This window comes from Delphinapterus leucas, chromosome 17, assembly GCF_059928025.1.
Source record: "Delphinapterus leucas isolate spDelLeu-1000000601 "Yukka" chromosome 17, BTC_Dleu_Yukka2, whole genome shotgun sequence".
Lineage (NCBI taxonomy): Eukaryota > Metazoa > Chordata > Mammalia > Artiodactyla > Monodontidae > Delphinapterus > Delphinapterus leucas.
In genome coordinates this window covers 49,541,350-49,613,438 of record NC_143145.1, presented here as the reverse complement: position 1 = coordinate 49,613,438, position 72,089 = coordinate 49,541,350, and the positions used below count along the sequence as shown (strand labels likewise).

At 36.9% G+C, this 72,089-nt stretch overlaps 1 long non-coding RNA gene across 1 annotated transcript; it reads left to right on the top strand.

The window, feature by feature from the left end:
- The first annotated feature begins 47,786 nt into the window (after nucleotides 1-47,786).
- LOC149746983 (uncharacterized) lies at nucleotides 47,787-66,238 on the top strand. Its single transcript, XR_016388410.1, has 3 exons — nucleotides 47,787-49,239; nucleotides 50,684-50,789; nucleotides 60,440-66,238. It is a non-coding gene; the product is annotated as an uncharacterized LOC149746983 (long non-coding RNA).
- Nucleotides 66,239-72,089: the final 5,851 nt, after the last annotated feature.

Here is a 72,089-nt window from a genome sequence, read left to right as displayed (position 1 = left end):
GTCCATAAAGATTTTAGGCTTTTAAGCTTAACTCTTTAGTGAAAACTCCCAAATGCCTGCTCTCCACTGCCTGGGGCTAGACATTTCCTTGATTCTGTCTAAGAGGTGGGGAGCCACAAGGGAACAAGTACTTAAAGAGACTCTAAAAAGCCCTATCTATTCTGCACCCCCTTCACCACCAGCAGCTCTCCAGTTTATCCACTGCTCTTCTCACTCTTCCCACACCAGGAACACCAGCCTCTTACCTTGTACTTTCAACACTCAACGTCCTCCCATCCAAAGGCCCTTGCATGTACGATTTCATCTTCCGGGAATGTTCTAGAAAAGCAGTCCCTACACATATAAACAGAATATGATACTAGAGGTTATGATAATAGGATATGACTACCTTCCAGCTTCTGGTCAAATGTCACCACATCAGTGAGACCTTGATCATCCTATAAAAAACAACTGTTGTGCATCCCCATGCAGGTGCACACATTAACCTACACATGCTCCATTCCATCTCTGGTATATTTTTCTCCATATGTTTGTTCCCATCTGCCAAACAATATATCAATATTTTGGTATTGGTTTATTTTCTCTCTCTTCCCTAGGTGGAATGCAAATTCCGTGCAGGTAGAGTCATGGTTTTTTCACTGCAGAACCTACAACCATCATTGGCACATAAGAGTCGCTCAGTAAATATTTCTAGAGTGAAAAAAAGAAAGGTGATATATCCTTACGTTAGATTATCCAGTGCAAATTTTGGTATCTTTTGCATTACTTGCTCAAATGATCTTATACTCCAGTCATACTTACCTATTGGCAGTGCTTTAGAACCACCATTGCTCTTTATGCCCTCTTGTCTTTTTTAAAATTTATTTTTTTAACATCTTTATTGGAGTATAATTGCTTTACAATGGTGTGTTAGTTTCTGCTTTATAACAAAGTGAATCAGCTATATATATGCATATATCCCCATATCTCTTCCCTCTTGCCTCTCCCTCCCACCCTCCCTATCCCACCCCTCTAGGTGGTCACAGGACATATATACACTGACTACCAAATGTGAAATAGATAGCTAGTGGGAAGCAGCCACATAGCACAGGGAGATCAGCTCTGTGGTTTGTGCCCTCTTGCTTTTTAAATCTTGCTGTAGCCTCTGCCTAGAATGTTCATTTCTGAAACTTTTTTGTTGTCTTTCACACTTCTACATTTCCTTCAAAACACAAATCAGGTGTCCTGTTCTTCAAAAATATTTCATGATAAACTCGTTCTTTCTCTGTGTCCTCCTTCCCACCCTGGCACCCTATCCTGGCACATATCTACTCATTATGTTATACTATTCTGTCCAGTTGAAACCCCTCCCAGCTTTACCAGAGACCACTTGAAAGCAGGGACTGCTTCTGACATCCAAAGCACAATGCCCCAATGCCTGGCATATGACAGCTACTCATAAATGATTAATAAATGAACAACAAGCCACCTTATTCTTTTTTCTTATCATAAGAAGCTACTCTTCATTGCTTTAAACTTCTAAAATTGCCCTGAGGGATATAGTAGTAATGAGTGTTCCTGAAAATCAGGAGAATGGGCACTTACGATAAGTAGCTTGAAGATCAGCCAAGTGAAAACTGGAGTAGCTCTCAAACGAGGAAGAGGAGTGAGGCATTCCAGCTTCTTTAGGAGTAGCAAGTAGCAGCGATGCTGGTGTTCACACTGCCATGAAGAAAACCACTGCCGTGTGAAGCTCCTGACACGAGTAAATATGTAGTGCCTCTGAGGTATGTGACAGTATGTGAGAGTAGATCATGACGAAACTCTTCAGCAGCCTTGTTTCTGGGTTTTACCTCATCCAGCATCACTTGGTGTACGTTGAGGTAATGCACAAATTTTACTAGGTAGTTAGTCTAGGAATTATTCCTCTAGGGTAGAAAGATGCTATGTTACTCCAATCGTGTTGCTATAACAAAATACCACCAACTGGGTAGATTATAACAACAGCAATTATTGCTCACAGTTCTGGAGGCTGGGAAGTCCAAGACTGAGGTGCTAGCATGTTTGCCTTCTGGTGAGGACCTTCTTCCTGGTTCATAAGCTGACACCAACTCCCTGTGTCCTCACATGGTAGAAAGGGCAGGGGATCTTTCTGGAGCCTCTTTTATAAGGCATTAATGTCATTCGTGATGGTTCCATTGTTACGACTCAAGCGCTTCCCAAAGGTCCACCTACTAATACTATCACATTGGGCATTAGGGTTTCAACATAGGAATTTCAACATAGGAATTCAATGTATAGAACATTCAGACCATAGCAGATACTTGGGACTCGAAGCTTGTTCTAAACTTTATAGCCGGGAAGACTCTGTGAAGCTAGTATGTGTGGCTGAGTCATGAATGTTTGAAGATGATAAAAGACCCATCCCAGCAGAAAAATCCTACACACAACTGAGAAACCACTGGGCATTGTGAATGAGTGTATGCCTTGGCAGAAAGATTTTACAGCTGTTCCTCCTCACATCTGTGAATTATGCATGATATTGCAAGAGGACTTTTAAAATATGAGCAATTTGGAGCAAAAATGACAGAAAAGAGAAGTGCAAAGGAACAAGGTGAGTGAGTATTGAAAGGCAGAAGTGGTATATTGGTAGGCCTGGAAATCAACTGTGAGTAATTTAAGTTGATTAAATGTAGCATAGAAAATGTACAAGAAAAGGTTGAGGGGATCAAATTAACAGGCAAAAGAAACAATTTTCTCAACAGTAACATTTTTGCCAGATCAAAGTGAAAGCAGTCCATAAGAGATTGAGAAAATGAGTCTATTTTCTCATTCCTTTGTCATGTGACCAAGGAATAAAATAATTCCTTGGTCACATGACTAGATCTAAGGTGAAAATTAGAAGTTTATCTCCATATAAGGAGGCAGTCATTCTCAGGAAATAACATTTAATTTGAAGAAGAAAGAGGAGATCAGAGGCATGAACCAAGAGATAAGAACTTGTCTCACTTATTCGTAAACTATGGGGCCCAACTGTCGAACAAGAATCAGTATCGAGGCTGCAGAGAACAAAGTTGTATTTGGGGTCTTAATAATTGCAATCCTGGAGACACAGATTCAGGTAAAACCCAGGGACTTATAAAGATAAAAGGTACAAGGTTGTTAAAGCTGTCCAGCAGGGATTATGATTGACTCTGACGCAGGAAAGGAAATATTTGTCCTTAAGGGATTCTCTGTCACAAGTTATTTTAGGGTAAGGGTCCGATAAGTATCTTGAGTTTCTGGAACGTGGGCAGATGCTCTGGATGCCTGTGTCAAAGCAATAGGTAGTCAAAGTTCAGGTTCCATCTCGGCTGAGCTGTGCCTAAGTCACGCTTCCTCAGTGGCTTCCTCAGAGGCTCCATTTGAGAGAGCTCTCCCTACCAATAATGACTCCATTTCTATTTTCCTTTCACACAACTTACCTTCACTCCTCAGATTTGTTGGGAATTGATAAGCATATTCTCACCATAGTACTTGTTGTCGCTCACTTGCATTAGAGTGTACCGTATCCAACATCAATAACTGATAATATTGAGTTTTGTTGTATTTTTCTCAAATTCAGAGTTATTTATTTTAAAGCATCAGTAAGCAAACTATGGCCTACAGGTCAAATCTATTCTTGGGCTAAGAATGGTTACTGCATTTTGAAAAGGTTGTAAGAAAAGAAAAAAGGAAAAAAAGGAAGAATATGTGTTCGAGACCTATGTAGGTCATAAAGACAAAAATATGTATTACCTGGAGGGCTTAAATTTAAGGGGATAAAGTTGATATGCACATTCATTATATATATATGAATATAATAAATATATTATGAATAACAACTGAACATAATAAATGTATATACTGAATGCGAAGGTTTATATAGACACAGTTAATTATAAGAGAACAATTTTGTCTTACACATTGTAGAATTTCACACCCTAAAGGGTGGATTTCTAGATAAGAGAAAGAGAAGATATATATTTACCAGTTTATAGTTCATTGAGGACAAGAAGGAAGAGGATTGAGGCAAGTTCACTTCATTTTTGCAATTACAACATTACAGAGGAAAATGAAGTAAAAAATGTGAAACAGAAGCCTGATTGTGGAAGATGCATGAAGGGAATGAATAAGGCAATGAAAGGGTATAAACTGCTTTGAGAGCTCTGATACCAGGAGGAAAGTGGAAAGTAGTAATGTATGTCCCTGCAGGTATTTGTAGATTGTCTTACACTCTGAGATTTCTCTGCTGCTGCCCCTCCCCTAAACAAGTGTCAGAGAGGATTGGAGCTCTAGCTTCACAGCGCTTGCTGACTTTTCAAGAGAAACATTGCACAGATAGACCCACAGACATACTTAAATAGATATCCACAGCTCTGTTGGATGTGTAGTATTTAGCTTCTTCGGTCTGTGTGTGAAACACTTCTAACGTGCTTCCCCTACTCCAATGGCCACAGGGCCACCAGTTTTCAACCTGTTTTCTCTGTCCTGTTAAACACACCTCTTTTTCTAGCAGCTGAATGGGAAGGAAGACCCCCCCCTTCAGTTGTTATCTTCCTCGAAACTGTTCATTCTAAACGAATTCTCACATTTCCCTTCTGAATCTATCTACCATCTCCCTCTATGTCTAAACTCCTCCTGATAGCCAAATTTAGTGAGCGCTTAAAAGTATACCAATTACCGTTTGTCAGTGGCGTTTAACCCTCACACATATTATCCACATTACACAGGTAAATATTGAGACTTAGAGAAAGTAAGAAACTTGCCAAAAGTTGCACACTTAACAAGTGACATGTCTAGGATTCAGGCACAAAAGGTTTGAGCCCAGAGGCCATGCTCTTAATCGTGAAGTTAAGCCCTCTGGGAAGAAGTTAACACCTGTTCAAGGGAAATGGAGGGTCCATACCAGCTCCCTTATTTATACCAGTCACCAGAGGGGAAAGTTTAACAGAAAAGTGTTCCCATTTAATTTTTCTATTTCTTTAACCATTGAATTAAACAATAACACATCCTTCTTAAATGTAATTTCTCTTTGATTCAAGCTTTCTGATTATTTCAGAAACTTCAGTGAATAGTTTATATCTTCATAAATTTTTTCTTTAATTTCAGAACTTTGTGAGAAGGAAAATGTTATTTTCTTTTAAGTGATTAGATAATTTTATAATATTCTGTGCTAAAAAGTATACTTGTATAGTATATATAAAATTCTATGTATTTAATGTATACTTTTGTTAAAGCATTATAAAATAACAACTGAATTGTACTCAAATAAATACATCATTATTCCTCAACATTGACTTGATGTGCACTATAGTTCATATTTTTTTCTGATTAGTTCAGAATTATCAAATTAGAGAATTATCATTTTGAGACTGGTTTTTACTAACTCTAACTTCCATGTTCCTAATGAATAAACTAAGCTTTATTTCTCCTTAATATTTTCTGACCTCTTCACTTCAACTGAAATCTCGATTGTTTCAAATGATTCCCTTACCATGTCCACCACAAATTTAGCTTTCTCTTTCTCTCGTATAAGAAGAGCCAGCCTGCTTCTTACATTTATGCCACTTTCTGATTATTATTCTCTAATCTCTGTATTCCCCTAATTTTAACTTACTGTTAGGAAGTAAAGTTGGCCCTCTCTCTATTCAAACCACTCCTGTATCCTCCAGAACCCGTGCCCACTTATACTTTGCTGAACGAGGTCAACTACAGTTCACCAAGCTTACCATTTTTAAATTTTAATTAATTTTAAAATAATTAATTTTATTGAAGTATAGTTGATTTACAGTGTGTTAGTTTTACGTGTACAGCAAAGTGATTCAGTTATACATATACATATATCTATTCTTTTTCAGATTCTTTGCTCATATAGGTTCTCATAGACCAAGCTTACCAATTTTATACTTTCATTGCCTGTCTTCATCTGTGCCATGACCTCATTTCTCATTCACGTCTCAAAATTAAACTTTCAGAACTCTATTGCAACAACGATCAGTGGTCTAATGAACTTGTATAAGATGACCAGAAGTTGAAATATTGTAAGCATTAGTAATATAAAAGTCCAACTACTGTCTGTTCTGCAAATGAATATATGTTTAATACTAAATATATGTTTAATACGAAAAGTTTCACCATGGTAGTGTGAGTCTTTCCAAAATTTATTACATTCCTATTATATGCCAAGCACTGACTTACTCTTTGATTTCATTTTTCCCCGCATTTTGTTTTCCAAACACAGAATGACAACTTGGTGAAAAAAACCCTGTGGTATATACCAAATACCAAGCTATGCATCCTCTGCCCATCCTTATTTGTGTATTCCCACTCATCCCATCATAATTAGATTCTGCCACTTTTCTCCTCAGCCCTGTAATCGTCTCATGTCTACTCACTTCCCACCTCTTCCCCATCTTTTAATCTCAAATACAGTTCACACATACAGAACGTCACCTGAATGATGTTCATTACTGATGGCTGCTTGCTTTCTTAAGAATGCTTAAAAGATGCAGTGTTGGAAGAGAAAACTGTCACCACCTGCTGACTTGTGCCCAAAGTCTCAGAGGCTGAAACTTCTGCTTTCATAAATGGGGAGGCCCAGCACAGAAGTGAAATGAAGAAGTGCCATAAAAGAGCTTATGAGCCTTTTAAAGACTCCCCAGGAAATATACACACACACATACATGTACACAAGATGTTCAGTGTGATTTCAGAGAAATTCTCAGACACCTCATATGTCTTGAACACTGGGTAAGACCTCTGCTTCCAGACATTCTAAAATTTACTCTTGAATAATGCAACCCAGAGAGCTGTGTACTTGGACCAAATTACTTATATCCTTTATAGTATTATTTCTGGCAAATTACCCCATCCGCTTTTGGCTTGCATAACAGACAATTACAAGAATTTCTTTTCTATCTATTGGTAGAGGTCGTCTTCCATCACATCCTTTATACAAAGACTATATAAATGCACATAATGTCTTACATATTATTTCACAGTGTTAACAGATACTTGGTGTCCAATGTAGAATAACATGAACTATGGGCTAATAATGTTCTATAAAGAATAAAGTAGTTCTTTGTAAACTAGACTGTTTATAAATTTCATACACACTCTGTTTCCCAGTTATTCTCTCTTATCGCTTAATAACTTCTTTTGATGTCTTTTCTATATCATTTGTACTAAAGTGAAACAAAGCAAGATGTTTTTGATTGCTCCATACCTGGACAAAAGTGTTAGAATGGAAGCCTAGAGGCTGCTATGGTGGTAGCAGTCATAATGAAAATGAGAGAACCCGTAAATGGATGTGCTTTTCCTGCTTCAATTACCTGGAGATTGTTTTCCAGTGCTGACACCAGGATGTTCTGAATTTTGCTTTAGTGAAAGGAATTAGTGTTTCCTCTACAGTTTTAATTATAATTTTGTTTCCTCTAAAATTGCTATGTAATTTCATTGACCATTGAATTAATACAAAGTGAACTCCTTGGCCTGGCCCTCCAGGCACTTTAACTGTTCTAACCTATCACTGCGGCTCCGTCACCTCCCCTTCTCCTACACATGGGCCTTTGCTGCCATCAAACTGCACAAACCTCTCTTCTCTCAAGTGCTGGGGAGTTTTCTAATCTCTGTGTCACTTTTCATTCTGCTGATTATGTCATGAATTGGATTTTCTTAGATGCGATGCATATTAAATCTACTTTACATGTATAACATGCTTATATAGTTAATAAATTTGACAAAAAATTATTAAATGATACCTAATGATGACTACGTCAGAAAACCATATATATATATATATGCTTTTTCATATATATTTATGTCTTTCAACACTAACCTCACCCTCTACATTCTCATAATACTTAAAATATGCTTGCTTTATGTTTTCCAGGCCATTGCATGTGGTACTCTCTTTGCCTGGAGTTGTCTCCTTCCTCCGTTCTTCTACTTGCCAGCACTTCCCCATGTAATGACCCGATCTGGAGAAGACTTGTTTCTGCCCCTCTTATGGGTTTCCTTAGTACCCTATTCTAAGCTCTATTAATTCACACTGCATTGTAACTCCCTGTGCATTGTCTTACTTCATCATTGTGTCCCCAATGCCTATACAGCACCTAACGTTTGGAAAGTACTCAAATAAATGAAAGTTGGTGACATTGAAATACATGTATAACTGCTTTAGAAGAGTTAAATGATAATTGTTATTGAAAGTCATAAAGATACATACGCCTTTGACCCAGTAATCCAGGCGTCAAAAATTCAAATGCTTTCAGGGTCAAGCAAGTAATCTAAATGTGCAATGTTGGCCTGGGGGAAGGCAATGGGGAATACAGGTTACTGTACTTGCCTCACCTAAACACATTCAGATTTACACTTTTATAAATACTGTTGACACAAGCCAAACAAACCATAACCCCTGTCTCATTCTAAAGAAACAATTCTGTAGAGGAAAAATAATATTCATAATAATGTTATTTGTGAATCTGTCTGTAATAAGGAAAAAAATGAAGAGAAATAGGTAGTAATAGGGATCTGATTAAATTAAATATAGACTGTATCCATTAAATATCATGTATTCTTTAACATGAAAATAATCCCCCAATCGTAATACATGAAAAATGCTTTCGTTATTGGAAATAGTGAAGGAATAACACAAAACCCTGTGTTTCCTATAATTGCAACCATGTAAAAATGTACATCCTTGTTTAAAAAAAAAGTATTATGCAAAATGAAGATAACTATGTTAGGGTGCTCAGAATAGAAATGATTTTTTTAAAGTTCAGCATTTACTAATGCCGTCATTTTTCCAATCCCAGTCTCTGGAGAAAACTTTGGCAATATCTCTTGGAGTCTTAGAAGATGACACCTAGCAAGCAGAACCAGGTTACTTTGGGTAAAAGCTGAAGAATATGAATTGTGGGCTGAGCTACAAATAACCTTGTCATAGCAACCTCCAAAGATTTCATAGAAAAGGCATGAGTTGGATTTCTCTGTTTTTTTTTTTTTTAAGGAAAATGACTAACAATATCCCTTTTGAAACAGTTCCGATACAGTGAGGGATAAGATACAATAAGTTTGATAAAGAGTTTTGTTGAGAAATTGGGATAAACTGGCATAACCTTGAGATCAGAAGTGAGACTCCCTAGTGTAGCCTTAACACATTGTTTTGTGTGTGTATTGATTAGTTCTCAGTGACGTAACACTTCTGTGATGCCAATCTGCCTTCCCTGCAGATAATAATTATTTATTTAATAATAAAATATTAAGAACAATATAATAATTCTATAATGATAATAATGGTTATTATAAGTAAAAAAGTTCAATTCTCCTTGTTAAGAGACATTTAATATATTTCTCTGATTCTTTATAAAGGCTTGATTATCTGTTCTCAGGGTTCTTCTGTGATACTATATATAACCTCCTGGAAACAGAGGACTGTGGAAATACTGACAGTATCAATGCAAATCATTGTAACTCCTTCCTTGGAAAGGGCGTGTTCCATCAGTCTCATTGCCTCATTTGTTAAGCTGAATCGCCATCCTAAGTGACAGATCTTTTCAGTGTCCAAACTTCCTGCAAGGATTTATGTATTAACCCCATTCTGTTTGAGTTTAGATCAGGAGTGTCCCTTAGGTTATTTTATGAACCCAGGTTTCCTGTAGTTTGCAAAAGCTGGCCCAGCCCACTGGCAGAAAATCTACTTCTGGTAGCATAGTCCTGTGGTAACAACTTTGGTATCTTGCACAAATAAGCAGCCTTGATATAGGTCCATGTGGTTAAGGAGGAAGACATTGTCAGTAATTACTTTTATGGGGGAAATTCTAGTTAGCAATTTTTTCCAGTTCGAGGTAAACATGTCAATCTGGGCTTATCAAAAAGAGCAATATATCCAAAGTATCATTCTCAGACTACACACAAATTTTTGACTCTAGCTTTCTGTGTAACATTAGAAAACCAAACAAACAAAAAAGCGTAGTCAAATCACCTATTACCTCAAAATAAGGAGCTGTGTGGCAGCATCAGGAAGCATAATGAGTTAAGCCAGAATTCACAAGTAGCAGGGCTGTGTGTGAAACCCCTGCAGTTCAGGCCTTATCTTTGAAACTGGCATCTGATTGCCCTTACAAGTAACACCCGTTCACTCAGTTTTTGAAACAATCAAATATATACCATAAATATCATGGTTCTGCTAACACCTTTTGATGTTTTCTGAAGCCACTGGTAGAACTAACCTTTTTAACCATCTGCTGAGGACAGAAGTCATGTTATAAGTCAAATGGAACTTTGAGTTCTATTTACATTTCTGAACATTTGACCACAAAATTAAGCCTCAGATTCTTAAAAGAAGAATTCAGTCTTCTGTGCAGGTGGAATCTGTCCACTCGTTCATTCAACATTTACTGAGCTGCTGCTTCATGTAGAATGTACAAGTGTGTTAAAAAATGTTTGAGGAGATTACTGTCTCGGTAGCCATCCAACTAATCATCACTCATGCTGAAGTTTTGAATGAGCAAAAAAAAAAGAGTTGAAACAATATGTGTTAAATTTTGCACACAAATAGCCCTAGGGAGCACAAAAGGGAAGACTTTTTCCATTGAAAAAATGTATGACTTTTCTGAATAAATTAGTATGTATCTTAATCATCTATGTTTCAAATGAGGAAAAAGTTAATTTAACAGAATCATTCTGTAAAACCCCTACTGCTTTGAATCATATGAAAACTTGTTGCTAATTTGAGGCTTTCAAATTTAAAGTCATAAGATAAGTTGATCAATCAATAACCTTGAAATTTAGGAAAGTGACTGACATGGGCTAGCCAGGACATTTTTTGCAGTAATTTGATTTATAACTCTGCCCTAATCACTCTTAAAAATCAGCTAGACAGTAAAAAGTTCTCTACCTTCAAACCTCTTGATGAAGTTTTGCAGATTAATCTGAATGAGTTTAAAATGTGATGAAAGGATGGAGAGAATCTAAATTTAGTTTCTCTGGATAGCCACATGCAAAAGAATGAGACTAGACCACTATCTTATACCATACATAGATATCAACTTAAAATGGATTAGAGACTCCAATGTAGGACCTGAAACAATAAAACTCCTAGAAGAAAACATAGGCAGTATTCACTTTGACTTTGGTTTTAGCAATATCTTTCTGCATATGTCTCCTCAGGCAAGGAGACAAAAGCATAACTAAACAAATGGCACTATTATCAAACTAAAAAGCTTCTGTACAACAAAGGAAACATCAACAAAATGAAAACCTACCAAATGGGAGAAGATATTTGCAAATCATGTATTTAATATCCAAAATATATAAAGAATTCATGCAACTCAACAACAGAAAAGCTAACAATCCAATAAAAAAATGAGCAGAGAAACTGAATAGATATTTTTCCAAAGAAGTTATATAGATGGACAACAAGCACATGAAAAATGTTCAACATCACTAATTATCAGGGAAATGTAAATCAAAACCACAGGGAGATATCACTTCACACCCATTAGAATAGCTATTATCAAAAAGACAAGAAATAACAAGTGTTGGAGAGGAAGTGAAGAAAGTGGAACCCTTGTGCACTTTTGGTGGGAACGTAAATTAGTGCAGCCACTATGGTAAATGACATGGAGATACCTCAAAAAATTAAGAATAGAACTATCATATGATCTATCTATTCCCCTTGTGGGTATTTATCCAAGGAATACAAAAACACTAATCTGAAAAGATATATGCCCCCCTGTGTTCATCACAGCATTATTTAGAATAGACAAGATATGGAGACAACCTAAGTGTCCACTGATGGATGAATGGATAAAGAAGATACACACACACTTACAATGGAATAATAGCTATGAAAAGATGACATCTTGGCATATGGGACAACATGGATGGACCTTGTGGGTATTATGTTAAGTGAAATAAATCAGATGGAGAAAGACCAATACCATAGGATTTAACTCATATGTGGCATATAAAAACAAGCAAAACAAAACGAATGAACAAACCAAACTGAAACAGATACAGAGAACAGAGTAGTGGTTACCAGAGGATAAGGGGGTGGAGGGAGGGCAAGATGAGTAAAGGGGGTCAACAATATGATGACAGATGACAACTAACATTCTGGTGGTGAGCACACCGTAGTGTATATAAATGTCAAAATATAATATTATACACATGAAACGTATGTGTTATAAACCCGTGAAAATATAAAAAACTAAAAATTTAATAAATGAATTTACTTTAATTAACTTTTGAAACAGCAACATACTTTGCCCAATTTACTTAGCTTCAGAATTTTCATTTGTACAATTTGAACCAGAAGAAGTACCTTTATTCGTCTTTTTTTTCTCCTAAAATTCTAAGACTAAATTGTTATTACAATGTCTTCATAAAATTATTAATAGAATGCTTTCATAATTATCTCACATAAATATTTAGATAAATAGCTATGTAATAGCTGAATTTTTTCAAACTGTTAAAGTATTATTTCTACAGGTATATTTCAAGGTAAGAAGGATTCAGCTGCACAGATATAATGTTTAATGATATTTCTCAAGTGATAAGAACTTACTATGAGAAGCATGTAATATGTTAGTACCCTCATTATGGAGTTCAGATTCTCTCTTCAGCAGAAAATGCTCAGGGCATATGTGAGTGATGATTTTTTTTTTCTATGCCTATATTCCTGTAGCATTTCTTATCATGATCTCATTGTGTAACTGCATTTAAAGTGTGCTCTTAGGGACTTCCCTGGTGGCGCAGTGGTTAAGAATCCACCTGCCAGTGCAGGGGACACGGGCTCGAGCCCTGGCCCAGGAAGACCCCACATGCCATGGAGCAGCAAAGCCCGTGCGCCACAATTACTGAGCCTGCGCTCTAGAGCCCGCGAGCCACAACTACTGAGCCCGTGTGCCACAACTACTGAAGCCCACGCACCTAGAGCCGGTGCTCTGCAACAAGAGAAGGCACCACAATGAGAAGCCCGCGCACCGCAACGAAGAGTAACCCCCGCTCCCCGCAACTAGACAAAGTCCGCTTGTAGCAACGAAGACCCAACGCAGCCAAAAATAAATAAATTAAAAAAAAGATGACTCTTTAATAAATAAATAAATAAATAAATAAAGTGTGCTCTTAAGCATCGGCCAATTAAAGAAACTCAACATAAAGACCCAAAGACCCCATCTGAGTTTGTTAAGTGATGCAGTGTTAATAAAAGTGTGACTCATTGGAATCTAGTGTGTTACAGGATTTTTTGCACACTTAGCTCTTCAACTGATTTGGTTTGGATTCTAGTCAAATTACTTGGCACCTTGGTTAAGTGGGCTTGTGAAAAATACCTGATGTATACAACCACTTCATATGGAGCTAATAGCTATGTGCTTGCTAAGTATTTTGTGAGAAGAAAAGATGAGAGAGCAAAGAAAGCTGGATTTCCTTAAAATCCCTGAACTGTAACATGTATGTAAAGCCTGGGTAATTACTGGGCAGAAACAGGCCTGCCAGTAAAAGCCAAATATATGCAGCTCCCTTCTTTTGCTGAAAGTCTGTCCTAGTTTCATGTTAAATTATATATTACAAGAATACTGCATTTTTCTCTAATGATGTTTTTATAATATAGACGGTATGTTTCTGACCAAAGACTCTACATCCACAATATATGATAAAAGCAAAGGTATAATTATAAAATATCATACTCAACTCATTTAAGTAGTAAAGTATATTCTAAACCTCATAATGGACAAATATAGGCACTGTGAGGTGGTTATATGTCTCTAATATATTTTAAAAAGGTATATATCATGTTCAAACTAATTTCACCTATATCTTAAATTATAAGTATATGAAATGAACACATTAACTTTAATTACCACTTATTTACACTAATATAAGTCTGTTCCCCAACAAGAAAGATGTACATATGTATATGGGTGTTTGTATGAGTTAGATAACTGGCATCTTTTTAAAAACTGTCCAAGAAAGTTTGAAGTAATGAATTTTCATGTAGCATGAGGAGGTAATCAAAATTATTCTCCCATATTTCCTTAATTCTAAGGTGCCATATGTTGTATATGACCTTAAGTTAGTGAAACTTTTTTTGGAAAGAAAAAGCAAGTACACCAAATGCGCACATTAGAAGGAAAATTCTGGTTTTATACATTTTATAATGAAAAAAATGAAAATGGAATACACATTTTTATTTACCTTAGAATTAAATTTGAATTTAAGCTTCATTTCTACAGTAACCTTTAGAAATTTTTATTGTGCAGTCTTTCTTGATGATAATTTGTAATTTGCTATGATTGATTTAGAATTTCCAAATTTCCATCCATTTTTAGAATTCAAATTTTTGGCTAAAACCATCAATTATTTGAAATCTTCTCTCAGTCTAGACTGTGCATGAGGCCAGTGTCTGAGCTGATCCTCTAGAGAGCTTCATGGAGAGTATAATAAGGGGAACCCTTGTTGAGTAATTTATAGCTGATTAACATCCTCATGAATTGCTCCCAACTTCATTCATGATTCTGAACACTTGAGATAATTGAAATACCAAAAGAATGAGTATAAAGCTTTTAGGACGAATGGATACTTGAGCCTACTCACAGTCTGTTTGAGGCAGAGGCTCATTTTGTGCATAAGTGTAAAGAAATATATTTTTGGAAAAATAATTCTAGTTCCAGTTAGAAGATGGTGAACTCAGAGATTTCATTTATCACTGCTCAAAGTGTTTAGAGCCATTGAAAACGTTTCCCCGTAGACCTTGACATGATGGACTTCTTTTAATCAGCAATTACAAAAGTTGACCAAGTGCCAGGCATCAGTGAGTAGATTATTGGGCAAAAATCAGTTTTTTCCCCTGGATGCATCCTGTCCAAGGACAGACTTCAACAGGCAAGGGAAAGTTTATTCAAAACTATTGCAATTGGAGAGAGAGATTGGACTAAACTCTGCTGAAACAAAAGGTGGGAGAGTTTCTCAGCTCTGGAGTGAGCTAGTGGACTGGTACTGGAGGACATTAGGAGGAGACTGGTTAATGTGATTAGGCCATCTGTGTTTGCTAATCAGCACTTATTGAAGGTAGACTCTTGCCCTCCCACAGAGGATGCGGTGCTATCTTTCTTGATGATTACATTTTGAAAAATGGCTCCCATGTCCTTGAGAAAGACATTCCTGGGTTGTAAATCTGGCAAGATTACTAGAAGAAGATTTACGTGTCAAAGGGGTGAAAAAAGAATTTGCATGTTTTTTAGAGTAAATGTTCTAAAGAAGGGGAGGTCAAGGGCCTACAAGTCAGGAAGAAACCTGTCTAAAGTTTTATTAAGCTGAAAGGAATGTTAAGGCTGTCTTGGTCAATCTAAACCTTGAACACAGGTACAGATGTTTGCCAACTCTAGAGAAAAGCCTACAAGTACGGCAAGCTCCTTTACCTTTAATCTCCCATCCTCCCTAATCTGATTTAGATATTTCACTTGTGTTGTCAAAGGCTTACCAATATCACAGAATTTATCAGGTCAAATTGCAATTTTTTGTCTGTTTACTACTCTTGACACTAGACTATAAGGCACCTGAGAACAGGGATCCTGTTTACATTTGTAACCACAGGACCTACTATAATTCCCCTTACCTCAATTAATGCCTGCTAAAATAAACTGAATTCTCACAAATTAACAGAAGAGTAGCTGAGATAGGAAATAAGAATGTGGGAATTACAAAAAAATTAAGAGCCTTTAGTTTAGTAAAATGAAGATGGTAAGGGAATATGATCAGAAGCCATATATTCCTAGAAGGTATGAAATTTTCTAGTAAATCCTAGAAAACTAGAAGTTGGCCACGCCCAGTGGAGATAGGAAAGAGGGCTCACATTTAATGTACACTATATGGTAGACACTATGTTAGCATATCAAATTTAATCCTTTATCTGTGAAGAAAGCACTGCAAACCCTATTTTATAAGTAAGAAAACATACCTGGAGTGGCCATATACCACCTACCAAACAGTGAACCAAGATTTAAACACTCACCTTTATGGCCCCAAGTCATAAAGCTATTATAGTTGGCTGCCTTAAACATAAATTATAATAGTTTAAGTTTAGGAGAGAACAATGATCAATACTTTTAACTTTGCATATGAGATGATATCCCTAAGAAGGGATCACCCTCAAAATATAAATAGAATCAATAAGTATCAGATGTATCTTTAAATACTAGAGACAAGCAAGGTTGTAAAGAAAACTGGTGCTGTTTGGGGGTACCTTGCAAAACTTTTGAAGGTGGTGTCACCACAAGGAGGCTCTGTCTCTTGGTAGCACCATCAGCTCTGCTTCTGGATTGGATGGATATTGAGATGACATTAGAAGTGCTCTTCTCTTAGAGTTAGGACATTCTCTGATTCTTTAGTAATGAAATACCTTTGATTCTTTGCTTTATCACCAAAAAAGATCGTTTAAAGGAACCACCTTTCTGTTTTTCCAGATACACACTGGGAATGCTATTTACTGACTCTCATTACATGCTGGAGATATGGTGGTAGTCCCCTTATATATCCCAGTATACCGTACAGAAAACAGTAAGGCTTCTGGCATCAGCCCCATATGGTTAAATAAGCTACTTAAAGGAGGATATTCCTGAACTGGAGAGGGATATCTGGGACAAGAGCAAGCAGGATGGAGAGGATTTAAGCAACAATTTAGTTTTATCTGGAAGCCTGATAAAATTCAAATACCCGTGTCTCGCTTACATGGGACTTATTTTTCAACATAATATGGCTTGACAATTTTTCTTAAGAATTTGGGATGAGAAGGAAAAATTAATAATTTAATCTAGTCAATAAAAGGAATATTGATGTTCCTCATATTTCTTTGAAATCCTTTGGTAAATTTCTTGACTTGTCATCTGACTGATTTTTACCCTTTTCTAGAAAAAAAGCATAGCGGGAGGAAGTAAGACCTAGTGCTTTTCTAGTGTACTCCTGGCATTCTTCCAACTCTTCTGGAAAACATCATTCTATCACTTATATTCCTGTAGAATTGTAAGCTGAAATGAAGAACCCTCTTACACAGCCTCTTAGACAAAAGTATCACGATATTCTTACAAAGACCCTATCCAAACAGACATATTTAAAATAATTATTAGTTCATCATCATGCCCCAACAAGACTGCAGGGTTGCTCCGTAGCAGAATCAGGCACCCTTAACAGGAACATGCATGGGAACAATGGTGAAAAGTGATCGAGATCTTACAAAGGCAAATTCTTTGAATTAAATCTTTGTGAAAAGACATCTTGGGGAAAATGAGTTTTTTAACCTAAGAATTGTTTCCTGAGATTGATACATTATTTCATAGTTAAACATCAACCACTTTCCATAGAATAGATAGAACAATGGAACTTTTAGTCTTTACATAATTTAGGGCACTTACAAAACATTATCAGTGTTAGCCTGAAAATGAATAATATTTGTGTCGTCCCATTATCTTTAAAACTGTATAGATATATAAAGAAAGGAAGTTACTTACAAAAATAAATACTACAATTATATTTGATTAATGACATGTTCTATTTTTATGTCATACATAGACTATAAAAAATTGCATTCTTTTAAATTTGAACAAGATATAAGTATATATATATGTATACATACATACACACAAACGTGCATTATCTATCTAACTCCCATTTCCAGTGGGAAAAAAAAGAAAAGAAAAAGCCTACAAAGCATTGTCACTTTGGGTCTCCTAGATTGACTAATTTTTGACTAGTTTGACTGAATGGGCTGATTTGATACTACAATACCTGTAAAGGCACTAACTTGCTTCTATTAGTAAATGGAAGAAAATCCAGTACGTATGGGCTCTCTTGATGCAATATGTAAACAGCCAGCAAGTTCAAAGAGTAAGCTGAACACCCTGGCAGAAGACCTCAACTTTGACCGTAGTCCCATCTCTGGCTTGGACAATTCACCTAAGCACCATAGACCTCATATTCCTCATCTGTAAAAGGAGGCCTCCAAGATTATTTTCAGCTCTAAAATTCCTAAAGTTCATGTCCATCAACTCTAAGTAGCATCATTCTTTTTTCTCATAGAAGAATTGTTTTACTGCATTGGTCATTTGACTAATGTCTATGTAAATATGAGAAGTAGCAGGCTTGTTCGCTAATACATTCACGTATCAGGCAGAAAATTTTCAATGCTGGCTTTTTCTTTGTTTGCTTTTTCTTCATGTCTGATTCCATGTTGCAGAGCTGATTTTTAGTTTCTGGAAGTTAAAAACATGCAGGTGCTGATATAGTATGCTGCAGCCATGTATATCACCAGCCATAATGTTTTACAACAACTGGCTTTTTTGCATGGTCTTTAGAAGAGGGTTAGATGAGCGCTTCTGTTTTCCTTTTCTTGAGAAGTTTTATAACACCACCAAAAGGTCATCTTTAAAATGTCAGACAAGATTAACAACAAAATCTTGGAAGACAGCCAGTCCACCAAGGAAACAAACCCAAAGGACTATTTACAGATGCAAACCTTAAATAAGCAACAGAACCCGAGAGTGGGGTGAGGGCAGGGGAGAGAAATACTTTGTAGCAAAGAAATACTTTCAAGAGATGCCTCAGGGCATTGAACTGTTGGAAACCACTAGCGGTAAACAAACCTGGCCCCCAGCAATTGCTAAAGGCACATTCATGAGGAAGTTGGAAGCAAGAAGTCTAAGATCGTGAGTGAGAGAAGCAGAATCATGAGCCACACCCACACTGGGTTCTATATGCTGTTGTTAAAACAAAGAGAAGTTGATGTAAATATTTTAATTGCAAGGAATTGAAAAAGTGGTTTCCAATCCCACTAGTTGATGCCAGGCCAGGTTTTTGATTATACAACTGAGGATGTAGGTCTATAGTCCTGACAACTGAGTAGTAGAGAAGATGCTGTTTTCTTCCCACAAAAATACCACTTCTGGGCTTCCCTGGTGGCGCAGTGGTTGAGAGTCCGCCTGGCAATGCAGGGGACACGGGTTCGTGCCCCGGTCCGGGAAGATTCCACATGCCGCGGAGTGGCTAGGCCCGTGAGCCACGGCCGCTGAGCCTGCGCGTCCGGACCCTGTGCTCTGCAACGGGAGAGGCCAGAACAGTGAGAGGCCCGTGTACCGCAAAACAAACAAACAAACAAACAAAACCCAACCACTTCTACTAACAATTCTAAAGGGAGAGAAAGCCTTTAACAGAGAACACATTGAAGGAGAGTCACAGTTATTTAAAACCAGAAACTTAAATATTGATGTAAGAAGCAAGTAGGTTTAGGAAGAGAGCAAGTTACAGAAATTGATAAAATCTTTGCACTTTTAGTTGAAATTTTTTAAAATTATAGACAGAAATGGAGACTTCTCTGCAATTTGTATTTTATCCAGTATTCAACTAAGTGGCCTATTAGTTTAGTAGGATGAAAACTATCTTGCTGGCAAATGTGGAAACTAATACTGAAACAAAAATATAAGGCAGAGACATATTTTTGTAGCAAAGGATTTCAGCAGCTTTGTCAAGGTTGACACCAGAATCATATTATAGTTATACTTAATATAAATGTTAGATTATGAAATACATAAATGTATATTCAGGAGAAATAGTCAATAAATTGTACATAACATACTACAGTTGTAAATGTTAGGTTCTTTTCAATGAATACTTTATAGTGTTTTTGCGATCTTTTTAAAGAGCCTAGTTTTTAAATAAATACTATTTCAAATTTGGGGAATGAGAAGTTTAAAATAAGATGAACCAGATTTCTACAATCCATCTTCTGATGCTCAAAGTGGGCAGACTACAAAATGGAGCATGGCTGAGGCCATGTGGTAATCAGTGTGTTCCTTGCACTGTTTGAATTATATTATACATCCGTAATATGCAGGGGCACAGATCACTCATAGGTTATGCTTTTTAGGCAAACTTTTACACACGAATAATAACTAATTAGAATAGACCCTAGCAAAGCCGTGATGTTTGCTTGTTTCATCAAGCTCCACTTTCTGAGTTTCCCCTGTGAGTCTATTGATTGCTCTGTCTTCTCTATTCCCTAATACCCTCTGCACAACACTTATGCCCTCAAGTTCTCTTCCCTCTTACACATCATCAGAACTTGCTTTTGGATCATTCAGGCTGAGGTAAAAATGACTACGATCTTAAAGCACAACCAGTATTTGAATTTTAATGGGAAGAAAAGATTTAAGGTAAAGGGATGAGATTCAGAGATAAAGGGATGAGAGTTGAGTGCCAACCATGAGTTAGTAGATGAGAAGACATTTTTAGGCATCCAAACTTTTCTGCATCTCTAATCATAATACTAATTCTGCAAGCTATATAGTTGGAGACATGCAATCATATGAAAGGCTCAAGATACCAGAAAATAGAAACCAAATCTATTTCTTCTTAGTTCATAAATAGGGTGTAGGTTTACTAAAGAGGACATTAAAATTGCTCCCTGCTTCCTGAACCCAATCCATCCAGCAAGGGAAAGGAGTTGAATAATGTGGCATTTGAGTTGGTTAATGGCAGGGAGAATTCAGAGTGGAATTACAGATGTAAAATGGATATCAGGATGTTATTAGTGTGTATGTGTCCATTGTGTATGTGTATAGAAGCCACCTCTGTCATCTAGGAAAAGACATTTAAATCTCCCAGAGTTATTAATTCACTGAGAAGAAACGATAAAGTTCAGCATCCTTTTGTTGCTAAATTGGGTCATATTTGAGGGATGAATCAATAACAATGATTTCCTTGAAAGGTCTCTCAAGGCTATTGATTTTTTTATGGCACTGGTATGCAAGGGGGTTTTTCTGAAAGGACACAAACAGGTAATACTATCTTTCAAGAACTTTGGTAGTAGTAGTTGAGCAAAAACGACAGTATGATAGAAAGCAGTTAGTTTTCTTTGTCTCATATACAGAGTTAAAATTAAAAAGTGAAAAGACCCTACGTTTTATCATTTTATATTTAACACTTATTTACATAAGTGTTAAAACAAATTGCTCTTACTACCCGTTATGATTATTAAGGTACCAAAAAAAATTCACTTTGAAAACGATTCCTGAATATGGATACATTTTGTATTCAGAATCACATGGAAAAAGAAGCCTCTTAACTTCCATGGGCCAGTGTCCCATAGTTATTGATCATTATTCATGGGAAATAAATTAATTTTCTAACATTCCATCATTTGCTATTTTTTTAACAAAAGAGGGATTTTATTGTTCAGCACAGCGAGATATAGCCATCATTGTATAATACTTAAATGTAGTATAATCTATAAAAATATTGAATCACTATGTTGTACACATGAAACTAATATAATATCGTAAATCATCTATACATCAATAAAAAAGAGGTATTTTAGTTTTCTTATCAGCTGTTCTGTTCTTTGTTAAGAAGGGAGGAAAAAAACACTGATTCTAAGGAAGTCAGATCCTTGATTTGCCTGATGATTGTGAATATGAAAAAAGTGTTCTCTACAGAACAGTAGCTCTTAATCAAAAAAGGCCGGCTCTAACGTACTCTACAAAGAAGAGTGTGCCAAGATATAGCCATCCTTTTTGATGTTTTTGAAGTTTAAACAAATAGTGTACTCTGTATGAATCTTATCTTTCAACTAAATCGTTCTACTGTGGAATTTATGATGCTATAGTTCTAGTTTACGAAGAAAGCGCAGTAGGCTCCACATGTCTCCATATCTTATATTGATGGCATTTAAATTCTAATACCAAACTGCTACTGTTTCATAAACTAGGAGAAAATTGCGCTGATAACAAGCAGGAGAAGCTGGCAGAAACAATAGATTTTCCACTCTGCTTTCTATTGTTTGTAAGCCTAATTACCCTAGTTGACCAATTAATGACAACACATGACAAAATTTTCCTGACTGCTAATTAATTAGCTCTAAGTTCACTAGTTCTGTTACTGCTAAGGCTTCCACTAATTCTATGTGTGAATGTCTTCTTACCCTACTCCTCCTATTTTCCTCTTTGAACTTCCTCATAGGTAGAGAACCCATTTGATTGACTTAAGAGTCAGAAGATACTTATAATCAGAGAAAAAGCAAAAAAGAATGACTATAATGCCAATTAGTATAGCTATTAATTACAAATTATGTTTTGAGGATTTTCAGACAGAAGAGGGGTAGAAATGATAATAGTTTAGTTTTAGGAAAGCTGTCGTACACAAATAGAACCCCAAATCACACCACAGATAATTTTCCAGGAATTTAATATATCTGATATACACTCAATTTGTGCCCATGAATGGTGAGCAACTAGAAGTAAAGGAGAATCACAGTTACATTTCTGGACAAATCAGGTTCTCAGAATGATGTAATAATGGCAGTTTACCTCTATCACTTCTTAGGCTTTCTTATTTACTATGCTAAATGATAAATGAGATTTCTGAGTAAAAGCATTACAATGACTTCAGCATTGTGGGACATGAAACACAGTGAGAACTCAGAGCAGGGAAGGAAATAAGTAAGGTAAGAAGGAAAAAGAATTGAAAGAGCTGAAAGATGTATTACTTGGCTGTCAAGTGTTCGGAGAGTTTATTTGTGCTTTTTCTTAATCTTCATAATGCTCTTGTCAGAATGGTAGTAACATACCCAGCTTTTTAGATGAGCGACCTTTAAGTGTAGGTTGCACTTGATTGTCTGCCAGGTCTTCAAGTCTGTGATGGGGACAGTAATGTCAGAAATTTCAATCCCAGTCAAATCAAGACCCGGTAGAAACACCATTATGGAAGTGCATAGTTTTGACCCAAATTTGACCACATTAAAATGTTGTTCTTTCTTCTCCAGGATGATAGTCTATATTTCAAGAAGAATTATAATTCTTGCCCCATAGCAATTTCTCTGAGTTCTTTGTTCCAACTAAAGCCTTTGATTGATTTTCATATTAGCAAAGCCCTGGAATTATATGCAAAATGCTATGAATAGTTATCTACCTATCTATTTTTAGCAAAAGGATGCAGAGCCGTTATCAGATTCTCAAAACTCAATCAGATTATCTAACAGTTTCCATTAAATGAGGTAATGAATGACCTTTCTGGATCCAAACATTATAATATTTTCAATCCTTACCGTGGTCCCTGAAATGTCTATTATCTCTTATTATCAGTAAGGGAACTGAGGCGTAGTAAAGTCTAAGTAAGTGAGAGGTCTGGAATTCAAATCCAGGTCAGTTTCAGGCTTGAACACGACTAATTCTATAGCCTACACTGCATTCTGTGCTCTCACTGTAGATAATCAATAAGTGTTCATTTATTTCCTTTACCCCAGTTGGGGACAAAGAACATGGGTGTGTGAAAGAAAGTACAGATTACTTTTAATATAAATGATATAATAATAATGCTAGTCAGCAGTTACGGAATATTCATATTGTGCTAGGAGTTGAGCATTAAGTACTTGACAGGCATTCTTTTATTTAAAATCTCATATATATAATACCTACCTTAGGAAGTAGGGAATATAAATGTGCCAAGGTGATTGAAGTAACGTGGTCATGTACAGGCAATGAAACTGGGAAAGGGTTTTCTGGGCTGATGGTTGAATGTTGGCCAAGACATTAAGGGGAGAAGGGATGGGCACTGGTGGGGAGACTGAAAACTTATTCATCGTGGGGAGAAAACACTGGTGTTTAAGCATCGTACTGCTTGCTTCAGAACTGTTACCCTCATAACCCGAAAACTGAGGTTTTGCTGAAAGCTGAAGGCAGATTGCTTGCAGTGTGAAAAAGAATTTACTGATATCTATTCATCTCTTCATGTTTGAACCTGACTGTTTTGCAGATTTGTTGAAATGACTCAAGTTCTCTTTCAGATCTGGACTAAATGTCTGTATCACAGCATTAGGGCCCATGAAGCAGCATTTGCAAGCCCATACTCACCTCCCCCCTTTTTAGTGTTTTGCACTCTGGAAAAGCAAACAACAGCAGCAACAACAATATTTTATTTCCTTTTATCTATAGTTATTATTCATCTTGTCAAGAAACCCAATTTGATATATTTATGCTAAAATATAAATGAAATTTTTCCAGTTTTATTGAGATTTAATTGATATATAATATTGTATCTGTCCAAGGTGGACAATGTGATGGTTGATATATATATATATATATATATATATATATTTATAGTGTGAAATGATTACCACAATAAGTTTAGTTAACCTTAATTCACATAATCACAAATTTTATTTTTGTGATGAGAACTTTCAAGATCTACTCTCTTAGCAACTTTCAAACATAAAATACGGTATTGTTAACTGTAGTGACCGAGCTGTACATTACATCACCATTACTCACTTATCTTATAACTAGAAGTTTTTACCTTTTGGTCATCTTCACTCATTTTCCTCACCTCCAACCCCCAGCTCTGGCAACCGTCATTCCATTCTTTCTATCATGAGTTCAGTATTTTAGATTTCACATATGAGATCATAAAGTATTTATCTTTCTCTGTCTGACATTTCATTTAGCATAATGCCCCCCAAATCCACCCATGTGGTCACAAATAGCTAGATTTCCTTCTTTATCATGGCTGAATAATGGTAGGTTGTATGCACCCCATTTTCTTCATCCATTCATCCACAAAAAAACACTGAGGTTGTCTCCATGTCTTGGCTACTGTATTGGGTTGGCCAGAAAGTTCATACAGCTAATGAATACACTGTTCAATAAAACTTGGTGAAAATGAAAAATGTGTCTTTTATTTTTACTTAAAATAAATCTTTGGCAAAGCCAGCTAGGCATCCCTTTGAGTAATGACTTATATCACATTGCAATATTTTAAACGTATGAACAGTAATAGCTGAAATGACAAATGTTAGTAATATTGACACAATTTATCAAGGAGAATATGTTAAAATGCAGATGGACAGTGAAAGAACAATTATAACTTTTAACTAAATATTGTCTTGATATTTAGACCATTGGTTAAAATCATGATAACAGGTTTCATCCACTTCAAAAAAGCAGAATATTTGCAGATCACTTAACATTTACTAGGTATGTTCTCAGTCTGGAAGGATATATTTCACTTACATGTGTCATTTAATTTAACCACATCCCTCTGTAATAGATAGTGTTATCCCTATTTGCAGATAGGAAACAGGCTCAGAAAGATTAAGAATGTTACCTAATTCTAGTAAGTAGCCAAACCTAAACTGATCTAATTCCAGGGCAAAGCTCTTTCTGACACATCAGTGGGTCTTTATCTCTTTGACAATTGTTGAACATTAAAAGCCTTCTTCCAGGTAAATGCATAAAGAAACAACATGAGCAATGACATAACAATACAAGTCTCCCTAAATAATTGGTGTGTTTGGCCTTGCTTTTGCTGATAGATCTTTTGCAAAATTGCTTTTCTCTGAGATAGTGGACTTTAAATATTTTCTTTGAAGACTTTTCTAAATTATACCGATCAGAAAGCTACTTTGCTTTAAGGTTGAAGAAAAATGAAAGCTTACTTAACTACACTTAGGTGCCAGGGTCATACTATGAGCTCTACACCTGCCAGGATTCACTCTAAGATAGGGTGGCTCTGCAAACTGTCCATAGTACTGTGATTTCTTTCTGATATTTTGAAGTAGAAATAATTTAATGACTATTCACAAAAGAGAGAAACACTGTTTCTTGGTCCTCAATATCATACTGCTGTAGGCTAATTCTTTCTCTCTTCTGTTGTCCCTTAGTATAGAGAGTGTGTTTTGGGGACCCTCCTTCACAATCTTCTCCATTCCAAGAGCATCTTACATAATTCCAGGACTTCTTAAGCAGCCAGTTTTGCCAGATGGTCTTAGGGTTGGTTGTACCCATATATGTATAATCCTGAACTTCTCAAGTAAGGTCCTTAGAGAGCATAATGGCTAAGAGTATTGGTGCTGATACCAGACCTGAGTCCAAGTACTGCCTATGCCCCTAACTAGCTGTGTAACCTTGGAGAAGTAACTTAAGCCCCTTAAAGGGATTAGATTTCTCACCCAGAAAATGGTATAATAAATGCATCTACCCCATATGGTTAGTGTGTAACTTAATGTACCTTGAGATGGTGCATGTTAAGCATTAGCACAGTGCCTGTGTCTTGTTAGTAATACCTGCTTTTATTATTAATTATTCTCTTTATATTCCCAGTTCCAGCTAGGTGCCTAACATATAATAGTTGTTCAGCAAATATTTACTGGATTGAACGAGCTCTGAAATTTAAGCATTGGGTCAACAGCAAAGTAGTCACCCCACCATCATTTCTCCCGCAGAAAGGGAGAATAGATGGAAGCCAGCCATCATACTTCCTTTTCTTAGTCTAAACTTCCCATCCAGCCCCAGCAATAAAATAATCTTCCTGAACCCCAACAATTTCAAGAATTTTTCAAATCACACTATTTGAAAATAGTTGGGTTGCCCTAATGTAATATGTCCCAGGACCTCAAGGTCACCAAGCTTATGTTAATGAAGTCTAGCTAAGATAAATGATTAGTTAGTAAACCAACTGCTTATGAGCTCATTGGGCTTTTTAAAATTTACTATCTGCGCTTCATAGAGACACAAGTATTTTGCTTTTGTAGGACACTCAACAGTCACAGTAGTCTTTTAAAAAGCACAAATCAGACGCTATTATTGCACTGCTTCTAACCTCTAAAGGCTATCTATTGTAAAGAGATTAAATTTTCAACTACTTAGCCAGGCTCACAGGGGCCATGTGCTCTGGTCACTTGCTACATCTTTCCCTGACCTTCATGGGGTTCGAGGCACAGTTGTCTTTTTCAGTCCCTCAGATGCAACAATCTCTACTTCTTGCTCTCCCAGCTTTAGGTTGGCTAATCCTTCTACCCAGACCAATTTCCCTCTGATCATTAAGGTCTCGGTTCAAACGCCACCACTACTATCTTGACCAAAGAGACCTGCCTCCTCAGTGCCTCTCCATCCCATTGTCCAGTCATATTTCTGTCACTGTACAAAATTTATGTACATGTTTACTCTCTCTTCCTCCACCAGTGGACATTTGCTTAAGAGCAAGGATTTTGGGCTTCCAGCAGACACTGGCACATAGAAGGTATGTAGGAAATGTGTGTCTAATAAATGAATAAATATGTGGATGAAAAAAACTGTAAAACACTAACACAAGAATATTCTCCTTTGAAAAGAATAATGAAAAATAATTTCATTCAATAAGAGTCATTCTTAGTTACTGATACATGATTTAGTAGTTCCCATTCAATTTAAAATGTTCCATTTTTTTTCTGATACTTCACAAGTCATTAATTAACTGTTGCTCACTTTTAAGGCCAATCTGTGAGACATTATTTAACTTGTCTACTCTAAAGTTCCAGCATTAACTCAGGCGGGGCTTCACCAAGTACTGATCATGTGACCTTGGCCTCTCATTGCCTCAGTTTTCTCATTTGTAACATGGGTATAATAATAGGCTTATTTCATACGCCTATGAGGAGGAAAACTTCATATGTGTGTGTGTGTGTGTGTGTGTGTGTGTGTGTGTGTGTATGTATTTAAACAGTGTCTTAGAATAGTGTCTGGCCCATGATAAGCATTATCGAAGTACTGACTGCTGCTACTAGTACTGTTATTATGAGAGCTAACTGTTGAGAATAATCCTTCATATAGTGGTTTATTCCACTGAAGATAAAGGAAACTCATAGAATATTAGAAATCAGATTAAACACAGAAAGCCAGTAAAATATACCAGGACAGAAGTTGATGCGAGTGTAAAAGCATAGAAGAAAAAAAAGGGTTTTTGTTTTCCTTTTTCTTTTTTAAAGAAGGAAAGAGCCTAGAAATAGGACAAAAGCTTTTCATTGGCTATACTGACATGGAGATCGCTGGTGACCTTCATAAGTAAAAGTTCAGGACAGTGGGCAGAGAGATTATGGTGAGAGAAGTCAGATGGAGGTAAATTATAGAGTAAATGGGATGTGAGGAAATGGAAACAATATATGAAGATAACAATTTTGAAAAGTTCAAACATGAATTGGCTGAAGAAGATATGCAGGGATTAGGGGAGGAGGGGGGCTTTCATGTTGCACGTATAGTTTTTAACATTTTAAGTTGGAGTTACTAGTCTAGAATGAGGTTGAATTTTGGCAAGAATCATTCATAAGGATTAGATGGGTTGTAGAAAATGCAGTGCTGTGAAATACTTGAGAAGATGAGAGAAAATGAAATGCTATCTGTACTGCACGTGGCCTTTTAACTTTAACTCCTGTAGTGAAAGGGAATACAAAGATCAATGCAAATGCTAATGAATTAACGGATTTGGCAGTGGACTATTTACTGACTTCTGTGTTCTTAATGAGTTATGAACCACCTCACCAGCTCTGAGTGAAGGAAGTAGAGAGGATGGAGGAAAATTTGAGGAGGGTGGGTAAAGCTTCTAAGAAAATTGTCCTTAAGGAGAATTAGAAAGAACTTGCTATAAGTCAGAGCAATATTTCCAGTCTTGAAAATCCATTTGAAGTTGGTGATTATTAATTTATTGGAATATCAATTTGCCCTGCCACATGATTTTTCTCCAGCTACCTGGATATAAGTTACACAGAGGCAGAAAAGAGTGAGAGATAACAATCGAGGGAAAATACAATTAGTATTTTTTTTACCTTTTTCCACTTCCCCGCTCCAACTCTGGGGAGGCTTCATGGACAAGGCTGCCCTCCCAGCCTCCAGCACCACTCTGTTATCAAAGAACTCAAAGAAATGGAACATAGGTTTCCAACTTATTAATTTAGCAAAATCAAAAATTATATATATAATGTCTTCTTTTGGCAAAGATTTTTGCAATATAATTTGGTTCCATCTTTTGACAAGTAATTCGGCAATGTCTAGCAAGATAAAAATGTTAATAGCTTTTTACACATTAATTCTAATTCTGGAAGCTTATGCCAATAAATAATTTATAATCCAGAAAATTATTATATAACGATGCTCATTGTCATATCATTTGTAATAACAAAAAATTGGAAACACCTTTAATTGTTAACAGTAGGAAAACACTTTAGGAAATTATATCCACTTAGTAGAAAATTACACAGTTACTATATTATAATTACAAGATGATGGAGCAAAATAGAATAATGCTTAATAAAGAAAGAATGAAGAAAGCTGACCTAAAATTGTGTCTTCCTTATGACAGTAATTAGGTAAACATATCAATATTTATTAAAACTTAAAACCAAAATAAGGTTTTAAAAGCTCTGTACCAGTAATGGGGATGTAATGTTTGTTTCAAAATATTTTTTAACATAACTCTTATAATTTTGTTTTTTCTACTCCTCTTCTTAAGAATTTCTGATTATTACCTCATTTTTCATTTCATAGTTTCAAATAAAGTCAGCAGTTTTATCATCAGAGAAGATTAGATTTATTTGACAGTTCATCATTCCAAGTTATTTGGTATAAAAAGACCATATACACTTGTAGGTGCTTTCAAAGTAAAATTTTGAGATTTTTTTTTTTTTGCTTAGTCTTTCCTAGTATGGAGATTAAGCAAACTACCTAAAATTGCTAGCCATTCTTTTTGCATTTTTCTCATTTTATTGATTTATCTTACCCTTCACAGAAATGATAACAAATGAGTCTGCAGTTGTATCTGCCAATTTCTTAAATCCTCTATTATCCACATTATGAAATCATACTAATATGAATGCTTCCAGTATTTTCAGAGCTCTTTTGTTATTATACTTTAGCATTCTGTATGAAGTACCTTATGTAAGTGTAAAATTTAGACTCAACTTCTGGAAGCTTTTGATTTCTTAGTTCAAAAGTGAGAGATCCTTAGTTCAACCATATGATTGACAATTACTTGTATAGTAAGAAGCTCCTAAATTATTGCTTTATGGATACCTGGCAGTTTTCTTGCCATTTCTCAGAAGTTCTCTATTAAACACATTCTCTCTCTCTCTCCCACCCCCCCCACACACACATATACGCACACGCACACACACACACACACACACACACACACACATTGTGATTAAAAGCACAGACTTTGGCATCATGAAGTCTAAGGTTCAATTTCCAATCCTGTAGTGTCTGGGCCACTTCACTTTAGGCAAGTAACCTAATGTCTCTGAACCTTGTTATTTTCATCTGTAAAATAGAGATTACAATTATATCAGACAATCCTCAAAACATCCGTAATGATTTTAGAGTTTCAGAGTCAGGTACAAGCAGGCACTCAGTAAATGGCTAGTGCTTTTATAACTTTATTATTATTTAGGTCTTGGTTTTCCTTGAGTCTGTGAGTCCCCATAATGAAATGTAATTTCCAGTAGATTGAGTAACACCTGTTTTCACCAAAAATTTTAGCTGAGTTCATTACTTTCTGTGCAACCCAGATTAGTTTTCTGCCTTTTCTTCTGTGCCGCATGTAGGTGTTCAATAGATTTATTTAATAAATGTATCGATGCATGAACACGTAGATGAATTTTTAAATGCTTCTTTTTGAGAAGGTAGAACAAATGTGACACAGTAGAACAGATAAGACAATAGTCCATGGAGAAAATGTCTAAGTCATGTATGTGCCCAGGGCCAGCCTAAGAAGAACTGCTTTTTTTTTTTTTTTAAGGAAAAATGTGTTGAATAGCTTATTTTAATTATTTTTAAAAGTTAAGTACAGGGACTTCCCTGGCGGTCCAGTGGTTAAGACTTCGCCTTCCAATGCAGGGGGTGTGGGTTCAATCCCCAGTCGGGGAGCTATGGTCCCACATGCCTCGCAGTCAAAAAACCAAAACATAAAACAGAAGCACTATTGTAACAAATTCAATAAAGACTTTAAAAAGTGGTCCACATCAAAAAAAAAAAGTTAAGTACAAAAATTTGCTGATGATTTACATATTTAGGACCAATAAAATAATGTGAGATGAGCTGTACTAAAACAGAATGTTGAGCTACATTCACATTAAGTGACATTATATAGTCTAAATTTATGGAAAACTTCTGAGATGGCTGAAAAAAAGTAAGATGCTGAGTGACCTTTGAGCAGAAAAAGACAGAAGGAGAAATGGCCTTTTCTACATTCTATTGTGCCTCTAAGTAAAATGCTTGGTAATCTAGCTACAAAGCTATATGTCATTTGGCTTTAGGCACCTACTGTGATTTACCTTGTGAAGATCAGATTTTGCCATGGAGAGGATTTGTAAAAGTATCGCACATTCCAGTACCGTCGGCAACCACAGCTACCAAAAACTCCAGTTTAAATTGATGAACCTAATACCAGATGATAGTATCATTTCCTTGTGGGTGTTCTGGGGAAAGGTGGGTAGGAAATGTATAAAAGTGAATACTTTACTGACTGAAATAACAATTCATCATTTTGAAAGCATAAAATACATTAAAGTTGTTATAGCATCATGCATTAATATTTCACTGTACTTTAGACATTGCCTACAATCAATGTTTTCTGCCCTTTGAAACAGAATCATGCTTGTGGTATGCATTAATCATATAAAAGATTAAACACTGGAAAGAAATTCAGCCTTTAAAAACAAGTTGCTTTGATTTATTCAGTGGGTTCTTCCAAAAAGTTAATACCAAGAATTATTGCTTGTTGAATTGGAGTTACAAATTCTTTCAGAGTTACTTAGTATTTTCTTTAATATCAGTATCAAGGAAGGTAAAGCAAATTTACATATTTATTAGGAAATACAGGCACATAATCATAAAACAAGAAAACACAACGTTTTTATAGACTTTATAATTTAGAAGTGTTTTAATTTTACAGAAAAATTGAGAAGATAGTATAAAGTGTTTCCATATACACTATACCCATTTCCCTCTATGATGATCAACTTATATTAGTATGTTACATTGTTACAATCAATGAACAAATATTGATACATTATTGTTTACTATAGTCCATACATTAGTCCAGTTCCTTAGTTTTTACCTAATGTCCTCTTCCTATTCCAGGATTTCATCCAAAACATCACATTACATTTAGTTGCCATGTTTCCTTAGGCTCCTCTTGGGTTTGATAGCTTCTCAGATTTTCCTTGCATGACCTTGACAATTTTGAGTAGTTAGGTTTTTGTAGAATGCCCACTACTAGAATTTGTTTGATGCATTTTTCATGATAATATTGGGATTATGTGTTTAGGGGAGGAAGACCACAAGAGTAGAAGGGTTATTTTGTCAGATCAAATCAAGTGTACAAAGTATCAATATGCATTATGGATGCTGAGGTCGACCTTGATCACCAGGCTGAGGTAGTGTTTTTCAGGTTTCTCCATTGTAAAATTACTGTTTTCCCTTTTCCATATTGTACTTTTTGGAAGGAAGTCAATATGCTCAGCCCACAACTAAGGAATAGAGAGTTATGCTTAAGATGGAGTACTACATAAACTATTTGGAATTCTTTTGCACCGGAGATTTATCTATTCTCCCGCATTTATTTATGTATCCAATTATTCATTTATATCAGAAGAACTCATGGATTTTTACTTTATACTTTGGGTTATAATCTAATTCTATGTTAGTTACTTTGTTCCTCAAATTGCTCTAGTCCTGACCCTTGTGAACTCTTTTCAGTTCAGTGGCTCGTGTGCCACTCTGAGGTATCCCCATTCTATATATTTTTTTGGAACTTCCTAACTTTCTGACACTATAAGATGGTCTTGTATATAAATCTTGTATATTTACTGCCCCAGTCCTAGAATCAGCTATTTCTTCAAGGATAACTAGGTGTTTTTAGTGGAGAACAGTGTTAGACAGCAGGATCTGGGTGTGGGGTGTGCTAATTGCTGCCCGGATGTCATTGCTTCTAGGTCTTCTCAGCTGACAGAGCAAAGAGATAATATGCGTGTACATTACCCATGTATATGCACATATCTATAAGTATCTCTCTACATAACCATGTGTATTAAGGCAATACGAAGCAATATTAAGCTAAACATGAATGTATATTGATGTTTCCAACTTTAATCTGTTACCACATAGATCATCTTAGCCTCATCTCTTGCTTATCTTTAAATTTCAACTCCAGAAAAACACTTGACTTTTAGAAGTATGAAAATCAAATTGTAGCTACTTTGGGAAGCCACATCATCTAGCAGAATAATTCTTAAAGGGCAAGGTGTATATCATCAAATTTTAATTTACAGTCAGCAGTACTTTGTAACATCAATAGGCCTCCAGACCTTTGCTTCCAAGAAGATGAAGTAGCCCATTTCTCCCAGGTTCTTCCACTTAAAACTAAAACCCTGAACATAGCAACAAACAAACATAGGAAGACACTGAAAGGTGGAAATGAGAAGGCAGACTTAACTAGGGACTTTGGGACTTGAGGAATAACATGGTGATGAGTCCCCTGTGTTTCCTGTTGCTTCCCATACATCCTGGTGAGGGTATTACAGGAACCCCCCCATCAATAACCACCAACAGAACAACAGACAAAAAGCTTCAAAAAAAAAAAAAAAAGAACCCTGTTCCCCCTAGCCAAGGTATGAGGAAAGGGGTTGCCAAAGACAGAAAACCCTTTGGGCAATAATATACACACTGCTCGAGCCAAGTGCCAATGGAATATTGCACCCATCCCCTATGTCCTGTGGTTTCAGTTGGGCCAAGCTAGGATTTGATCTTCCACACCACCCCGCTCCTGCCCTCCAGAAGAGGCAGCGCTCTGATTCCCCCCCAGGGCTGTTTCAGTGTGGTGCAGTGGTGAGCTGAGCCTCCACCCCTTTGCATTAGCAAAGAGACTTTCAAAGGTGGTGCCTGACAGGCTAGTTAACACTGGGCTGCCCTCACACAGTCGTGGGGTCCAGTGGTGGGATCTAGCCTCCGTCTCTCCCTGACATCAATAAGAATAGGATGTTACAGGTTGGAGGGAGTAGGCACCTCACTAACCCCCAACACATGGTGTCAGTGAGACCCAATGGGGTGCTGAATCCCCATAACCGTCCTGAGGCAGTAAGACAGAATGAGATGGCACAAGCAGGGCTAGTTGGCAGTTCTCTTCCTCTTACCCTGGTGTCAGTGGGGCCAGCAGGTAGCTGACCCTCTACCCACACCCGGCATCAACAAGAAGGAATGAAGTGGGAGGAAGGACAGCAAACACTTCACTTCTCCCCTCCCCTGTTGTCAAGAAATCTACTGGGGAGATGAACTTCCACTCCTACTAAAAGGCAACACAATGATATTAATGTTCCCACTTTTCGGGGGAAGGTGTCAGAAGGGCCAATAGGATAGCTGAACTTCTACTTGGTCTGTCTGCAGTGAGACAATGTAAGTGCCCACTTTTGCTGGGGTATTGACAGTAGGGCCCAATGGAAATCTGTACGTAACCCCCAGTCCTCATACTACACCTCCAATAGGATGACTTCCTTCTAAAAAGTAATAATAAAATTAAATGGGATACAGAGTCATATAATAACTCACAATGTTTAGAATACAATTGAAAAATACTCATGGCACCAAGAACCAGAAAATCACAGAATAAATGAGAAAAGACAATAAACCTACACCAGCACTGAGATAAAACATCTATTGAAATTATCAGACAAGGATTTTAAACAAGCTGTCACATAAATGCTTCAATTAGCAATTATGTGTTCCTTGACAGAAATGGGAAAAATAGAAAATGTAAAGAATGAACTAGAAGTTATAAGAATAAAAACAAATGAGAACAGTAGAACTGAAAAATACAAGAATCAAAAAACTTTGCTCAAGAGTAGAGTGGAGATTGCAAAGCATAGAATCATGAACTTAGAAGAGATCAATACAATGTCCCAAATGCACAGAGAAAAATAGACTGAGGGGTAGAGATGGGAGAAAGAACAGGATCTCAAGAACCTGTAAACAGTAACAAAAGCACTAACATTCATATCATCAAAGTTCCAGAATGAAAGAAGAGAGCAAGTAGGACTGACAAAGTATTCAAAGAAATAATGACTAAAAAGGTCCCAATTTTTTAGAAGACATAGCACAAATTCAAGAATCTGAGCAAATCCAAAGAGGAAAAACACAAAGGTATCCTTGCCAAGACGCGTCATAATTAAACTTCTGAAAAGTAGAGACAAAAAAAAAATCTCGAAAGTGGACAGGCAGAAACAATGCATCACTTATTGAGAAACACCAATTCCAATGACAGCATATTTCTTGTCTAAAACTATGGAGTCAGAAGCATTGACATAACATTTTTCAAGTACTAAAAGAAAAGAACTCTCAGCCACAAATTCACACTTTTTATATCCACTTCCTTGTTTGACTTATATTAATGGACTACTAACTCATCTTTCTATATCCGGGCCTGCCATCACCTTTCTCCAAAAATCTAGTCACAGTATTTCCAGAGTGATCTTCCTGAAAAAGAAACAAATTTTTCTTACAAAAATACCTGATTGTGTTATGAAACTTTTCTCTCTTCTAAGTTACCAGGTAAAATCTTTCAATGGATTCCCATCTTTCTTGGAGTAAAATCTCACATCCAAACTCTCTTTGTCCTTTTGGGCCGCTGTAAGATTATACTGCAGGTTGGGTGGCTCATAAACAACAGGAATTTTTTTCTCACGGTTCTGGAGGCTGCAAGTTCAAGAATAGGGTGCCAGTATGGTCAGATGAGGGCCCTCTTCTGAGTCACAGACTTCTCATTGTATCCTCACATGGCAGAAGAGCTTAGGGAGCTCTGTGGGGTCTCTTTTATAAGAGCACTAATACCATAATCACTTCCCAAAGGCCCCACCTACTAATACTATCAGCTACGGAAATTAAGATTTCAACGTATGAATCTGGATAACACAAAGACTAGACCATAGCACTTACCATACAAACATGGACCATGCATGATCTGTCCTCTACCACCCTCTCCATCGTCTTGTTTTCTTTTTTTTTTTGCGGTACGCGGGCCTCTCAGTGTTGTGGCCTCTCCCGTTGCGGAGCACAGGCTCCGGACGCGCAGGCTCAGTGTCCATGGCTCACGGGGCCTAGCCGCTCCGCGGCATGTGGGATCTTCCCTGACCGGGACACGAACTCGTGTCCCCTGCATCGGCAGGCGGACTCTCAACCACTGCGCCACCAGGTAAGCCCCAGTGAGCATTTCTTACACTGATTATGAATGCAACTCCTTTCTGGACTGATCCTTAACCATTCATTTTCTGGCAACCATGAATTTATCTTCTCTTTTCCTCAAAAATTCACCCTTCCTTCATGTTACATATCCATTTCAATTGCCTTCTACAAGTAACCCTACTGATATCGCCCATATACTACTGTCCACAGCATGAATTAAGGTCTTACCGTGTCTTCCTATAGCACTCTGTAATATCTTTTACGGTAACTATGGATTTTCTTATTTGAGTGTCACAATACATTGAATTCTAGGTGGCACGATAATGATTTTAGTAACAGTAACACTGGTGCCTATTTTAACCCATGACATACTTTAGGTGTTCAATAAATGTTTGTTGAATGAGTGAATGAATGAATGAATGGTCAATTTGAAATCATAATCATGTTACTTTTCAAAAATCTGTTAAAAGATACCCACAGTTTTCCAGAAGATTAGGGATTTAGGACCTTAAACTTGATTTAACAGAGGAAATTTTTACTCATACATCATGCTTAAATACCTCAAAGTAAAACCATAAACCCAGGAATTTAAGGTTATCCATTTGGACTTTCAAGCCAATAATTAATATCTCCTGCCCCGAGTGTATTAGATGGTTTCAATGCTCCACTCATCTCTCCCCAGCACTCATCATTCCAGTATATGCTGATAGAATCATTCTGCCACCTGCAATTATCCACCTTAGGGCAGGCCAGAAGTATACAGGAGTTAATGTATCTGGGTGTAGCTTTCAACCACGGACAGAGGGGCTGGAAGGTAAGTACTTCAAGTTTCTCACCGATTCTTGGGATAACTCTGAGACATGTTCTGTAGAGTTTCACAGAACTCCCCTGAAGTACTGGCAGCAGTTCCCTGCAGGAGTAATTTATTCGGTAACGCACCTCTGTTGGCTTCGTTCCATGTCTCCATTCTCAATTCCCACTCCACTTCTGAGTTTTCTGGAAGCACCTCCCAGATGAACAGTTTGCATTCAAATTATTTCCTCAGGTTCTGCTTCTAGGGGAATTCAATTGATAGCGTCCTAACAATCCAGTGCTCCTTACAGAGCCGTCACTGGTACAAGTACCAAGGCACGGCACATTACGTATCACTCCTCCTAAATCCTAATATTTTTAAACAGATAGGAAAGAGCATGACCTTGAAGAGAAAAAGAGTTTATATGAGGATGGCCAATGGATAAAGGGAAGGAGAGACAGTGCCATTTGTTTTCCATTAATGATAGTGTGAAATTTATGGGCAGATGGTCTAACAGGTGTGACTATAATTTGAGGAGCCTGCTCCCTTGGTTACAGAAGACTGCTATTGTTATTATTATGGAACCACAACCTCATGACTTTATTGTTTCACTTGATGTAACCTTCTCCTTTACCCTTAAACCTTTCTACATCACTGAATTGCAGCCAATAGATTTATTTTCTCCCTATGGCTCCATTACAAAAAAAGACACACATGTGTGCACACACACACATGCATACACACACACACACACACAGAGTTTTGTGTATGCCAGTGCTAGAAAAGACAAGCTCATGGTGCATGTATGCAATGGATATTGTACATTACAGGTCTCTGTGAAATAGTCTTCTGCAGGTTCCTATGTTTATTTTATGAATAATTAACTTTAGTAAAGTTAATTTCCTGAAGATCTTGTTGAAGACTGAAGAAAGGAAGTAAATTGTAAAGAAAAAGACTTCGAAACTTGCCCTTTTTGCCCTCTCTTTGTGTCTTAATGAACAAAGGATAACTGGGCCTTTTCTGAAGTCTTTGCTTGAGTTGAAGACACAAAATGCAACCTGTACTCTTATCATAATATGTTCAGTTTATGAGTACCCAAACTTATAAACCGTGAATTTCCCTAAAGTTATTATACCATTTAGAAGATGTTTGCTTGGACGTTTACTTAAAAGCAAACAATTGCGGTCTATATGTCCAAATAATTTCCTTCTCTCTTGCTGTCTCCATTTCAGTTTCCTGAGTTTCTGGGAAGGCCTGGTTTCCCCAAAGGAATGATTTCTGGTAGAAGTCTGAAGGTCTGACCCAAGAAAAAAAATCCAGTATAGCCAATGAATTGGGGACAAGAAGGTTTCCAATCAGGTAGGAACATTTAATCTCATACATTACAATCACCTGAAGTAAGGTGTGCTGATAGCTGGATATGATTTAACTGCTTGGAAAAAGATGCATATCTATTATATAACCTACCCCACAAGGAAGCTGTTCTCAATTCCCTTAGAGGTTGTGGTGTTTCTCAGAGAGTGCCTTGGGGGAAAATGAATACAATAACAGTATGATGCTTGTTTTTTTTAACTTTTAGCTCATTGTTGCCTTGTACACTTGGTGATCTTGGTGCCTGTGCTTTAATCCCAGGACGTTAGACATGTGGAACAGCACATTAACTGTTTTTAGTATTTTCTTCCAAGACAAATCATTTTTATAGGTTGTCTCCATGGTCTTCTAGTTGCTTATCAAAATTAAGCATCAAGTCTTCTAAGTGAGCAATAGCCCCAGTCAGTGTGAGGAAATCAGCTTGGTTCTTATTGGGGCACATCTTGGTCTTGGCACAAAGTGGGTTCACATAGGGAGTTAGAAGGAGGAGAATGGGGCATGCGAAAGGGGAGTTCTGGGTTCTCATTTACCTATGCATGTTGAAACTCCACTAACAGCTTTATTTTCATTAGCAATTTGTGATAAAAACTTAGGGTAGGGCTTCCCTGGTGGCGCAGTGGTTGAGAGTCCGCCTGCCGATGCAGGGGACATGGGTTACTGCCACGGTCCAGGAAGATCCCACATGCCGTGGAGCGGCTAGGCCCGTGAGCCGTGGCCGCTGGGCCTGTGCGTCCAGAGCCTGTGCTCCGCAACGGGAGAGACCACAGAAGTGAGAGGCCCGCATACCGCAAAAAAAAAAAAAAAAAAAAAAAAACACAAACATGCAGTAAAGATATGGAGACAGATAAACCAAATTAATATGTCAGAAATGAGTATACATTTTATATTATTCTGTCATAAGTATTTCATATTTTATATATTGTCACATCCTTTTTTATTATTTTTTAAGTATAGATGATTACATTAATTTCAGGTATACAACATAGAGATTCAATATTTTATAGATTATACTCCATTTAAAGTTATTACAAAATAATAGCTATATTTTCCTGTGCTGTACAATATATCCTTGATGCATATTTACTTTATATGTAGTAGTTTGTAGCTCTTAAATCCATACCTTTATCTTTCCCCTCCCTCCTTCCTTCTCCCCACTGGTATCTACTAGTTTATCTATATCTGTGAATATGTTTCTATTTTGTTTTATACATATTCATTTGTTTTATTTTTTAGAGTCCACATATAAGTGTCAACATACAGTATTTGTCTTTCTCTGTCTGATTTATTTTACTAAGCATAATACCCTCTAGGTCCATTAACATTGTTGCAAATGGCAGAATTACATTCTGTTTTCATGACTGAGTAGTATTCCATTTTATACATACACCACATCTTCTTTATCCATTCATCAGTTGATGGACACTTATTTTGCTTTCATATCTTAACTATTGTAAATAATGCTGCCGTGAACTTTGGGATGCATTATCTTTTTGAATTAGTATTTTTTTTTCTTCAGATATATATCCAGCAGTGGAATTGCTGGATCATATGGTACTTCCATTTTTAGTTTTTTATGGACCTCCATACTGTTTTCCATAGTGGCTGCACCAGTTTACATTCCCACCAACAGTGTAGGAGGGTTCCCTTTTCTCCACATCCTCACCAACATTTGTTGTTTGTAGACTTTTTGATGATTAGCTGTTGGGACAAGTGTGAAGTAATATCTCATTGTGAGGGCATGTTTTAAGTCAAACAAATGCTTGGGATGATTTGGGTTTGTATTATTCAGTTTGTTGTCATAACAAAATACTACATCCTAGGAGACTTAAAAAACATGAATTTAATTTCTCACACTTCTTGAGGCTGAAAGTCTGAGATCATGGTGCCAGTATGGTTGGGTTCTCGTGATGACCATCTTCCTGGCTTACAGATAACCAAATTCTCACAGTGTGTCCTCACACTGTGGAAGCTCTGATGCCTGTCCAATTTTTGGAAGAGCATTAATCCTATCATGGGGGCTCCATCCTTATGACTTCATATAGAGCTAATTACCTTCCAGAGACCCTACCATTTAATACCATCATGTTGGAGGTTAGTGCTTCAACATATGAATTCGGAGGGGATACAAACATTCTTTCCTTAACAGATTTATTTTATTGCAAAATCCAAAAAGCTTTTCATTTGAAATTGAACACCACTTATAGCACTACATGTAAATTATTCCTAGAAATCATTATGTCAGTATTGTCCAAAATGAACCTATATAAAATTATCTGTGGTGCTTCATTAAAATGCAGGTTCACAGATGCAAAATCCATGTTTTTACAAGCTCTTACTCACATTAATATTGGGCAACTATTGCTTTATTTATTTATTTTAAAGGATTTCTTCATCTTTTTTTTTAATTTGAATATTTGAATTTTATTTTTTTATACAGCAGGTTTTAATTATTTATCTATTTTATACATACTAGTGTATATATGTCAATCCCAGTCCCCCAATTCATCCCATCCACCCTCCTTGGTGTCCATACATTTATTCTCTACATATATGGCTCTATTTCTGCCTTGCAAACTGGTTCATCTGTACTATTTTCTAGATTCCACATATATGTGTTAATATTCAATATTTGTTTTTCTTTCTCTGGCTTACTTCACTCTGTATGACAGTCTCTAGGTCCATCCACATGCCTACAAATGACCCAATTTCGTTGCTTTTTATGACTAGTAATATTCCATTGTACCACATCTTCTTTATCCATTCATCTGTTGATGGGCATTTACGTTGCTTCCGTGACCTGGCTATTGTAAACCGTGCTGCCAGGAACATTGGGGTGCATGTGTCTTTTTGAATTATAGTTTTCTCTAGGTAAGCACCCAGTAGTGGGATTGCTGGGTCATATGATAGCTCTATTTTTAGTTTTTTAAGGAATCTCCATACTGTTTTCCATAGTGGCTGTATCAACTTACATTCCCATTAACAGTGTACAAGGGTTCCCTTTTCTCCACACCCTCTCCAGCATTTATTGTTTGTAGATTTTTTTATGATGGCCATTCTGACTGGTGTGCGGTGAGTCCTCATTGTAGTCTTGATCTGCATTTCTCTAATAATTAGTGATGTTGAGCAGCTTTTCATGTGCCTCTTGGCCATCAGTATGTCTTCTTTGCAGAAATGTCTATTTAGGTCTTCTGCCCATTTTTGGATTGGGTTGTTTGTTTTTCTGTTATTGAGCTGCATGAGCTGCTTGTAAATTTTGGAGATTAATCCTTTGTCAGTTGCTTCATTTGCAAATATTTTCTCCCATTCTGAGGGTTGTCTTTTGGTCTTGATTATGGTTTCCTTTGCTGTGCAAAAGCTTTTAAGTTTCATTAGGTTCCATTTGTTTATTTTTTGTTTTAATTTCCATTACTCTACGAGGTAGGACAAAAAAGATCTTGCTGTGATTTAGTCAAAGAGTGCTCTGCCTATGTTTTCCTCTAAGAGTTTTATAGTATCCAGTCTTACATTTAGGTCTTTTAACCATTTTCCATTTATTTTTGTGTACGGTGTTAGGGAGTGTTCTAATTTCATTCTTTTACATGTAGCTGCTGTTCAGTTATCCCAGCACCACTTATTGAAGAGACTGTCTTTTCTCCATTGTATATCCTTGCCTCCTTTGTCATAGATTAGTTGACCATACGTGCGTGGGTTTATCTCTTGGCTTTCTATCCTGTTCCACTGATCTATATTTATGTTCTTGTGCCAGTACCATACTGTCTTGATTACTGTAGCTTTGTAGTATAGTCTGAAGTCAGCCAGCCTGATTCCTCCAGCTCCGTTTTTTCCCTCAAGATTGCTTTGGCTATTCGGGGTCTTTTGTGTCTCCATACAAATTTTAAGATTTATTGTTCTAGCTCTTTGAAAACTGCCAATGGTAATTTGATAGGGCTTGCATTGAATCTGTAGATTGCTTTGGGTAGTATAGTCATTTTCACAATATTGATTCTTCCAATCCAAGAACATGGTATATCTCTCCATCTGTTTGTGTCATCGTTGATTTCTTTCATCAGTGTCTTATAGTTTTCTGAGCACAGGTCTTTTACCTTCTTAGGTAGGTTTATTCCTAGGTATTTTATTCTTTTTGTTGCAATAGTGAATGGAATTGCTCCTTAATTTCTCTTTTTGTTCTTTCATTGTTAGTGTGCAGGAATACAAGAGATTTCTGTGCATTAATTTTGTATCCTGCTACTTTACCAAATTCATTGATTAGCTCTATTAGTTTTCTGGTGGCATCTTTAGGATTATCTATGTATAGTATCATGTCACCTGCTAACAGTGACATTTTTACTTCTTGCCAAATTTGTATTCCTTTTATTTGTTTTTCTTCTCTGATGGCTCTGGCTAGGACTTCCAAAACTATATTGAATAATAGTGGCAAGAGTGGTCATCCTTGTCTTGTTCCTGATCTTAGAGGAAATGTTTTCAGTTTTTCACCATTGAGAATGATGTTTGCTGTGGGCCTTTATTATGTTGAGGTAGGTTCCCTCTATGCCCACTTTCCAGAGAGTTTTTCATCATAAATTGGTGTTGAATTTTGTCAAAAGCTTTTTCTGCATCTATTGAGATGATCATATGGTTTTTGTTCTTCAACTTGTTAACACGGTATATCACATTGGTTGATTTGCATATTCTGAATAATCCTTGTATCCCTTGGATAAATCCCACTCCCACTTGATCATGGTGTACGATCCCTTTAATGTGTTGTTTGATTCTGTTTGCTAGTATATTGTTGAGGATTTTTGCATCTATGTTCATCAGTGATATTGGTCTGTAATTTTCTTTTTCTGTAGTATGTTTGTCTGGTTTTGGTATCAGGGTGATGGTGGCCTCGTAGAATGAGTTTGGGAGTGCTTCTTCCTCTGCAATTTTTTGGAAGAGTTTGAGAAATATAGGTGTTAGCTCTTCTCTAAATGTTTGGTAGAATTCACCTGTGAAGCCATCTGGTCGTGGACTTTGGTTTGTTGGAAGATTTTTAGTCGCAGTTTCAATTTCAGCACTTGTGATTGGTCTGTTCATATTTTCTATTTCTTCCTGGTTCAGTCTTGGAAGGTTATACCTTTCTAAGAATTTGTCCATTTCTTCCAGGTTGTCCTTGGCATAAAATTGCTTGTAGTAGTCTCTTATGATGTTTTGTATTTCTGCAGTGTCCATTGTAACTTCTCCTTTTTCATTTCTAATTTCATTGATTTGGGTCCTCTCCCTCTTTTTCTTGATGCGTCTGGCTAAAGGTTTATCAATTTTGTTTGTCCTCTCAAAGAACCAGCTTTTTGTTTTATTATCTTTGCTATTGTTTTCTCTGTTTCTATTGCATTTATTTCTGCAGTTCCTTTTGATATAAGTTTAGGTTTTTTATTTGAGATTTTTCTTGTTCCTTGAGGTAGGATTGTATTGCTACAAACTTCCCTCTTAGAACTGTTTTTGCTGCATCCTCTAGGTTTTAGATCATCATGTTTTTGTTGTGATTTGTGTCTAGGTATTTTTTGATTTCCTCTTTGATTTTTTCAGTTATTTCTTGGTTATTTAGTAACATATTGTTTAGCCTCCAAGTGTTTGTGTTTTTTTACATTTTTCCCCGTTATTTATTTCTAATCTCATAGTGTTTTGATCAGAAAAGATGCTTGATATGATTGCAATTTTCTCAAATTTACTGAGGCTTGATTTGTGACCCAAGATGTAATCTATCCTGGAGAATGTTCCATGTACACTTGAGAAGAAAGATTAATCTGCTGTTTTGGGATGGAATGTCCTATAAATATCAATTAAATCTTTCTGATCTATTGTGTCATTTAAAGCTTGTGTTTCTTTATTAATTTTCTGTCTGGATGATCTGTCCATTCCTGTAAGTGAAGTGTTAAAGTCACCCACTATTATTGTGTTACTGTCGATTTCCTCTTTTATGGCTGTTAGCATTTGCCTTATGTATTGACCTGCTTCTATGTTAGGTGCATATATATTTATAATTGTAATATCTTCTTCTTGGATTGATCCCTTGACCATTACATAGTGTCCTTCCTTATCTCTTGTAACATTCTTTATTTTAAAGTCTATTTTGTCTGATATGAGTATTGCTACTCCAGGTTTCTTTTGATTTCCATTTGCATGAAATATCTTTCTCCATCCCTCACTTTCAGTCTGTATGTGTCCTTAGGTCTTAAATGGGTCTCTTGTAGACAGCATATATATGGGTCTTCTTTTTGTATCCATTCAGTGAGCCTGTGTCTTTTGGTTGGAGCATTTAATCCATTCACATTTAAGGTAATTATTGATATGTATGTTCCTATTACCATTTTCTTAATTGTTTTTGGTTTGCTTTTGTAGGTCCTTTTTTTCTGTGTGTTTCCCACTTAGAGAAGTTCCTTTAGCATTTGTTGTAGGGCTGGTTTGGTGGTGCTGAATTCTCTTAGCTTTTGCTTGTGTGTAAAGCTTTTGATTTCTCCATCATCGAATCTGAATGAGATGCTTGCTGGTAGAGTGATCTTGGTTGTAGGTTCTGCCCTTTCATCACTTTAAATATATCATGCCATTCCCTTCTGGATTCTAGAGTCTCTGCTGAGAAATCAGCTGTTAACCTTATGGGAGTTCCCTTGTATGTTATTTGTTGTTTTTCTCTTGTTACTTTTAATAACTTTCCTTTGTCTTTAATTTTTGTCAGTTTGATTACTATGTGTCTCAGCATGTTTCTCCTTGGGTTTATCCTGCCTGGGACTCTCTTCACTTCCTGTATTTGGGTAGTTATTTCCTTTCCCATGTTAGGGTATTTTTCGACTATAATCTCTTCAAATATTTTCTCGGGTCCTTTCTCTCTGTTCTCCTTCTGGGACCCCTATAATGAGAATGTCGGTATGTTTAATGTCCCAGTGGTCTCTTAGGCTGTCTTAATTTCTTTTCATTCTTTTTTCTTTATTCTGTTCCATTGCCGTGAATTCCACCATTCTGTGTTCCAGGTCACTTATCCTTGCCTCTGACTCAGTTATTCTGCTATTGATTCCTTCTAGTGTATTTTTCATTTCATTTATTGTATTGTCCATCTCTGTTTTTTTGTTCTTTAATTCTTCTAGGTGTTTGTTCTTTAATTCTTCTAGGTCTTTTTTCAACATTTCTTGCATCTTCTTGATCTTTGCCTCCATTCTTTATGAGGTCCTGGATCATCTTCACTATCGTTATTCTGAAATCTTTTTGTGGAATTTGCCTATCTCCACTTCATTTAGTTGTTTTTCTCGGGTTTCATTTTGTTCCTTCATCTGGTACTTAGTCCTCTGCCTTTTCATTTTGTCTGTCTTTCTGTGAGTATGGTTTTCGTTCCACAGGCTGAAAGATTGTAGTTCTTCTTGCTTCTGCTGTCTGCCCTCTGGTGGATAAGGCTGTCTAAGAGGCTTGTGGAAGCTTCCTGTTGTGAGAGACTGGTGGTGGGTATAGCTGGTTGTTCCTCTGATGGGCAGGGCTCAGTAAAACTTTAATCTGCTTGTCTGTTGTTGGATCGGGCTGAGTTCCCTCCCTGTTGGGTTTTTGGCTTCGGATGACCTAGCACTGGAGGCTACACGCTCTTTGGTTGGGCTAATGGTGGACTCCGGGAGGGCTCATGCCAAGGAATATTTCCCAGAACTTCTACTGTCAGTGTCCTTGTCCCCGTGGTGAGCCACAGCCAACCCCTGCCTCTGCAGGAAACCCTCCAACACTAGCAAGTAGGTCTGGTTCAGTCTCCTATAGGGTCACTACTCCTTCCCCCTGGGTCCTGATGCACACACTACTTTGTGTGTGCCCTCCAAGAGTGGAGTCTCTGTTTCTCTCAGTCCTGTCGAAGTCTGCAATCAAATCCCTCTAGACTTCAAAGTCTGATTTTCTGGGAACTCCTCCTCCCATTGCCAGACCCCCAGTTTGGGAAGCCTCACATGGGGCTCAGAACCCTCATTCCAGTGGGTTGACTTCTGTGGTATAATTGTTCTCTAGTTTTTGAGTCACTCACCCAGCAGTTATGGCATTTGATTTTATTGTCATTGCGCCCATCCTACCGTCTCACTGCAGCTTCTCCTTTGTCTTTGGATGTGGGGTATCTTTTTTGGTGAGTTACAGTGTCTTCCTGTCGATGACTGTTCAGCATTTAGTTGTGATTTTGGTGCTCTTGCAAGAGGGAGTGAGTGCATGTCCTTCTACTCCACCATCTGGAACCAATCTGGGCAACTATTGCTTTAATTGTTAAAAAAATAAAATTCAGCAATCAAAAGACAACATAATGGAAATATATTGAAAATGCATATTTATTTAATAAAGAAGTAATTATATAATTATTTGAACATTCAAATTGTTACATATTTAATGTGAAGGTATTAATAACAATATAGTACTGACTACATTTTTAAGGTATCCAATAAGCCACTGTAGTTTAGTTTTATTATTGCATCTTAACTACAAGGTGAGTAATAGTAGTATTCTCAATGTTAATATGTGGAAATTGAGATTTATATGAGTTAAATCACCTAGATAACAAATAGAAGATCAAGCACATGAATTCATGATGATATAGATCTGATTCCATTTCATATGCTCGGAACCAGATGGACAAGACAGTGATTGAAGTTATTTTGAGATCTCAAAAAAAATGTTTTGCATAATTAATTAAGTTATCCTTATTATTTATATGCATTTTTATATTTCATTGTAACGTATTACCATCACCCAAGACACAACTTCAAATTTGCAACCTTGAAATATGGTCTTTTGGTGACTGGTGCCAGTATTTTGAAATTTAGCATCTTGAGAATCTGTGGGAGAGTAATGAGTTTAATTTTCCATAGAATCAACAGATTTCTTTGGTCAACCAACATAAATACTGAAATTTGCAAATTTCTTGTAGGCTAGATCTAGCATATATTTTCTTCTCATTAGAGAAATACAAAGAGGAAGTGACTGAAATTTTTGCTTTTATAAATTCTGCCTATGGTATGCAGAAATTCTGTGTGGCAATAGTAGTTTCAGTTGTGAACTCCTATGCTTTGATATTTTAGACTGGAGTATATCTTTTGGAGCCTCAGTTAGAAATCTGAAACCCTCATTATTTCTGTATTTGTTAAACTATGTCTTTTGTTCCACTTGCAGACCAAGTAGTTGGCTTTGATAAAACTTGATCTACATTCAGAGATCTGCTCTGATCTTGGCTTTCTAAATGGTTCATCCTGGGGCACCCTAGAATGTTTGAGAAGATACTTTTAACTGGCTTCTTTTTTTTTTCCTTTTAGCTTGGCTGTTTTCATTTATATACCTGAAACTTTTGAATTTTACATTTGCTCTAAGACTGAAAAAGTTTTGAAAAGCTTTGCATTCATGTATTTGGCATGATTTTCATGAATTAATGCTCTTATTTCAAATGTATAATTTTATTTCATAATTTCTTATATATATAGAGAGAGATCTAGATAAATGTATATCTGCATATATGTGTGTCCATGTCTTATAAAGAGAATTTGCTGTCTTAAAACAGAAATACTGGGTATGTTTTACCTATGTTTACTCACAATGTTTTGTCAAGATCAGAATTTAAAAGTGATACTTCTGTATCTGTTCTCTTTGAAAATATGTTCATTGAGGGATGTAGCCTGAGGGCATCTTGAAAACAGTTTATTTTAGGATTCCACATATAAACAATTCATGGAACTACAAAATAATCAAACTATAGTGTTATTTTTGTATTCTCAAGCCACTTTCTGCATCTCAACTTTTAATTTATTGGCATTCATGAGATTAAATTAGTGATGCTAAATCATGCCTTAAACACACACACACACACACACACACACACACACACACTATATTTACATCATCCTTCTGTGTCTTTATATCTACTATGCATTCCACTAAAGCACCTAGAGGATAAAAATTAGAATTACTTTTCCTAAATTGTCTATCCAGCTTGCATTCTACTTTCCCAACTCTTCTGGACATTTTCAATATTTTTCAGATTCCCACCAGTACCTTGAACCCAATATGTGTCAAGTGAAATTCTTCTCTTTCTCTCTCTTTTTTAAGTGTGATCCCAGAAGTCTCACCAAGAGATGGTGTTGATTCTTCTCAGTGCAAGAGGTAAGTTGATTTCCCATGGAGTTCTCCTGTATAAATCAATATTAGGGTCTACTTGGCACCTTTTGAATTTCCTTCTTTGGTTTTGGTAACAGGGACCTACCTGAATACAATTTACTTAGACTTACATGTAGAGGTGTTTATGAAAATAGACCAGTCAGATCTCATGCTCTGAGGAACATAACTGTCCAATGATACTAGTTGCTGCCCCTGTGGATTCACCACTGCAGTAACACTGAGACCATGTATTCCATGTCCTGCTCCTAGCCAATGACCGAGCACAGAGGAAGTCCTAAGGTGGACCCATTTCAGTGAAAAGCAGGGCTCTTCCAAGGCACAGCTTTGTCTTGAGAGCACTCAGCTACCCAACCCCAGCATTCTTCCAATTGTACTGTAATCTGTGACGTGTCCTACAATAACCCTCATTCCAATCACCATTTTCTTACACAAGATTGATATTTATAGCATAAGCTGAAGATTCTTTCCCCTTTCTTCTGCTGCCCCTCCATCCCGCTTTCATCTCTAATCCCATTTTGACTTCAGCATCTTGGAGAACCCACACTAATGTAAATGGAAAATAGAATAGTTCAAGAAAACTGGTGGTAAAATGAGGATTTGAGATTGATTCACTATCCCCTGTGCTGGTGAAAAGTACATCATTCTGAGTAGTTTTGGGGCATAGACAGTTCCAAACACAAGATGATTACCCACTAACTAAATATTTCCCCGTTTAAGACGCGGGGAAATAAACTTGTGGAGGGAAATATCCTTGAAGTTGTAAGTGATTCTGGCGTTTGTGACCTTTCAGTAGCTTCCAGCACCACTTTTGCTGACCCACAAGCTGAGGACTAGTTTAAACCGCAGCATAACTTGGCTAAGGATGTACGAGGTCTGATAAAAGAGAAAAGAGATTACATATTGGAGAAACTGCAAAAATAGCTGGTGAGTACAAGAAGGAGTCAAGGAAGCAACCCTGGAATTGGATTTTAATGGTGTTGATGAAGGGGTCTGGAGCTTAAGACTGGATAAATCATGACCCATTGACTTGGAAACACAATTTCTGGCTTTAGAATGGCTTTCTAAAGACATGGATAAATCACCACCTTGGAGGCAAACTCTCAATGGACAGAATGCTGTCCTTCCAGATGTAGTGTATGCACTAAATCAGAGCGCATACTTTATATGGCACCATGTCCCCAGTAGTTCCAGGAAAATTGGGATGATCAGTAGGTGTACAGAAAAGTCACCATAATGGTAGGAGTAATCAATCTTGATCAGTAAGAGGGATTAGGGCTGTTTTTACAATATGCAGTCAAGGAGGAAACCATATGGAACACAGGTGACATACTTGAACACCCCTTGATACTCCCTGGACCCATGGTAATAGTGTCCAAACATACTCTGAAGACTTGGCCTAAGAGCTGTATAATTGACAAGAGCTCAGAACCTCAGAAATGAAAGTTTGAGTCACCTTGTCAAGATGAAGTGATGGTGCAAAACAAGGCTTTGTGAATAGTTCCATTTTCCTGCAGTGTCACAGCTTTCCAAGCAAAGATTACTAGAAATCTGTGTAAAGCAAGGGTCTCCACCCCCCGGGCCATGGACTGGTATTGGTCCGCAGCCTGTTAGGAACCAGGCCTCACAGCAGGAGCAAAGCTTCATCTGCTCTCCCCATCTCCCCATCGCTCCCCATCGCTCGCATTACTGCCTGAACCGCCCCCCATCCGTGGAAAAATGGTCTTCCACGAAACCGGTCCCTAGTGCCAAAAAGGTTGGGGACCACTGGAAGGATAATTGGATGGTAAACAGGCTTTGGAAATCACAGATTATGCATTGCTCAAGTGCCATTTGCTTGCATTCTAATGTAATAAATCTGGAATCTACTTTCTTATCTCCCCCAGAGCAAAGCCATTTGATTACAGTTAGAAGCAGCATAAAGGGGACTTGTTTACGCTGTACAGTCCAAGTCTCTCATCTCTTTCTCTCTCTCTCTCAGTTGCTCCACCTCTCAGAGAGGAGGAACATCAGAAGTGCCAGCCACCCTACATAAGCTCCAAGTCTCATGTTTTCAAAGTTCCTTTCCTGTAGTGCAACTTCTGCACATTCAGGTGACCTCTGGTCCATTTTATCAGGTCAGTTGTATTTAGAATTGGTACTGGAGAAAGGGCAAGGATGAGTACCAGTTGTAGCCCTGAGACCACTTGCAAAGAGAGGGACTGTTATTCATCTCACTAACCTTCCACTTTTAAGGCTCTCTTTAGGAAGATAAGCCCATAGGAACCATGGTGGAGCTGTGCCACCAAGCATCATGGAGAAATGGATATATGTAGCACAGGGATGGACTGTGGTAACCTTAAAAACATGACACTCAGATCTCCTATTACAGGGATCATGATTGACTGATGGCTCCAGTTACTGTTACGAGCACAGGACAGAGCCTGGTGTGGCCAAGAAAGCGGGCCATTCCTGTGAATACAAGACTGCCCCAACAGGTGAGTGTGGCTCTAGGATGCCCCATTGGCTTTGCCAAACCTTTCTTGGAACTGCAATGTAGTCTGAGACTCTTCTTATTCATTCTACCATCCTTTCCTCTGTCCTTCCATGGATATCAGATCTGCATCATGTTTTGAAGGTTCTCCTTTCTTTCTCATGCTCCTAGGCGTTCACAGATCTCTTGCAAGTCTGATCCCTTCTTACCATCTGCTTTCCACAAATGCAAAATGACTCAGAGTATAAATTTATGGAGCAGCTCCAGGGAATCCAACGTGATCTTCTCTTATGCACCTGATGGCACTCAGGAAACATTTCTTAAACACTTTCTGAGTGAACATTTGTGGGAGTGTGCATGAGGCCAAAGATTAGCAGCCATCATTTATTGCTCTGGCTATATTACTATATTTTCATCTTTTGTACTAAGTAAATGTAGCCAGCTGTTAGCCTGTATGGACAGAGGGAAGAAAAAGAAGGACTCTTTATTTTAACAGTGAATGAAGATAGCAGTTGACTCTCTAGATGGATGCTGAGAGTTGTATTCTATGAAGGAAAAAAGATTGACCCGAGTGGACAATCATTTGTCACTTAGTAGCATAATGCAGAAACATTTCCCTATAAATAAATGTACACATAAGTGTAGTATTGTCAATCAATCTGGTTTTTTCTTGTTTTTAGAAAGTATAAGGGATTTTCCCTCTGATTTGGTCGAGAAGAAAAGGAAAACGAAAGAAGGCAAAATAAAAACCCCAAACAGTTACTAAGCAGTTTGCAGTGACTGTTTAATGTTACTACGGAACAAATGATTTGGGGGGAGCTTGTAATCTACTCTGGGAATTCGTTCATAGACACATAACATACTCATGTATGTCACGCTGCTGTTGACACTGCCTAAGCTATTGATTAGAACTCCAAAATTCCCTCAAGTTTGGATACTCATTGGTGTCCCATGGGGAGTTTTAAAAATACCCATGCCTCAACCACACCTCTAGAGACTGCCTCAATTTCTCTGGATGAGTCTAGGCATTAGTATTTTTAAAAGTTTCTTGGATGTTTCTAAAATGCCATCAGGATTGAAAACAATTGGTAACATGTAAAAGAGAGAGAGAGACAGAGAGAGAGAGAGAGAGAGAGACAGGGCGAGAGAGAGAGGGAGAGAGAAACTGAATATTCCATCCATTTTCTAGATCAGTGGAAAGTTGTATATTCACCTGACCTGTTTGCAGAGGTGACAGTAGCAATTATATTGCACTAGGAAGGGTTCCGAGGCACTTCCTCGTCATGTTATTTCTTGATCGACTAGTTCACGTTACACTTTATCTCAGTCTGAAGACCCATGCCATCTCCTTTAATGGACTACATTCAAAGCCTCAGTGTTGGTCTCACTGTCACCGTGGCAGGGTCTTTCAGCCTAGATTCCTCAGAGTTACAGGCTTTAAAAATTATGGCTTTTATTCACATCCTTTGAAACCATATTCTTAAGTGGTTAGTAATTTTATTGATACTTTTTTAAAGTTCTCTTTTTCAATGAAATAAGTATCGCATTGTGTGTCAAAAGAAGTTTATGGAAATAAACCTGAGCAAATAGTAAGTCAATGCTCCGGATTAGACCGCAGGGCCCTTTGCTGTCCATTCTGCTGCTAACTCACTGAGGCATGAGGCTAGGGTATGGCTTTGATGCCCTTCACGGCCTCTTTGGATTAATCCTTAGCCTTAATGCCTTAAGACTCAGTGAGGTGCAACATACCAATTCCCGCATGTCCTGTTTCCCTTAGTGATGGGTTAGTTTTTGATTCATCATTTCTGCAAGTATCGTGTCAAATGGGTCGATAAAAGCATCAATGTTAGGACAGTTCCTGTCCCGGTGGTCAGCTAGTGCCCACATGCTGAGAATTAAGTGGCGAATCACCACACAAATGCCCCAAGACATAAGAATTAGGCTGTATTGACACGTTTCTCAGATGAAGCAAAACAATAATTTCTGACCTGCTACATTCCATTGTTGGATTGCTCAGTCATTTCATAGAGACTTCTGCTAACAATTAATACAGTCATAAAAAAGGGAAAATAACAGGGGGAAACATGCACACAAATTGAAAACAGATATCTGAATGCTGTTGCCCCACAAATTTAGATCAACCCCACGTCTGCCTGGAAACTTGTAAATAGCATTCATAAGTGATGCTATCATATAAAGTGTGGTGGGGAAATCACAATGGTGCCTATTTGTACATTCTGGAATTAATATCTATGCGCAGATAATTAAGAGAACAATAAAAATACACGAAACAAATGTACGCAGGGGAAGGTAAGAACTGAACATGATCCAAATATGTCATATTGTGGAAACCTTAGGGAAATAAAGTTTTATGGGATACTGGCAGACAGCATAGCTACTGGAACCAGGATTTTGAAGTCTTGCAGCTTGGAAATAATGCTTTCAGTTAATAAGGGTGTGTGGGTGGAATTAAACACACCACTCCTACTACTGTAGTCAGAATTATGTGCCTCATTTCCATACACGGTCCTGAAAATAATTCTTGCAACTTCTTTTATGAGAATGCTTTTGAACAAACCATGGTAGCATCAAATGATATCAAGATAAAACTTCTGTTGCTACGTGCTCATCCTCTTACATTATAAAGGTTTAGATATACACACAGGCATCAGTAACACTCCAGTGTGTTCCAAGAGAACAGACTTTAGCCAAGTGAATCAATTTTAATTTTTGAGCCAATGAAAATCCTTTGAAGACTGCCGAGGTTATTAAAAGGCAACAATACTACAACAAACGGTGTTTTCACAAGCTAGTGTTTCCTGGTTTTAGGAATGTGTTGTGCAACAAAATAGATACAAGGCCAGATATAGTCTAAGTGATTTAACTCTTTTGTTTATGTATCTCACAATATAGGGCAGCAGGCTTAGGTGGCGGGGGGGACAAGTCTCACATTTGAGGCACAATTAAATGCACATGTAGTTTTTTGGGTTTTTTTTAACATCTTTATTGGAGTACAATTGCTTTACATTGTTGTATTAGTTTCTGCTGCATAACAAAGTGGATCAGCTATGCGTATATTTATATCCCCATATCCCCTCCTTCTTGCTTCTCCCTCCCACACTCCCTATCCCACCCCTCTAGGTGGTCACAAAGCGCCTAGCTGATCTCCCTGTGCTATGCGGCTGCTTCCCACTAGCTATCTATTTTACATTTTGTAGTGCATGTATGTCATGCCACTCTCTCACTTCGTCCCAGCTTACCCTTCCCCCTCCCCGCGTCCTCAAGTCCATTCTCTACGTCTGCATCTTCTTCCTGTCCTGCCCCTAGGTTTTTCAGAACCTTTTTTTTTTTTTAGATTCCATATATATGTTAGCATACGGTATTTGTTTTTCTCTTTCTGACCTACTTCACTCTGTGCACTATTCAGTGTACTTTGATTTATAACAGAGTAGATTTCAAAATCAAAAAGTTTATATTATCAATTGTGTGTGTGTGTGTGTGTGTGTGTGTGTGTGTTGGAGAAAAGGGAGTTCAGGTTTGTTTTAAGAAGTCTGGTATTTCTTCACAAATAAATTCCAGTGAAATTAAATCACATAAGTTTTATAGATAGTTTTAAAAGAAAATACAAAAAATTAAACACAAGGAAATTTCTGGACACAGTTTCCAAATACCCAAAGACATGCATTTTCTTTTGAGAGAGATAAACCAAATGGATTAAGCTTATTGAATAGTGTAAGCACAGAGGTTTCTGTCACAAATTGCTTTAAAACAATACTTTCCCATGTTCACTTAACTTTGTAAAATTGTTAATAAATAAATAAGAATAGTACTACTCTCAGTAGTGAAAAGACATTTTTAGATGCCCCTTGGTAAGGGGCGCCATCAGAAAAGCTAACAAGAAGAAAAAAGTAAAAGCAAATATATTACCCCTATAATAAATCATTTTCTTCCATGATCCTCGTTCTGTAGCATGTGATGACTAATAATAAATTGGTTTGTGTGCCATCATGAGAAATACAACTTTCTCACATTCCAACAAGTCTTATTTGACTTAAAATGGAAATTTTATTATACTGGCATGTGGCATGGCCTTCAACAGACCATTAGTAGAGCTGTATTTGTAATTTAAAAATATTTCTGTTAGTAATGGAAGGGCCATAAATAGTATTTGTTTTCAGTCAAGAAAGAGGCCAGTTAGTCACCATAAGAGAAAGAATGACACATTGAAAGAAGATTTAATTCTGTAACACCTATAGGACTTGTATGAAAATCATTATCCCCCAGCTTCTTGCTGGGAAGACTTGGAGAAAAGACTTTTTGACGGTGATATTTTCTATTCTCCTGTTATTCTCAGGGTTGATAATTCTAAATAGAGGAGAGTGCTCCTTCTACCAACGACAAAACTGTGACAAAGGTGACGTGCCACCTGGTCTACATAGAGGTACACGGAGTTGCCACTTACCTGTTCTTCCTCCATCCCTGTTATGCCCTTTCTCAGCCCTGCTCCCTAAGCAAAATTGTCTCTGAAACATAAATTCATTCATCCTTCCAGGGACTAAAGGTCACTTCTCCTCTGCGCTTTTGAGATTTTAAGAAGTGCACTTAGCCTATTTGGCTTAAACTAAAACCTCAAAGTGACTTTCAGAAATAAAGGGAATGTCCAAGTGAGTGTGTGTGTGTGTGTTTGTGTGTGTGTGTATGTATGCATGTGTTATTTTGGGCACATTGGAAAGTTCTCTTGAGATGTAACACGCAGTATGGAGACTACACGCTATTCTGTCTCTTTAGGAGGATAGTCCTATCTTTGCGAGGTCCTCAGAGATCAAAACTGTTTCACATTCACACTGTATTTTGCATCCACATCATTAGAAAACCATAACACAAATAAAGCTTTAACTATTCATAAGTGTTCTTCAAGATTTCCTTATACTAATTAAGATCTCACAGTTGTTCCGAGAGTTACTCTTTTCCAGGGCAACTTGTATATTTCACGTGCTCAGTATTGATTTTTCTCTTTTTTTTTTTTTTTTTTTGGTGGTACACGGGCCTCTCACTGTTGTGGCGTCTCCCGTTGTGGAGCACAGGCTCTGGACGCGCAGGCTCAGCAGCCATGGCTCACGGGCCCAGCCGCTCCGCGGCATGTGGGGTCTTCACGGACCAGGGCACGAACCCGTGTCCCCTGTATCGGCAGGCGGACTCTCAACCACTGCGCCACCAGGGAAGCCCCTGATTTTTCTTTTTTTATTAGATACGTGATGTGACTGCATGTTATGCTACATTTGGCTGATATCATCCCAAGATGTGTTCATGGGGTCCACCCTCCTGATTGCATAAGGAAACCAAAATTCAGTGATAAATCAGCTTTGATAATAAAGAACACAAAGAAAAATGATAAATACAAGTATTATTGGCTTTAGTAGTTGGTCTAATATTGGGAGCTGATCACGTCATAATAAAAATAGAAGTTAAGAATCATTAACTGTTGCAGTAACCAGGGTACCTAAAACCCGTCTATAAGGGGAAACTGCTCTATAAGATGCTCTGTAAGCAAGTGCTCTATAAGATGGAAACAGACATTCAGAATCCACAGTATATTCCTTGTCTTCAGGTGCATCCTTATCTAAAAAAGAATCCCTAAAGCTTAAGAAGGACAAATTCTATATTTGATTTCAAAGCCTATTTTGAGATGTGTGCATTAATGGCTCCTTTTGAAATAAGATCAGCTACTCCCTCCCCTCCATTGCTTCTTTTAATCTTTCAAGCTCTTACCATATACTATTTTAACCAGTGGGTGAATGTAGAGGGATAGGAAATACGCATATGATATTACCTTCATAAATTCACCCATCTTGTGCAAAATAGGGTACATAAGCAAATAATTTTATTACAAAGTGACAATTTCTTCCAGAGGAGTAGTAAAAGGTCCTGTGAAAGCACGAAAAGGAAGATATTCTATGATATTTCAGTTGATTTTTGAAGGATCAGTAAGGATTTTTACAAGCAGAGGTAGAGATAGGACAAGTCAGGCAAATCACGTAGATATCACGTTTCAAAAGCTGTAAGAACTTCATGTGGCTGGAGAATAAAGGTGAATAAGAAGGGGCAGAAAAAAAGTGGTTAAAGGTAGCCATGATGAGATAGGTAAGAGTCTAGATTGAACAAACCATGTCTGTGTACAAAAGTAGTTTGGACCTCACCTTACATACAAGAAAGGGTTTTAAAACATATTTGTCATATTTGTGTCTCGTGGATGTGCGTAGATGGGTAGAGGATTAGATGGGAAGAGAGGAATAGAACAATCAGTTTTGATTGAGTTGAAAACCTTACTCCTGTTTTCATGTGTGAGAGCCTTGGAAGAAACTAAGTAGCAGACTGTCAGATTTGTATTGATCAAATGTGAAAGCATGCAAGATCTGCATACCCTTTGGAGGGCTGGCTGACACCGTGTCTGCCTTGCACATGGTAGAGAGTGTACAGCCAAAATATTGAGTGATTCTCATTCCTCGTGGCTCATTAAGATAAGACAAAAAGGGGTGAGACTCACATTTTCAGCTCCACATCTCTAATAGAGAAATGTCAATGGCTGGTGGCAAATTGGAATGACAAAAGATTACCCCTATTTTCTGTACTTCCAATGGAGATGCACCGTATGATAAAAGTGTGTGTGTAATCTAGTGTCAAAATCCAGAAAAGTAATTCCAGACCCAGTGTAGTGATATTGTCTACAATTCTCTATGTTAGTCTGACATAAAGATTCTTTCTAGTGTCAGGGGGAGTGTCTCACGAAAAATTATAATACGTGTAATAGAGAATCATCTAAAAGAAGAGGCACACTACCTCGCTGATTATTTGAAGGGATGTTTCATAAACAGACAATTTAATAGGAATGAACAAAAATCCAGTGGCTATTTGAATTATAATATTTTCTTTTAGGGTGGAAATAGTTTAGTACGGTATGTGGCTGGCCAAGACATTGCACCTGAACTGAGTGTGTAAGCCTCTAAGTCAACTAATTCCAAAAAGGAAAAGCAGCAATATATCATTCATTCATTCATTCACGTATTTTCTACTTCCTCAGAATTGCCATTTTAAATAGCTTTACAAAGCACTGTGGATACAAAGTTAATAAAAATAATGACTCCACTCTTGAGGAATTTTCAGACTAGCAGAGATAAAACATAGACATGTAAACAATCGACTGTAACACAATGCAGCAAGTACAATGGAAAGATGGAAACAATTCTGTCTAGGATCCTCCAGGAAGGGTTCACAGAAGTGATATCAGAATTCTGTCTTGAAGTGTGGATGGCAGTGAGCCAGGTTTAAAGGGGAAAGTCATGCTAACAAAGAAATTACAGCTAAAAAATGTATCTAAGAAACATATTTTTAAAGTCTTAAGGTATAATACAATGACACTTTCAAAACCAACGATAAACAATAGGTAACGGATACATCTGAAATCAGTAAGCAGCTTGGAGCTCTGTCTTTTCAGGCCATACTGGATAGTCTACTGCATTTTGCCAAAATCAGTAAGAAAGTAAAATCTTTCATTTCATTCAGTGGTAAAATTTCTCCTCCTAATGCCGTGATTTTCTTCCATCATACACTCATTTTTAATAGCAGCATCAATAGAAACATTGTTTTGGATATAATTATACAAAAACACAATATTGAGAGCCTGCCAATTATATATTTAAAATTTTAGTTTAATGGAAAATAATTACTGGACTTTGAATTTCATCTCTTGAATTAGATTCTTAATGTTGTTTCTTAACAAGCATACGAATTCAAGCAACCTATTTACTGTGTTCTTAGAACCTTAATTTAGTAATCTTTAGAAAGGAGGTGATTTCCCTGAAATGGAAGAGACAAATGCTCACTGGACCATGCTTTACATTGAAAATGTAAAATGCGATAAATGTGAATGTGGCATTATTATAATAATGATTATCTGTGATATCAATGCTTGTCTATTGAGGTAGAGGTAGAATGAATGTCCTGTTAATGAGAAATATATTCTGCTTAGCTTTGCCTTTTGGAAGAGAATGGGGGACTCAAGCAAAACTATCTATTTTCTTATCTTAGGCCTACTAATTATTAGTCATGTGACAATCAGCTTACCTTTCTGAATCTCAGTGTTTCTCATGTGTAAATTGTCAGCGGAAATAGCTAACACCTATACATATAATATCTTTGCATTTACAATATGATTTTGCATATAATAGTTGGGTAATTTACAACAAACATATTAAGTTAGCAATTGTATAATCCCCATGTTTCTTTATTAAAAACTGAACCTCAAAAAAAGTGTATCACTTGTTGGAAGCCACAGTTTAACAGCTCAGGGAGAAGAATTTTTACTTCTCTCATTTGTTCTTATATCTTAGGTTCTTTTTTTTTTTAACATCTTTATTGGAGTATAATTGCTTTACAATGGTGTGTTAGTTTCTGCTGTATAACAAAGTGGATCAGCTATACATATACATATATCCCCATATATGGGGGATCTTGCATCTCCCTCCCACCCTCCCTATCCCACCCTCTAGGTGGTCACAAAGCACCGAGCTGATCTTCCTGTGATATGCGGCTGCTTCCCACTAGCTATCTGTTTTACATTTGGTGGTGTATATATGTTCATGCCACTCTCTTAGGTTCTTTTTAAATACCATGTAGTTGCCTTACTGCATTCTAGTTGCACTACATTTCTTCAGGGCTGTGAGGAGGACCAAATGAAATAATATATTGTGTCTAATTAAATTAATGCCTATGCATAAGGCACTGTTACTGTTTTCACACTAGAAAATGATATACTTGTGCTTATTTCCATGTATATATGAGACTTTTCATATTCACTTTAAATTATATGGTTAATATTTTATTCCCCCAAATTATAAGATAAAATAAATGTTATTCTGGGATCTTTATGCTGATGATTTTTTGTAAGTATAGAAGATTTTAATTCTATTCCAGATACACAAGATAAGGCAGCAATGCCTTGCTAGTTTGAGTGTTTTAGGAAAGAAAAAGCCCATTCAAACCACAGTTGCTCCTACTTCACACACTTAGGCTCTGTTTGCTTAGGTTTCATTATACGCTATGGCATCCTCAAAGAATTAGCTGTGCGCAAGGAAGAAATCTTTATTCCCTGAGAATAATCAACTGAATCACCCTGGGATAGGAAAACAGGATTTGAGTACTTTCAAGTCCAGTATTAGATTTGAGGACCCTTGTCTGCCTACACTAAGGGATTTTAAACAAAAATGTATCCAATTACCTTAAGAAGTACAAAGTTTATTTAAGAGCCCCTGATTTCTTTAGAATACGATACGAGTCTTGGCATTGAACAGAAACGTGATTTTGCAACATGTGTCCATATGTGGTTCATGTACTCCACATGTGTTCTGTCAATGGGTCCTGTGACCTCGCTGTGGATCACATGTGTTTTACATATGCTTTGTATGGTTCACATCTGTTTTAAACATTTTTTTTTCCTGACAGTAGACACTCTTGTTATATTACCATTTGCTATAATAATTAAATTCAAGGAACTGAACTTGAGAGCGTTTGTGGGGGAGGGCATTTGTTAGTTTTGATTGATATTTGGTGCTGTGTTGAGTGATACCCATTATAACTGCTTATCGTATCTCTTTGTAGGCATACTGTTGCTGCGTTTAACCTCACTGAAGCCAGACTAATGCAGAGATGTTCTTAGCTTCCTGTGACTCATATGAAGGTTATCATTTTAGAAGAGACCTTGAAAACATACTCTGGATTTAGGGGGAAAAAAAACCCCTGACATTTCCAAGAGGAAAAGCTTTTTTTAAGTTTTATATTGTAGATGCAGAGCTTAAAGCATTTAAACACATACAGCAAGCAATATAATATGAATCATGTAACAAAAGTTAAATTTAAGTGAAAACCTTTTGTGGTATGTTGCAGTCACAAAAGAAGATACAAAATTAATGTGGACACCTGCTTGTTTTACTTGTATCAGGAGAAAATAAAATTCATTGTCATTTAATGAATTGCTTTCTGTTGTAGTACACTTAATTATCTCTTCCTGTAACCCCAAGAAGTATCTTTTCAAACTCACAGCTGTATCTGAATAGGGGCTACCAACTAAAGAGGTAAGCAATACTTTTTATTAATTACAGTGTATTTGTTTTCATCTGTCTTTACAGAACATTGTAAAATTAGACACCTGCCCCTTGAATAAAGCAATACCGAGCTTAATGAAGTCTGAGAAGCAGTGACTCTATTTTGTATCTTTTCTTGATGTGTGGACGTAATGCTCATTACCGTTAATAGTTCTTGGAAATAAATGAAGAATATTGGATTGAGGCTACCTTCTCCAAACACTAAGTAGGAACGTGTTGCCCCCCAGCCAACAAGGTACCTAATGCTCAGTTGACCAAATGTTAAAAGAGATTTGGTGCTGTAGGCGATTAAATCCATAGTCTGCCCCTGTGGACCAGGCAGCCATAAATAATCATTTAAAAAGAATCTCAGCCTTTAATGAAGAACAGGGGAATTTTGATCAGTAATCAGAAACAGGTTTGGAGGTACAGGGACAGTGGCATGCGTATTTGGTTTGGTGCATAGAACATGCCTTGTTTTAGAAACATTCCAAAGAATGGATCCCAGTGTACTAGTAAATGTTCAGTGGGTTTTGAAAAGTTGAAGAATTTAGAGTCAGCCATCTAGAGTAGAAAGAGGCATCCTTAATTAAAAATAAATGGTATAGAATGAAATGAGACAAAGAACAGGTACACCAGAAAAAAGGAAAATGTATGAAATACGAAGTGTAGCAATTCTAATGCTTGCAGGTGCTGCATATGAATGTGTGTATATATTTAGAAAGAACTTTTAAATAAAAATGAAAACATGCTTTTATCTTATAGTTTGTAATAACAAGCACATTAATGCAGTGTATGAAATCAACCCAGCTAATGAGTCATCAGAATTCTCAGGAGGAAACACAGTTCCATTCCCATATAGTTAAATGTACTTAAAACATACTAGAAAAACATTAAAAGCAAAGGTACGTCAGAGGAAAAAAGTAAGAACTGGTAATGGAAGAAACACATTTAGACGGACAAAATGAATGTAGTTTAAAATACTTCATCTTGCAGTATGTAGTTTAAAATACTTCACTCATACGTCACTTACTATTCTAACTAAACTGAATAGTCAAAACTTGTCATTTGTTTTGTTTCATTTTTTTCCTTCTGCTTGGGGTCAGTAATCACTCCATACATCTTACTGTGTTTGAGATTGAAATTCAATGAGCTGTGGATTCAGAGATACAATGTAAGGCAAACAATGTCTAAATGTGGAGAGGTGGTGGAAAGTGGTACCAAGAATTGGTTAAGGCTGTCCCTTTGCCTCACACCATGCAGCTGCCCATCATACTTTCAGAGATGGTCTCTTATAGCTCTATTGATGCCTTGTTGGGTGGGGTGGACATAAAGGTATTTCTGTTATTTATCATCATGCTAACGTGTACGAGACAAATGACCAGCAGTATGTTGTCAATGCATGAAAGTCATGGGCACATCCAAAACATCATGACAATGAGGAGTCTACCCTTGGATCTTATTCCCAGAGTAACCAAATCTTGACAGTGTACCTCACTGCTTCCTTGATACTCCCACTAAGTATCTAATAGTCATCTCACATTTAAACAAATTCACAGTGAGATTTCTGATTCTCTCTGATTCCCCAAAACCCACCCATCCCACAATTTTGCCAGCTCATTAAAGTCAACTCCATCCTCCCTTATACTCATACCAAAAACACTGCAGTTGTCCATAACCTCCCTGTTTCTCTCAAACCCATATCCAGTCTATGAACAAACACCCTTGTTTCTGTCCCTAAGGACTGTATACTCAGAATACAAATTCTTTTACCATCTTAATCATTGCTACCCTCATCCAAGATATTATCATTTCTTGCCTAGATTATTGCAACAGCCTTCTAACTGCATTGGCTCTTACCCTCTTTCAATCTATTTGCAACACATCAAAGACACTTTTTGTAAACCATGTTTGATATTTCTCTACTCCAGTTCTTCAATGCTCTCAATGCGCTGAGAGTAAAAGCCACATTTCTTACAAAAGCCTGCATGATCCCATGTCTTGGAGCTTCACAATCATTCTTCTTTCCTCATTTTGCTCTAGACATACTGACTTATGCAATGCCCTACACACCGAGCATGACTTTGCTACAGGGTATTTGCACGTACTGTTATTTTTCCTTCAAACACTCAGGGCTCAAATACGCCCATGGATTATTCACTCTCTTCCTGTAGGTCTCTTCTCAAATGTTAACTCATTGGAAAACTGACACTCCCTAACTTTTGCAATTTTTCTTTGTAGCATGTAACTTCACCTGATACAGCATTCATACATCCACAGTACCTACCATAGTTTCAGGCACATAGTATTTATTCAGTAAACTTTTATCAAATGAGTTAATTCCCTCATCACAAGTGGAGAAGAATAAAGCCCTGGAAATCTTATCAAGTCTCAACTTGTCACAGAAAACTACAGACTAAAGAGGTACAAAGTAGTGTCCATACAACACAACATCAAAGAGAAGAGCTTTAGCTATTTGTTCTCAGGACTGTCCAGAGGCTGTTGAAGGACACTCAGTGGAAAAACAGACATCAGACATTCTTCACACGCTTCCTCTGTGCTAGTGATTTTTTTTCCTGAACACATAGAAGATTCAAGCTTTATGAGGTAAAGACTACCGTCATCTCCTTTTCAATAGTGACCAAGGACTTCCAAGGTACAGAAATATTAAATAACTTGTCCAAGGCACTTGGTTAGAAAGTGTCAGAGTTGGCGTTGAAACTAAGGCAAGCAGGCTTAGGACCTTCTCTCTTAAATACTGTAATATATTTCATTGAATACTTTTGTGGTCAAGAGGACTCACACATTTCTCACTTCTGACTTAATAGAATTTCTGGAATTTCAAATCTAAGTAATTCTGAAATTATTGTGACTCTGCCCGCTAGGCCCTGGCACCACCCAGGATTCTGTAACCCTGTAAAACTCACAATATGTGATGGGATAGGCACCTCTATATCTTTTTTTCTTATTGAAGTACATTTGATTTACAATGTTGTGTTAGTTTCGGGTGTACAGCAAAGTGATTCAGTTATACACATATATATTTTTTTCAGATTCTTTTCCCTTATAGGTTATTACAAAATATTGAGTGGAGTTCCCTGTGCTATACAGTAGATCCTTGTTGGTAAGCTATTTTACATATAGTGGTGTGTATATATTAATCCCAAACTCCTAATTTATCTCTCCTCCCAATGCTAAATAGATCAAGTCATGGACAGTCAACTTTAAAAAGATATTATTCTCAATGAGGATGATTATACACTTAGGCTATGAGCTTAAATGTCTTTGCTTAATCCATCTGTTGTAGAGTAAGACCAGGCCCATTTGTAAAGTTTTGATTTTAACCACTTTCAAATTAGAACCATTGCATTTCGAGAAATTCTGTGATTTACATCTTATACATTTTATAAGCCCAATAGACTATCCCATAGAATTAAGACACTTAATATTTATATGAGAGGTATAGATTTTTTACTCCTATAGTATTCAATATGCTGTAATATTAGTTTGTATTCACAGGTATATGTCGGTGTGGACAAATACCACAGATGCACGCTCACACACACACACACACAGTAGACACACATGCTTGCATCTCTCCTTGGAAATATCTGACAATGCATACAAGGTTAGATAATGTGTTTGCCATTGGAGTTTGGCCTTTGTGCTTGAAAATATATTTATTAGCTATGAGAAAAATTCCTGAATTCAACTTAAGAAAAGAAAAAAATCTCTTTAATTTTAGTTTATTCTCCCTTACTCTTAAAGATAGAAGACAAATGAAAGTTTATAGCATGATTTTCCCTGTGACTAAACTGGGGTACAGAAAATTTCAATGGCTGTGCAAAAGGCATACTGTTACTAAGCAGCAAAGAAAGGACTTGATAGTTGGCGTGTTGCTTCCCAGCCTATTGCTTTGTGAATGTGCAGATCAAGAGAGCAGAGACAAGTATTTATCTTAAATAACCAAGCCGCAGGCTTCTTAGAAACAGATAAAGGTTCTTTATGGCTCCCAGGCGTCCTTTGTGTCACTATTATTGTGTCGCTATTTCTGACCCTTCTTTAATTTACTCACTTAATTTTTTGTATCTCTTTTTATATAAAATGAAACAATGACATTTCAAAAAATGTTTGTATCAAATGATAGTATGTTTTGAATGTAAATGTAAATGTACAGACAGATAAATAGATAGACAAATAGATCTCATTATTTCTACTACATTGATAGACATTTAATATTCAAACTCAGAATTGACGTATCTGGGGAGAGGTGAGTCCGGGGGTAAACAGATGAAAATAAGCAGCCATTTCCTTTTCACATCAAAAGTAGAAAAATCCAGTCTTTTCTCCTAATTTTTTTCTTGTTCTTTTGACAGCAGTCCATTTCCCATTATTTCAGGGCTGGTTGTTATACTAGTCTTTATTTTTTATATTCATAAACTCAGCTTTTATACTTTTCTCATAGAAAACACTTCACTCGGCTTCTTTTCTGGATTAACATTTAAAACAAAAGATGAACAAAGTAGGAAGTAGGCTCATTTATACGCAATCCGTCCCAGTGTATTGGTGAGTATTCTAAGCTCTGAAGAGCTTTTAAGAAATATAAGCTCTTAATGCTAAGATCGCTATTGTGTTAACAAATACTTTTCTATAAACTCAAACTCCCCAGCTGTATGAAACATCACTTTATTTATCTTTTGGTTTTAAAAAAATTTATTGCAGTCAAGACATCTATCCTTTATGATGCATTTTGAATACATAGTTGGGTTAAGCCTTATTACTTTGGTCTAATAAACAGAGAGATGAAAATTGAGCTGCTGGATGAAGCCCTAAAACTCTGACATTTGTGTCACTTGCCTCAGCCACCTGATTGCCTACAAAGAGATCCTGACCTTTGTTACAAAAGCATTGCTGTGGGGATTAAATAACGAATAACTGCAACTGATTTTGAAGGGCAACTTGGGATGACTTTTGGGTGTTAGTTTACCCTGGGTGCCCCAAAGAACAATCCAGTGCACTTGTACTGTGGCGTCAGACTTGACTCCTGGCAGGTAACCAATATGCTTTATTTTGATTACAGTAGGAGGCCAGGATTAAAAACAAAATACTCACTTAAGGATGAAATTATATTCAGTCCAAATAATGGATGAACTTACAATCCTGGACTTTTCTTATTGTTCTCTTTCAAAGTAAAAAAGAGTTAGAGAAAGCCAAAAGATGTTCATTTTTTTTTTTAATTTTTATTTTACAAATGCCCAAGTAAAAGATGATTTTCTTGGGCTAGGGTTTTGTTATATTTTTTTCTTTAAAATGTGAAGAGCAAAAAAAAAAAAAAAAAAAAATGTGAAGAGCAAGTGCTTTATTAAATTAATTGAAAAGGCTGATGCAGTTTTTCAGTGTAGACCCCATAAGGTTTTGTCAGCAGATTGGGTATGAGTTATTGTATATGCAAAATGATATGGACAACTAATTATTTGAATGGTAAATATCAATCAAATAATGAAACCGCTTTAAAATATACATCTTAAAATTTAAATAAATTTATTCACACCAGTATTTTTTTTATCTTCAATTGTAAGAGAAATTTATTAACAGTGATTTATCCATTTTGTTGGAATATATTTGCCATACTTATTCTTGAAATAGGTTTCCATTATTCACAAGTAAAGATAATCCTGTCCATTCCCCACTGCACCCCCTTCCCCAGCCCAGGTTCTCATTATCTCACACCTGGGCTATTGTCTACTTCTCACCAATCTCTCCCCTTCCAATTCTTCCTAGACAACATATCCACTCTGTCTTTTATCATCCCATTTATGTGACCTCTCCCATTTTCTAGAGGATAGAGTTCAAAGCCCATATTCTTGCCGTGAAACCATTCTACATGCTCCCTTTCTTTATCCTCCTAATTTTACCTTTGCTTTTATTTTTCTACATAACGCTTTTACTCCAGCCAAATGACTTTAGTAATTAGTCCTCTTGTCCATTAATTCAATAACTATCTACTTATTATCCACTCTGTGTAAGACTGTGTTTCTTGTGTCTGTGATGATTCTGAAGGATGCAAGGCAGCAGCTCTCTGACCTGCTCAGCTATGAACATGCTCTCTCCAGTCAGGTGTTATTCACCTGCTCCTTTCCTAGTTTCACTTGAAGACTTCCCTGGAACATTCTAGTCTTAATGGTCAGGCCTCTTCTACATATATAAAGACTGCATCACTATATCAGTACATTTGCTCTATCAGTTAATCCACAGAAAGACAGGAGCTTATGTTTATTTCTAGTCTATGAAGGCCCTTCACAGTATCCTGCATATAATACAGTCTTAATAATTATTTATTGAGAGGAAACATAAGGAAGTAAAAGAGAATATGTTTTAAGTCGGACACAAGTGTGGATCCTGTTTGTGCTCCTGTCTAGCTGTGCTTAGGCAATTTTATTTAATCCTTCTGAGTGATTTTTCCTCATTTTGTAATGGGCATGATAACTATGCCATAGGGAGCTCTGAATGCTAAATATTTAATCACCTTTTCTCCTGATGATGAAGAGGAACTAAAATGAGAACTTGTGAATTTATTCTTTGGATAATCATTTTTTCCAAAAAAAGATTACAAAAGAATCATAATCCATTCCTGCCACAATCAAACATGAATTGTCTTTCTGGTTTATGTATATGTTTAATATTTACATATGTGTGATTGCATTATGGCTGATTTTCTTTGAACTGAGGTTATTGTCTCCTTTAAGAAGGTCTGGTTTTAATATTTGTCCATAAATAGAAGAAACAAATTACTACTTGCAAGTGTCATTAAACATAGTTTTCAAGAGACTGAAGATTTGTGCGTTTTAATCATAATTGCCTAGTAACAAACTTCATAGCAGAATATTAATGAGTTCAGATAATATCTAACTTTTTCAATGGCTCCATTTGTGGTGTAGACAGCTAACGTCACTCAGGAAGAAGTGGGTCTACTTATCTGGATTGTGGAGCAGCATTTCCACTGCATATGCCATAGCCCAGTCCTCCAGGTTTTAGAAACCATAGGTCCTGACACCTTGCAGCTCTCAGCAAAGGAAACTGTCACCATAGGAAATTAAAGTGCCAACCCCTCAACCAGAGAGAACCGTCATGGTGGTTAGTTCTGCGAGCCACCTAGCTATTTCCTGAGCTTTTATAAGGAATGGTACCTTGAGACCGCAAACATGGTAGACACTTAGCATCGTTCTCTAGGGCCTGAAGCATCACAGTGTCTGAGGGTTGTGTAAGCAACTTGGGGACTTGTAAAAGGTTCTCAAAAATGCAGAAGATATAGATGCCTATGAGAGAAATCATTAGCAAATTCACTATTTTTCTCACCTCAGAAGGGGAACCAACTTGGACAATTATGAAAAACAAAAGAATAACATTTTAGATTTGGGTAAGATACAAATTAAGCAGTTGATCGAGTGCAATCATTATGACTATCTCTTATTTGCTTTCTTCTTTTTTGTTGTTTTTAACAAGGTCTTTAAAAAAAATTGTGGCAAGATGTATATAACATAAAGTTTGCACATGGTTGTGCAAGTCACCACTATCCATCTCCAGATTTCTTTTCAGCGTCCCATCTTGTACCCGGTCAACAATATTTCTCCCTTCTTCCCTTCTGATTCCAACCTCTGCAAACCACTCTCCTTCCTTCTGCTCTATGAATTTGACAGCTCTAGGTACCTCATGTATTGGCTTTCTTTTCTTCACCTTTCACTCCTAAACATATACATTTTTCAATGTGTTGTCTTTGGGAATGTGGACTTAATTACAAACCATTTGCTAAGAAGTGCTGCAGTGCAGTGAGAACTCCTATGCTGCTGGTTTGATCTGTGCTGGTGGTTGATCAGCCCAGCTTGCTACTGCCTCTGCGGAGGGGGGCTTGGTGGGCCGGCCCCTCAGGTTTACTTTGAGAGACTGTTATGTGACCCTGCTGAGGCAACCTTTGGACCACAGATGCCCATGCAAAAACTTTTACCATTAGAGTGTAATGGAAAGCAGATTTTAACATTCAGGGAAAATGTGCTTTCAGAAATATTAAAGATCTTTATGTGGAAAAGGCATCTTTTTAACTGAGTCCCCACAGGAAACACATTTCCCCTTGGGTGTTATGTAACATAAGCATGGTTCGGGCTTTGAGATAGAGTTCAGGCAATTTAATGGGGGACAAGCAACAATCTCAAGCTATCCAGACTTGAACTTGAAAGAAGTACAGATGGAAAAAATATAATATGATCAAAATTTATACAAGATTGCTCTGATCAGGAAATCAGTTCATCAAAAGCAATGGTTTGCAGAGTATTTATAAGTCCATAATTTGAAATATTCCTTTCTCCATAAGCTGCCTTTTAATACTTCATTGAATGATAAATGCAAGGCAGAATACTATACATAATAAATTCCTACAACTGACTAATCCTTTCATAATTATTTGTGTGTATAGAGAATAATGTACTGCTCTGCAGACAACACCAGGTCTGAATTTACTTAAATGACTTTATTAACATAAACATTGGAAAAATATGTATTCATTTGTCTATGGACCATCTCTTGGTGTTATTATCTCTAGCAATAATAATCATAATATTGTATACACTACTCATAATTAAATCATTTTTTTCTTTTCATTTATAAAATGCTGAAGGTTTTGCACACTCATTTCTAAATATACAGATGTCAAGGCTAAGGTACTACAAAGTCATTAAAACTGAATTTTTATGCATTGATCTAGCAGGAAGCAGTTTCCCCTGATGTCAGTGAAAGAAAATTACTGCTTTTTTCTCTGTGACCCTTCCCAGAGAAATAAACTGGCATTTATATATTGTAAACAGCCAAACAGCATCTTTTAAATATAAAACTTTACAGTCAAGTGCCAGTAGTTAGATCTGATATGAATTTTCTGATGAGCATTATGGTATAATGTGTAAAATGCCAGGAAAACAAAGACTTATAGAAAGAGAATTCCTCAAGGGAAACCAAGCTCCAAACCTGTCAGTCAAAACCTCAGGCACATTTTTATCCCTATATCCAGCCAGTGGTATTGCTACTGAGCGAGAAAGAATATAAAATCTGAATAACTGCACGGCACACGGTAGACCTTTGTTATGACCTCTGGCTTTGCATGTAAACAATGTCTTCACAGGGGAGAAATCATCAGTTTGGAGGCAGAGAATTTGAAGAAACATCTTTGCCAAACATTTGCCTATGCCTATTTCCCATCATTCCTCATATATCCTGAACGGTCTTAGAGTTATAAGTATCAGTTAACTGCTATAGTACCTGCTTTGTACGTCATGTCCACTCTAAAACAAAAAGCGTTTGTAATTTTTTAAATCTTTATCCTTATCTTTCTCTCTGTTTTTTGAATTTAATTTTGACTGTAATGACCATGCCTAAAAATATCGATAATATTTTCATGAAATATTGAAGAAATCTATGTCTTTCTCACAGACAGGCTAACATTGCAGTTCCTGTTGGTGAGAAATTTGGGGTCCTATTATGACAACCAAGCAGGGTTTGCACCTATCTGTCGCTTATCTTTCCAGCTGCAATGATTTTCTCATGGTTGCAAGCACAACAATGTATTTTTTTAACATCTTTATTGGAGTAAAATTGCTTTACAATGGTGTGTTAATTTCTGCTTTATAACAAAGTGAAGCAGCTATACATATGCATATATCCGCATATCTCCTCCCTCTTGCATCTCCCTCCCACACTCCCTATCCCACCCTGTAGGTAGACAAAAAGCACCAAACTGAACTATATCCCTGTGCTATGTGGCTGTTTCCCACTAGCTATCTATTTCACATTTGGTAGTGTATATACGTCCATGCCACTCTCTCACTTCATCCCAGCTTACCCTTCCCCCTCCCCGTGTCCTCAAGTCCATTCTCTACATCTGCGACTTTATTCCTGTCCTGCCCCTAAGTTCGTCAAAACCATTTTTTTTTTAGATTCCATATATATGTGTTAGCATACGCTATTTGTTATTCTCTTTCTGACTTGCTTCACTCTGTATGACAGACTCTAGGTCCATGCACCTCACTACAAATAACTCAATTTCATTTCTTTTTATGGCCCAGTAATATTCCATTGTATACATGTGCCACATCTTCTTTATCCATTCATCTGTCAATGGACACTTAGTTTGCTTCCATGTCCTGGCTACTGTAAATAGAGCTGCAATGAACATTGTGGTACATGACTCTTTTTGAATTATGGTTTTCTCAGGGTATATGCCCAGTAGTGGGATTGCTGGGTCATATGGTAGTACTATTTTTAGTTTTTTGAAGGACCCTCCATACTGTTCTCCATAGTGGCTGTATCAATTTACACTCCCACCAGCAGTGCAAGAGGGTTTCCTTTTCTCCACACCCTCTCCAGCATTTACTGTTTGTAGATTTTTTGATGATGGCCATTCTGACCGGTGTGAAGTGATACCTCATTGCAGTTTTGATTTGCATTTCTCTAATGATTAGTGATGTTGAGTATCCTTTCATGTATTTGTTGGCAATCTGTATATCTTCTTTGGATAAATGTCTCTTTAGGTCTTCTGACCATTTTTTGATTGGGTTGTTTGTTTTTTTGATACTGAGCTGCATGAGCTGCTTGTAAATTTTGGAGATTAATCCTTTGTCGGTTGCTTCGTTTTCAAATATTTTCTCCCATTCTGAGGGTTGTCTTTTCGTCTTGTTTATGGTTTCCTTTGCTGTGCATAATCTTTAAAGTTTCATTAGGTCCCATTTGTTTATTTTTGTTTTTATTTCCATTTCTCTAGGAGGTGGGTCAAAAAGGATCTTGCTGTGATTTATGTCATCGATTGTTCTGCCTGTGTTTTCCTATCAGAGTTGTATAGTATCTGGCCTTACAGTTAAATCTTTAATCCATTTTGAGTTTATTATGGTGTATGGCGTTAGGTATTCTTCTAATTTCATTCTTTTACATGTACTGTCCAGTTTTCCCAGCACCACTTATTGAAGAGGCTATCTTTTCTCCATTGTATATTCTCACCTCCTTTATCAAAGATAAGGTGACCATATGTACGTGGGTTTATGTCTGAGCTTTCTATGCTGTTCCATTGATCTATATTTCCGTTTTTGTGCCAGTACCATACTGTCTTGATTACTCTAGCTTTGTAGCATAGT